At 41.3% G+C, this 71,887-nt stretch overlaps 1 protein-coding gene across 1 annotated transcript; it reads left to right on the top strand.

Moving 5' to 3' along the window:
* The first annotated feature begins 11,302 nt into the window (after positions 1–11,302).
* Positions 11,303–45,251, top strand: TIMD4 (T cell immunoglobulin and mucin domain containing 4). Its single transcript, XM_058551176.1, has 9 exons — positions 11,303–11,387; positions 17,027–17,368; positions 19,571–19,828; positions 21,186–21,269; positions 22,332–22,415; positions 40,591–40,637; positions 42,106–42,199; positions 43,698–43,737; positions 44,909–45,251. Exons 1-9 carry the CDS (start codon positions 11,303–11,305, stop codon positions 44,991–44,993), a joined length of 1,119 nt encoding a protein of 372 aa, XP_058407159.1. The 3' UTR covers positions 44,994–45,251.
* Positions 45,252–71,887: the final 26,636 nt, after the last annotated feature.

The following is a 71,887-nucleotide window of genomic DNA, read 5'->3' as shown; positions in this document are numbered from 1 at the left end:
GAGGTAGGTATGGAGATATCACCCAAAATAGGAGGCTTAATAGACCTATGATGATATGGTGCCTTAAACTGTATGATGAACTCAGCTCTGCACCTGTGAAAAAATACACACATTCACTCACACAAAGAAAATTTATTCATTCAACAAATACTTATTGAGCACCTGCTAAAAGTGAAAAAAAATTACCATCTAAATCTCACCACATAGAAATAACCACTTTTGACATTTTGTCCACCTGTGCTCTTTTCTCCACCTCTTTCTATTTCTGAATCCTTGACTAACAAAAATTATACTTTTCTGCTGAAACATGTTTTACCGTTTAACTGATATCTTTTCCAATACTACAAAACTTGCTTTTTTCTCATCCTAAAAATAATTCATTCTCTTGACCATCATCATCTGCCTTTATTTTTCATGTCAAGACAATATCCTCAAATGGTTAACCAAATTTACTTTCACATTCACTTCTCAATCTAGAATGGTTGTCATTTCTCCCACCCTTCTCTTAAAGCTGTTTTCTCAAAGGTTACCAGTGGTTTCTTAATTTTAATCAAGTGGTCTTTTCTCTGTTTAAATAAATAAACATTTATTGGTATATACCTTGATATATAGTATGATGCCAGAATTTGTGCTAGGCACTGGGGCTACGATAAGATTCTAGTACAGTCCCTATCTTCCAGATCACATTCTGGTTAGAGGTAGATATGGAAATGGATAATCTTAATATGATGTTATAATTACAGAGATAAGGTGTGCCCAGGTTGCTACTGGAGCTCAAGTGGGAACTTTGGATTCAAGAAGATTTTTTGGAGAAGATTCAGTTGGAGTGTTGAAGCATGATCCAGTTAAATAAAAGTAAGAAATTTTACACAAGTGGTTCTCAAACCAAGCTGCACATTTGTGTTTAAAAAAATACTAATGCCTAGGCCCCACCCAAGACCAACGAAATCACAACGTCTGCAGTAGAACCTGGGCATGTTTTTTAGAAATTCCTCTTGTGATTTTAAGATGTGGCCAGATCTGAGAACCACAGATCTGGACTGATAGAGGAACAAGAGCAAGGCTACAGGTGTAGAATGGTAGGCCAAGTGGCTAGTAAGTGTCAGAGTCTCCAATCCCAGACTGTTTTCATTTCAAAGAATGTTCTTAACCTCTCCTCACTGCTGTTTCCACACGACTGAGGCGGTGTTAAGATACGTTACATCGTGCTGTGGTTAAACAAACAAACTATTTAGTGCTTTAGAACTATAAAATTTTGGTTTTGTTTTTGCTTACTTCCATTGAGGGTTATGGGGGAAGGGGTTCCTGCTTGATGTCATTCTCACTCAGGGACCCAGGCTCGTGGAGCTTTCACTATTTGGAGCCAGTTGCTCTGTCAGGGAAAGAGAAAATAGTGAATTATACACCAGTTCTTATAGGCTCCACCTGCAAAGGACTCATGACACTTCTGCCCACGTGCACTGGCCAAATCAAGTCGTGTGGCCATAGCTAACATCGTGGAGGTGACGCATGCTACTCTACCACGTGCCTGGAAGATAACTGGAATATTTATAAAAATCACTATCACTAAGCTATATGAAATCAAATTAAGTTGAATTGCCAAAGGCAGTCAGTTATATTCATCTGAGTTTCCACTATACAATGTGACCTGGAAGTAGTGATTTCACTACATTTGAGCCAACCGGGATATCCCCAGGGGAGCTGAAAGTTGTATTTTTTCACTCTTACATCTAATTCTCCCAATTTCAACTTCTTAACCCAAGTTCTGACCTTGCCAGAAGAATAAGAGTTGGGTTTCCAAGATTTCAGAACTTTCCATATTATTCAGATTGAAACTCTCTTTCGTCTTCAGAGGGTAAAATCAGCATAACAATGACTTCCTGAACCAATCAGAACATGTAACCACCCAGGCTCCATTTCTCCTTTCCTATTTGTGGAGGCCCCTTTGTAAGGGTGATTTCCAAGGCCAATTGACTCATGCCAACTTCCTGCTCTCTTTGTTTCTATTGCTTATAAATAGAAACAATATTTTCGTAATTTTTTATTATTTCAAAGAACTTACTCATATGTAGTCTCATTTAATCTCCAACTCAACTATGTGGTGAAGGGATTATTCACTCCTATTTTACAGATGAAGAAATTGAGGTTCAGAGAGGTGAGACAAGGTCTCACAGAGATTTCTGAAATATATGCACCCCCTGACAGCCACCCTAATCTTCTTTCTACTTTGTATCAATTTATCCCCTTAACGAGTCAAAATAATCATTAATTCACTCAACAAGAACTTATTGTCTATTGGAAGACTGGCATTGGGTCAAATACAGGGGGTGTATATACATGGTCCCTTGTCCTGGAGGAGTGCTCTGTTAAAGAAGATGCTGTCCCTTGCTCAATCAACAGCCTTTCTTTCTCCTAATAGAACTCTAATTTTTTTCAGGAAACCATCATATTCCATCCCTTGATCTCAGAGACCCTAAGTCCCTGCCCCAGGCTCAGGGGAAGGCCCTGTTCAGTCTAAACCAGTCGTAGACGTCTCATAGAATGGATTTGCGAGTTGGCTGGTGGTCTTGTTCTGGGTAATAAGTTATATGGGGAAGTCTGCTTAGAAGGGCTTCCCTTCCCAAATAAAAGTCAAGTAATAATGATATGAAAGCCCTTATGACTCTGCTTTCCTCTTCCTAAAGATGAATTTGATGTCTAGAAGTACATCAACATTGCTGTGACCAGGTTGTGACAAACCAACATGGGAGAAGAGAAAAGAAGAGGCTAATTCTTTGATGATATTTTGAATCCCTGAGTTGCCTACATCCAGACTTCTTGTTATTAGAGGAAAAACAACCCCCTTATATGTTTAGACTTCTGTGAGTTGGATTTTATGTTGCTCACAGTTGAATGGATTCCTAAGTGTTTCAACTGACTATTTTGGTGACAGACTCATAAACAAGTCTTATTTGTATTAGAGTTCTTAGTCATTGCCTGTCCACCCCAGCCACTTCTGAGGGACTGTACCCCATCCATAGCTCCCATCTCCCAAATTGCAAATGGAATGGTTGAGTTCTGTACAGTGGGTTCTTTCTCCACATGGGCATGTCTGATCCTAGGCACCCAACCACAGATCTGCCAGTGAACTACCTGAAGCCTACCATGGAAAATGAGAACTGGAGTTCTCTTTTAGGAATCTGAAATTAAGAATTGAGAGAATGAGTCAGTAAGCTCAGAGAGCTGAGTTGAGGGTCACAGAGAGGATTTGGGGCTGGAGTGCATGACAGGGACCATGAGCAAGCTGAAATCATAAGGAAGATGGTCAGGAGGAGAGGTTCAGAGAAAGACGGAAAGAGATACCCAAGAGCAGAGCAGAGAAAATGATGCCCTGGAGGTTCCTGATGGGGTATCTATTCCAGACCACACATGCCCTTGTCATGAGTCACCTCCTCTTTGGGACAATATGAGTGAACCTCTGCCCTTGTCTTCAAATAAGCTCTAACTAATACACTAGACAATAAGAGCTATATGTTTTTTATTATTATTAATTTTTAATTGAAGTAACATTGGTTTATAACATTATATAAATTTCAAGCGTACGTCATTATATTTCGATTTCTGTGAAGACTACATCATGTTCACCACCCAAAGACTAATTACCATCCATCACCATACACCTGTGCCCTTTTATTCCTTTCACCCTTCCCCCTCCTCCCTTCCCCTCTGGTAACCACCAATCTAATCTCTATGTCTATGTGTTTGTTGTTGTTGTTGTTGTAATTTTTATCTTCTACATATGAGTGAAATCATACAGTGTTTGGCTTTCTCTGTCTGACTAATTTCACTTAGCATAATACCCTCAAGGTCCATCCATGTTGTCGCAAATGGCAAGATTTCATCTTTTTATGGCTGAGTAGTATTCCATTGTATATATATACCACATCTTTTTTATCCATTCATCCATCAATGGGTGTTAGGTTATTTCCAAGTCTTGGCTATTGTGAATAATACTGCCATGATTATAGGGGTTCAAATATCTTTTTGAATTAATGTTTCATGTTCTTTGGATAAATACTCAGAAATGGAATAGCTGGATCATATGGTAGTTCTATTCTTAATTTTTTGAGGAATTTCCATACTGTTTTCCACAGTGTCTGCACCAGTTTACATTCCCACCAGCAGTGTATGAGGGTTCCCCTTTCTCCACATCATCTCCAACACTTGTTATTTCTTGTCTATTTGATTATAGCCATTCTGGCTATATTTTGAGTTAAGATCTTCCAATCCTACTTTCCTTGTATGCATAGTGTAAAAGATTATACTTCCTTTACAGGTTTGTTGTTGGGATTATATGTGAACTAAACCTAGCACAAGGCTTAGCACATAGCTGCAGCTTAGTGAATATTAATTCCTTTCCATTTCCCTAACGACTAGGGATGTATGGAGGTAGAATGGACTGCTTGGAAGAAAATATGCAAGCAGAAGCTTGGCCATATATATCAACCTTTGGATGGATGTGTAAATTAGTGATCCTTTACTTGCCTTTCTTTTCCAAGATTCATGACTCTTCACGTTTCTGATTGAACCAGCTTTTCCAAGTAAACCATTCTTTTTTTTTTTTTTTTTTTTGCCTTGTATCAATCCACACAAGGGAAGGAGTTAAAATGAATGGTTATGCTAAGGCATATGCCCACCCTACTCATATGCTGGATGGGACCCACATAGCTTGGGGAAGGGTTGGTTCCACAAAAGAAGGGATGTTGATCAGGCAATGACAGGATACATCCACTACAACAGGTCATCTGTCTTCTGTGCTCCTCTAACGCTACTTGAATAACAACTACTTGACTAATAACTAACATTTGTTGGGTGTTCACTATTTGCCTGGTACTCTGCTAAATGCTTTCCACGGACCATCTCATTTAGTGCTGACAGCAATCCAAGATGTAGGTACTAATATCTCCATTTTATAGAGGGGTAGTTGAGCACAGAGAGGTTAAGTAAATTGCTCATAGCCACACAGCTGGTATGTGATCAAGATGGAACCCTGGTAGTCTGATTTCCCAGCCCACAGGAAATCACAGAAAATAAGGATGTTGATGCAGGGGTCATAGAGTGAGAAGAGACTTGCTGAATAGACCCGTATGGTTGACAACAAGCAGGAGAGGCTACCTTTCTGCCCCCACTAAAAGAACTCAGAAAATAGCTCCCTTCCCAGGTGAAAGTCATTTCCTGACCTCAAGAGAATACATAGCCGTAGACTGCCCAAGCTGGAGGAGATTTAGACATCTTACAACTGGTTATTTCTGAACACCATTTTAATGAAAATGCTTCCAACAGTGGAATTCTTTCTTACATAGGTTTTACTCTTAGGCTCAATAATCATCCCCTAAAGATGGGTTCCTCCTTGTCCTCTGACAGTGCTCGTACTCCTTCATGTGGTTCACTTGGCCCTTCATGATCTGACCTGGGCCTGTGTTCCAGCCCCTTCACTTGGCACTTCCACTTCTTCGCTCCTGATCTGAAGTCCAGCCATGGTGAAATTCACACGTACACACACACCAGTCATAATCCTTGGATCTTTACATGGTCTTATTGTTGATCTATACATAACTTTGTTTTATTTCATTCTGTTTCTTCATTTACCTTTTTTGGGAGGAGGTGAGAACATTTAGGTTCTAAATTTACTTTTAAACATTATAATAAACCCCTGTAAAGCAGAAATTCTTCAGTTAATCTAAAGTAGTAGCCTTGCTGTTATCACCACTGAATTTTTTTTTTTTTTTTTTTTTTTTTGTGAGGAGATCAGCCCTGTGCTAACATCCGCCAATCCTCCTCTTTTTTTGCTGAGGAAGACGGCCCTGGGCTAACATCTGTGCCTATCTTCCTCCACTTTATATGGGACGCCGCCACAGCATGGCCCGCCAAGCAGTGCGTCGGTGCGCGCCCGGGATCCGAACCAGCAAACCCCGGGAACCAGCGAACCCCGGGCCGCCGCAGCGGAGCGCGCGCACTTAACCGCTTGCGCCACCGGGCCGGCCCCTCACCACTGAACTTTTATGTGCTCTTCACTCTGCCTAAAATTCTTTCCACTCTACCCAACCCTCTCCAATGTCCTTTAGGTCTATTCTAAAAAAGTGTCCTTGACTTTCTTCTTCCATCTTCAAGACTGAGCTAGGAATCTTCACCCAACACTCCCATAGTGTTTTGTCTTTTCCCTGTCACATCTTATCACAACATGCTATATCGCCTGTTAACTTGCTTGTTTCCCACTAGGAGGCACTAGGCTGTGAGCTTATTGAGAACAAGAACGGTGGTCTAATAGTGCAGTCTCAGTGCTTAGCACAGTGCCTGGCACATAGCATGAACTCAATATCTCAGGGGTTGGTAAAATTTTTTGTTAAGACCAGACAGTAAATAGTTTTGGCTTTGCAAACTGTACAGTGTCTATTGTATTTACTCAACTCCGCCATTGTAGTGTGAAAGCAGCCACAGACAATATGTAAGCACATGAGCATGGCTGTATTGCGGTAAAACTTTATTTACAAAGATAGGTGGTGGGCTAGATTTGGTCCATGGGCCATATTTCACTAACCCCTGCTATAATTGATGAAGAAATGAACAAATACAAATGAACGAGTGGGATTATATTTAACCCCATTTACCAGAAAGGAAGTACTAGTTACCACAAAGACCTTTTTATCAGAAAACCTGGATTCTATTTTCTTCCTATTACTTAACAGTCTTCTATCTTCTATGGCCTCCAGTGGCCTTAACTTTAAAATGGGGCCTTACCTTCTCAGCTTAAAGATTTGAAACTGTCATGTCCTTAAGGGTAGGATCTATGCCTTATTTGTCTTTATTCCCAGAGCCTAGCAGAATTCCCACATGCCTAGAGTATAATAGATTGACAAGCACTTGCTGAATGATTGAAAGGCCAGGGTGAAGCAGGTAGTTGGACCACATAACAATGTAAATTCTTAAGACTGGAAAAACTTTAGTTATCCAGCTGAATTACCACTATGTAGAGGTCCTTCTAGGTTTAATAACTTGGGGTCTTTTGATTCCAAATGACTGAAAACCCAACACAAATTGGCTTAAGCCCAAAAGGTAGTTGATTGGCACATTGATGTGACTTGTTTCAGGGGCTCAAACCATGTCAAAGACCTAGGCTTCTCTATTTCTCCACTTGCCTGACTGGTTCTCTTATCAGGCAGACTTCACTCATTAGTGGCATGATGTCTAAAATTCAGGCTCATATCCTCACAGCTCAAAGACTAGTGGAAAATAGGGAGGGTCCCCATCTCTCAAAAGTCCCTGTAAATGTGCCAAGATTGTGTATCCTTGACTTTGTTTGAGTCACTTGTCCACCCTTGAGCCAAATACTATGGCCATGAATGAAATCAATACCACCTGAACTGCATTGCCTGAGAATGAGGGAGGACTGGCTCTCCAGCAGCAAACCTCCCTATGCAGAAAAAGAAGGTGGCAAAGACATGAAATACCTAGAACTGCTATGGACCCTCTCTCAAGAATAAAATGCATTGATACAGTAATACAAAGTGAGCATCCAATATTAGGATGTTTGTGAATTTCTTGAAGCTTGTCCATGGACCTTAACTTACAAAGAGAAGAAAACCAAGCTTAGTCTCTTTTTCTAGTGTGGGAATCTTTCCAGATACCAAATTACTATTAATATTTGCATTTCTAAAATAAAAGAATATGTGCATTCAGGGGCCGGCCTGGTGGCGCAAGCGGTTAAGTGCGCGCGCTCCGCTGCGGCGGCCCGGGGTTCGCTGGTTCGGATCCCGGGCGCGCACCGAAGTACTGCTTGGTAAGCCATGCTGTGGCGGCGTCCCATATAAAGTGGAGGAAGATAGGCACCGATGTAAGCCCAGGGCCGTCTTCCTCAGCAAAAAAAGAGGAGGATTGGCGGATGTTAGCTCAGGGCTGATCTCCTCACAAAAAAAAAAAAAAAAAAAAAAAAAAAAAAAGAATATGTGCATTTAAAAAATTAAACTTTATTTTAAAACAGCTTTAGATTTACAGAAAAATTATGAAGATAGTACAGAGAGTTCCCATACACTCCACACCTAGTTTCCCCTATTGTTAACATCTTACATTAGTGTGGTATATTTGTTACAATTGATGAACCAGTATTAACACATTATTATTAACCAAAGTCCAAAGATTTGCTTAGTTTTTACCTAGTGGCCTTTTTTTTGCAGGGTCCTATCCAGGACACCACATTACATTTCAGTGCTATGTCTCTTTAGGTTCCTCATGGCTGTAACAGTTTTTCAGGCTTTCCTTGTTTTTGATGACCTTGTCAGTTTTGAGAAGTGTTTGTCAGATATTTTGTAGGATGTCCCTCAATTTGGTTGTGTCTGCTGTTTTTCTCATGATTTCACTGGGATTATGGTTCTTGGGAGGAAGACAACACAAGTAAAGTGCCATTTACATCACATCACGTCAAGGGCGCATACTGTCAACATGACTTATCTCTGTTGATGTTGACCTTGATCGCCTGCCTGAGGTAGTGTTTGCCAGGTCTCTCCACCATGAAGTCAATCTTCGTTCTCCCTCTCCATACTTTTTTTTTTTTGGAAAGAAGACACTGTGTCCATCCCATTCTTCAGGAATGGGAGTCATGCTTCACTTCTTTGGCAGGGAGTGTCTACACAAATTATTTGGAATTCTTCTGGACAGAAGATTTTTCTCTTCCCTCCCCAACTTATTTGATTCAATCATTTATTTATATCAGTACAGATATTTATTTTATACCCTGGGTTATTATCCAGTGCTACTTTATTTATTTTGCTGCTCAGATTGTTCCAGCTTTGGTCATTGGCAGCTCTTTTGGTTGTCTCCTGTCTTCCTTTAACAATCCCATCATTGTGGGGTTTTGGGGGAGCACTTCCATACTTTCTAGCCAACAAGGTGCTCCAGACTCATGTTAAATATTTCCTGCTCAGTCCTAGAATCAGCTATTTCTCCAAGGAGTCCTGGTCCCATCTATTGGAGAATGGTATTTAGAAATTAAGATCTGGGTGCTAGGTGTGCTCAATATGTACATTTTAAAAGTAAAATTATTCTAAAAGGCTTATAACTAAAAAATAGTCAATTCCTTTCCCATTCCTTCCCATAAAATTTAAACTCTCTTGAGTTTTTTCTTCTATTTTTTCCCTCCATATTACTAATAATGTGCATATGCTGGTATTGCCTGATTGATCAATTTGAGACATTTTCTATTGACCTTCCTTAAAGGTGAATAGGGTTTGGCTTTCTTGTACTCCCACCCCACTTCCTCTCTGTCCATCTTCCCAATGCAGTCATATCACACTTTTGTGTTAATCCAGTAGCCACAGTTTATATTGTTATTACCATACAACTATCTTTCACATTGAGCAAATGTACTATAATTACATATTCTTTCTTGTACATTTTATCTTTTCTGATTGTAATAATTGCCTCATTTTTTCCTTTTCTTGATTTCTCAAGTGTCTATCAAAATTCATCCATAATGTTCCAACCTATCTGTCAAAGACCTACCAAATCTCTTTTCAAAATACCTAGATGCATGAGACAATCTTATCAGTTATGCTCACCACCACCACTCTAAACCTTATTCTTCTGCCCCTCTGCTCCAGCCTGGTTTGGTTATTATGGTAACTAGTCTCCAAAGATACTTCCCTTCCCCTCCAATGAACTTCCTAGTATTTCCTTTCTTGTATTGTTCCCTCTACTTGAATCTGTGGTGGCCTCATAACTTACCTTTTGATCAGTAGAATGCAGTGGAAATAATACTGAATCACATCTAAGGTTAGATTATAACCTCTGCAGATTCTTCCTGAGCCTGTTGGAATGCTCACTTTTGAAAAATCCAGATACTATGTAAGATCCATCTACTTTGAGACTGCCATACTGTAAGGAAGCTCAAGATGCCTTGTGGAAAGGCCATGTGGAGAGAGAGAGTTGCCTGTCCAGCCTCTAGCTCTTCTAGTCATCCTATCAATTTACTAGATGTGTGAGTGGAAAAAGTCATCTTGGATGTTATCTTTGTATCTTTCTCATGTTAAAGACCTTCTCCAAATGTCTAGTGATCCCTTGGTTGTCTATTCATATTTAAAGTGATGCACTAAAAACTAACTAGGAATTCTGCATATGACTGAGGCTCATTCACTGGTGACTTTATTGAAGGGGGATTGTGTGGTATTGTTGGGGGACACGCAAATATCAATATCTGTAAGTATTTTATTAGGGCCATTCAGTTTATCCAGAGATTAAATCCCCCAGTTTCCTGGGAATAGGATGCCACAGGTCAGTGGGCATTCGGGGGGAGGATTTTCTCCGGATCCCTCTATTTTCATTCCGTTCCCTTGTTTTCTGGCTTCTCTGAGTCCAGAGCCTCACCCGATATTTGTATTTTCACAAGTACCTTCAGTGTGAGCAATGTTGAATATTTGAGGCATGTTTGGTTACAATCAAAGGAGGATTTTTTCTTTTAAATCTAGAACATTTGTGCATCCTTAAATTCTCTCTCCAGGGCTGGGTAGGAACTGGCCACTGGTATGGTTGGTTTTATGGCTGCATTACCCTAAGAGTCACAGGTCAAAGGAGGGTGTAGTGACTAAGAGCATGGGCTTTTGGATCAGCAAGTCTTGGGCTTGAGTCCTGTTTGCAACTTTTTAGCTGTGAATGTCATTTATGTAACTCCCTTGTGCCTCAGTTTCCTCATCTGTTAAATGGGAAAAATAATATTATCTAGTTCTTAGAGTTGTGAGAATTAAATAATACATCTATACCACTTAGCAGAGTGCCTAGCATATAATTAAGCATTCAATAACCAATGAGGATGATATAAATCTGTAATATAAATCTTTAGAAATCACAGCTGGTTGGTGTGCATTGATTTGATTCCTCCTCTAACTAGTTCTGTGGTCCTGGATATGTCATTGAATCTGTAGAGTCCAGAAGGGCCATAAATATCATCTAGTTCAAGCCCTGTAACCTGGTTCATGAATTATCTTTCGTGCTCTTCCCCAGCAAGTGGCTTCATTAACAAGTGGTGGAATTGGCCCCAGACCTTAGGCTTGTTGTTACCTGAGCCTGTCTTGTAACGACAACAGTATGCTTCCTCTATTGAACCTCTTCTTTCCTTGTCCAATAAACTCTAATGGTGATTTTGGCTTATATGATGGTTGATTGCGGCTCTGCTTTTCTTTCTCCATTATCAGGGCAAAGGGGCCAACAGTCTGGGTGAAGGAGAACCCAGAATGGAAGCAGAGCCAAATGCCCGACTAACTTTCCCATGGCCACTATGAGGACCGTGTACATGTCCACACGTAAACAGCTACCCGTGAGGAGCGTTCATCGCATGTTGTTACAAGCTACACAGCAGCCAGGTGGGCCGTGGCTCACGCACAGCTTACACGCGCACATGCGTACAAGCACACACATGAGTGCTCATGCACGTGTAGGAAGTCCTGCTGTACGCATGGACAGAGGAGTACACGTACACCCATGCCATCAGTCCACACAGCAGCACACACACGCTAGTGGCCAGGAGAAAAGTGCTTAGCACATTTTATCGTGCATCCTGGATTGAGGGAGGCCATTCAGGATGGGGGAAAGGGAAGATTATGAGGCAAAAAGAGAAATGAAAGTAAAGGTCCCGCCCCGTCAGCATTAACTGGAGTATAAGAAATGGACTTTGGACAGACAGACAGACTCCTGGGGCCTGCCGACAGTCAAAATGTCTAAAAGACCTCTCGTTCTCTGGGTGCTGATTGAACTCGGGTGGCTTTGTCTGAGTAAGTGTTCTGAATCCTTCCATGCAGGGGTTCCTGGACAGCTTGGCATCCTGTGAGGGATTTCCGTGGCTGATCGGGCGTCAGTAAAGCAGAAGCCCACTTCTTTGAATCTCCCTAGGTTTTCTTCTTTGGAGGGTCTCTCTCCTTCCTTGTTACACAAGGTTTATCCTAAGACTGGTTTTGGGGTCTTACGGTGGGGTAATTTGTATTCATATAAGAAACGTCAATTTAAGAAGAAACACAGAAATAAGGAGTCAGATGAAGTGGGGAAAAGAATTTCCTCTGTAGGTATTATTAGCACAGTCAGGGCCGGAGGCATTTGTTCTGGTAAGAGCTCTTATTATAATTCTTATTTTTCTCTTTATTCTCAGGAGTTTTTGTTTGCTTTTTGTTTTGTCTTATTTTCCTGGGGATGAGGCTTCAAGGTGAGGTTTCTTTTCTGCACATTGTTTCCGGGTTTTGGACGATGCAAATCTATGTACCTGTGCATCCTGGGTGGTACAGGGCAAAATGTTCAGGGCTGAGCTGCAGCTGTGTCTTGGTCACTAACCATTGAGATTGTGAACGTGTCTGAATTGCTCTGGCTCTTCCAAGTACGAAATGAGGGGCCTGGATAAGACCAGTTACAACAATACGTGATTCTAGGACTAGATAATACTTAATTCCCTTGAAGTTTTAAAAGTTTGTAGTTATTTGCCCAAGTCTTTCAAATGTGCCATAAGACTTGGGAAAACACCTACATTCGAAGGAAGACATATGTGTTCTCTCTACCCCTTTGTCATGCTGTTCTTTCTGCCTTTCTTTCCTCTGTAACTCCATGCATCCTCAGGTCTCCACCTAAGTCAGGCTCTTCCTGAGCACCCAGAGCCTCCGGACTAGCGTAGGTGTTTCTGCTACGAGTTCCTGTCCTCCCTGGCGTCCCCTGTTGGAGAACTGGTCACCCGGTAGTAGTTGCTCACTTAACTGACTCTCTCCCCAAATACTCAGTAGGAGTTAGTGGAATGTAAGCAGTCCCTGTCACTTTCTTTACCAATGTTTTTTACTGTTCTTTGTCTTGTCCTGGGAATTTGAGGTGTGGAGAGTTTTTCTGTGCTGAAAGTTGCCAGAGTCTGTGTCCACCTTTCCTGCTACTGGCTGGACACTGATTGAGTGGGCTTCTCCAGCTTTTCTTGAAAGAGGCAGCACCTGGTGGCCTGTCTGTACCATTTGTACCTTTTCTAAAATGACCAATTCAGAAGAGAGAGAACCATGGAGGATCAATCAGAGCCAGATGTACTCTTAAAAGATGCCAAATCAAACGCTTCACTCTGTAGATGGTGAAACTGAGACTTGGATTGGAAAAGGGCCTTTCTTAAGGTCCCCAGCAAGAGAAGGAACCGAGCTTGCACCAGAACCAAGGTTGTACCCACCATCCTAGCTAATTCCCCCAAAGGGGAATTAATTTGATACCAACGATTCCTTTGCTCCAGGATACTTTTGCAGATGGAAGGAACAGTTTCTTGTCCTATTTCTAAATTCTGTAGAAGTGCTTGGTTACTTGTACTAATACTTTGTTAATTTCATGTGGCATTTGATACTTCATCTCATATGAACCATAGAACTATTTCTGAGGGGAGCATAATCTCTCCTCTTTGTCTTATGATGATAATGAGGTCAGGGTTATTGTGCCTTTCCTCTAAGAACACAAAAGCAGTGGCTGGCAGAATGAGGTTTTTCATGTAAGCCGAATGGGTGTTTTTCTGCCACACCAAATTGCCTGCTTACTTTTTTTAACAGTAATTTTTGATTAGATGACTAATACAGAAACAACCTTAGTGGAAAAAATTAAAATGTTATAAAGCTAAAATCCCTTTTGACTACTACCTCCAGCCCAGTCCCTTTCCCCTGATCATCGAGGTGACTGAAGAATGAGTCGGGTGTATGTCTCACCGGACACTATTATACGCACTTCCCTTCATACGTCTGCACCCACAACAAAATGCAAACTGTCTTATTTATTTATTTTATAAAATGGTTTTATATTTTATGCATTGCTTTGGAATTTGCCCTTTTCACACATGAATAAGGCTTGGAGTTTTCATGCCCATTGATATAGATCTCTCTAATCCTATTAATCTTCTACATATGATTCCATGGAGGGAATATGCCACAGTTTAGCCATTCTTCATATACACATTGTCCGTTCCATTCACATATATATGAGGGCTGCAGTAAATATTTGCAAACAGGTTTCCTTGCACACGTCTGTTTTTCCAGGGTGGATAACAACACATGAAATTCCTCAGGCTTAGCTAAGACACGTGTATGCTGAGTATTAATAGAAACTGCCAAATTACTCCACAGTGTGGCTGTACCAACTCACACTCCATTTCTCTCCAGTTTACTCCAGTAGGCTAAGTCATTTTTTAGGTCCCTGTCTGGCCAACACTTGATACTATCACATTCTAAATTTTTGCCACTCTAATAGATGAAGTTTACTGGTCTTATCTGTGAATTGCCTGTTAAGTCCTTTGCCAGTTTTACCATGGCAGCCCCATGGCAATCATAAAGAAATCATAAAGAAAATTTTATTACAGATAAACAAAAAATATAACACTACAAAAAAACAATCAACTAACAAAGGAAGAAATCAAGAGAAGAAGAAAGGACCTAAAGAACTACAAAACAGACAGAAAACAGTTAACAAAATGGCAATAGTAATTCTCTACCTATCAATAATTACTTTAAATGTAAATGGATTAAATTCCCCAATCAAGACACATAGAGTGGCTGAATGGATTAAAAAAACAAGATCCAACTGTAAGCTGTGTACAAGAGACTCACTTTAGCTTTAAGGACACACATAGGCTGAAAGTGAAGGTATGAAAAAAGATATTCCACACAAATTGTAACCAAAAGAGAGCAGAGGTCGCTATACTTATATCAGACAAAATAGATTTTAAGTCAAAAACTGTTACAAGAGACAAAGGTCATTATACAATGATAAAAGTGTCAATTTATTTGGGAAGATGTAACAATTATAAATATATATTCACCCAACATTAGAACACCTAAATATATAAAGAAAATATTAACAGACTGAAGGGAAAAAAAGACAGCAATACAATAATGGTAGAAAACTTCAATACTCCACTCTCAACAATGGATAGATCATCCAGATAGAAAATCAATAAGAGAACAGCAGACTTAACATTTACACCAAATTGACCTAACAGAAGACATGTACAGAACGTTCCTTTCAACAGCAGCAGAACACACATGCTTCTCAAGCACACACCAAACATTCTCTAGGATAGATCACATGTTAGGCCACAAAACAAGTCTTAACAAATTCAAGAAGATTGAAATCATATCAATATTTTTCCTGAACACAAAGGTATGAAACTGGAATTGAATAATAGGAATAAAATTGAAAAATTCACAAATGTGTGGAATTAGACAACACACTTCTGAACAACCAATGGATCAAAGGAAAAATCAAAAGGGAAATAAAAGAAATATACTGAGACAAATGAAAATGAAAACATAACATATCAAAACTTATGGGATGCACTCTTTTCTTACTGAGTAGTGGGATGCCTCCTTCTATGCTATGATACTTGGGAAAACGAACTGTTGAATCTCCAGTAGAAATAATTCTTGTACCTTTTTAAAATTAATTTACCCAACATTCATAGGAACTAACTCATATTTTAGAAGTTATTAGTTTTAGGTGCATGTGTTCTGTGTTGCTAACACAGCTGAGGGTGATGACAAGGAATTTCTTATTTTTTTCCTGGCTTCATAGTGGGCAAAATGGGCTTCCATAGCATTTTACAATCTGGGAAACATTTCCACTGTGACAAAGTGAAGAGACTGTGAGCTCAGGGAAGTCTCCAGGCTGGTCTCAATTTGGAATGACCTTCGTCATGAAAGCCAACTGTGATAAACTCAGGAAGCACAATGTTTTGCTTACTATGTAGCGACTCTTAGGGCTGTGCCGGCCTTCTCCTGGAGAGGGGTAACTGAACGTTCCTGACACCTGGGTCAGGGAGGAACAGGGTACTGCTGGCCATGTCTTATACAACTTAGCCAACTGGGTCAACAAAATTTGTGAATAGAGAGTCTCACAGGAGGGTACTTTGGAGAAAATAATGAGCAGAGACCTAGGTACCAAGAGGGAGCAGGATGTGGTCTTGATGATTTGAGCTTCAGCCTGCCTGGCTCTCACTTCAATAGCTTTTATTTGGTTTATAACAATCGCTGATGCTCAATTAAACCAGTGGGCTTAACATTTGCAGCAGTGAAAATGTTTTGCAGATTCTCAAAGATGAAACTAACCTTAGGAGAGCTTGTCTAGTGGTCCTCAAACCCTGGGTGAGTGGCCAATAATAACGGAATGACCTAGAGAACTTGGTTATGTACATTTCCGTGGGCCTTGGCTTCAGTGATTCTGACTTGGGCAATCAAGTATTTTTAACAAGCTCTCTAGGTCATGCTGATGAACAGCTGAGGCTGGGGAACATGGATACTTCATTTTAGAAATCGTGATACCTTCCATCTCATAGCTAATATGGTAAAACTAACCCTCCAGCATTTTTGTATGTCACAGCTGCCATTCTAGATAATTCCTGTGGTCCCTTCCAGTCCTAACATTAAAAGAATCCTTCAACTCCACCTAACTTCATATTCTCCAGCAATAAATAAATGGTCCAGAGCAATTAATTTCTATTTCTAATACTAAAAGGAGAGAAGAACAACGGAATATAATTCAACAGCCTATCTTCCTGCCATAGCACTCTCTGGATTGGAAGACAGAGGGAGGCTCATTTGAGGCATTCGAGTTAGCAGTCCATGATCACTGCTTAATGAGATACAGTGGGTAGAGTGTTGTTTTTGGACCTGTTTATATGAGTTAGTGGAATTGGGTTAAAGGATCAAGATTTTTCACAGGAGAGTTTATTGGCTTATTGAACGGTACTCAAGATCAGAGTTTTTAAATCAGCAAAAAGGTCTTGCTGCAGAGATGAGTTCAGAGACTCAGGGGAGCCAACTGTCTCCACTTGGGGGATGGAAGTGTGTTAAGTTAGGAGCTCAGCAGCAGTGAAGGGCACATCAGAATTTAGGCTAAAGAAACACATAGGCTATGACTCTCTTCATCTTCCTGAAAGCATCTATCTACGCAATCACTGTGTAACATATTTGAGAAATTTTAGTACCACACAACCTAGTTTTCTCATCTTTCCTCATAGCTTCAACCGCATCAGAGATTGTCGTGAGAGCATATTTGGGTCAGACGGTGACTTTGCCCTGTATGTACTCCTCCTGGTCTCAGAATGGCAACAGCATGTGCTGGGGCAAAGGCCAGTGTCCCAACTCCAAATGCAATGAAGAGCTTCTCCACACTGATGGGAGTAGGGTGCTCTGGAGCAAGTCGTCAAAATACAAACTTCAGGGGAATATCCAGAGAGGCGATGTCTCCTTGACCATCTCTAACACCAACGAAGCCGACAGCAGTGTGTACTGCTGCCGCATAGAGGTGCCTGGCTGGTTCAACGATGTGAAAAAGAACATTCGCCTGCAGCTGAGTAGAGGTGAGCCCGCAAAGAGGCTGCTGTGTGTGGAGGAAGAGAGTCAGTGGTTAATGAGTGATGGATTCAGTGAGTGCTGTTGGAGAGACTGTAGCTGCTTAACCAAATAGTGGGCGGATTAAATCTGAGATGTGTTGCTATGACTAGAGGAGCCGTGGTATGGTGCAATGCCCATGGGGGCCAAGAAGGCCACAGAAATGAATGAGTGTGTGTTGGGGTTCGGGAAGGGAATCAGTGAATTGCAGGGTCAATCTGAAGAGGGCAGCTGCTTCTTAGTTAGCGTATTGTTGCCTTGCAGAAACTTGGGTCCAGTGTTTACGGATTTCTCAATTTTTATGTGAACTATATTGATTTTTGCACGTTGGGAAAGATTTCAAAATTAAAAAAAAATACTGCGTAAACTAAATAAAATGTGTCCCTGGGTCATCTTCAGCTCATAAGCCAATAGTGTGTGACTTCTGGCAGAGGGAAAGGGCGTGGGATTTGGAGAAAGTCATACTAGTTTTCAGGTGTTCTTTCCTCCTCTTACTATCATTGCTTTTGATGAAATTTGGAATATGGCAGAACTCCTCAAGATGTAAGTTGCATGGAGGGCAGGCTATAGTTGAATTATGTTAATGATAATCATCTTTCCTGCTTGTCTGGAATGGAGTTTCTCAAAGTAAGCTCTGTTTTCAATCTGCGTCAATAATGGAGGATTCTTGAGCTCTATTCCTAACTGGATTGGCATCTTGGAAGGCAGGGTCTGGATATCTATACACTTAACAAGCTTCTCAGGTGATTCAAATGCACTCTAAAATTTGAGAACAACTGATGTGGATACTTCTAATCAGAGAACTTTCATACACATTAGTATATTTTTCTCTCAAAGTAACTTTGTGAGATAGAAGGTATTACTCTGATTTATTGAAGATAAATGATGCCAATCCAAGTCTTCTTCTTTCAAGCCTGGTATAACCAGCTATTGTTTTATAAAGTACTTGTTGACCTCAGCACTCTGTGGAGTCATTTCTAAGTTCACTTGAAACTAATGGGGTCTCTCTGGTCCATTAGAGTTAATAGATATTTGGTGTATTTAAGAGAAGGGGGTATCTGTAGAATAACTGTGGCTAATGAACCCAAATTCAAATGGTTAGAGGTGAGTTGTGTTGGCATGAACTAATCTTTAACATCTGAAAGAGACTACATTCTCACCCTATGTTGCATACTTTGGGCTCACTTTATTTTCAGATTTTAATTTTAATTTTATTTCATTGTGGAAAGAACACCTAAAATGAGTTCTATCCTACCTTAATAAATTTTCAAGTGCACAATATATTATTGTTAACTGTAGGTGCAATGTTGTGCAGCAGATCTCTAGAGCTTATTCATCTTGCTTGACTGGAATTTTGTATTTGGGCTCACTTCAGATGCAATCCTTAATTCACTCATCCATGCAATGTTTATGGAACACCTACTACGTGCCAGCACTGTGGTAGGTATTATATTTGTAGCAGAGAACAAAATAAATACCAGATTTTCCCTTTATGGGGCTAACAGTCTAGTGGGAGAAGCAGGTGTTAAACAATAGTCACCAAATAAATGTGTAGTTATGAAATGCAAGAAATGCTGTCAAGGTAAAGTACGAGAGCGCAAAACCAAGAGACCTAATTCTTATTAGAATATGGATGACCTCCTTGCAGAAGTGTCCTTTTGGCTGAGACATGAAAGTTAAGTAGGAGTTAGCCTATTGAACAGAGAGACTAGGAAGCAGCAGGTTCAAAGTTCCTCCAGCCAGAAGGTCACTCTTCAAAGAACTGAAGAAAGGCCGGTGGGCTGGGGAAAAGTGAGATGAGTAGAGTGGAGACATGAGATTGGAAAGAAAGACAGAGCCAGATCAGGTGGAGTTACGCAGGCCAAGGTTGGGAGTTGGGTTCTTTATCTTAAGGGCAAGGAGGACCCAGTAAAAAGTTTTAAGCAGGGGACCGACATAATTACATTTGTCATTTTAAAAGATTACTCTAGCCAATGTGTGAAGAACAGATTCGAAAGGTCAAGAGTAGAGGCAAGAAACGCAATTTTCGTGGGCACTACAATGGTCCTGGCCAGTGGACCAGGTGAGGGCCACAGAAAAGGAGAGAAACGGATGGATCCCAGATATATTTGTATTGTTTCCCTTTTCCTCCATCTCCACTTAGTATCAGACATATCTTCTATTGGTTACAGCTACAACAACCACCGAGTCAAGAACAACTCGTCGCCCAACCACCACCACTGCTATGACGACAAGCACAGCTGTGCTTCCAACAACAGTCATGACGACACCTGACCTCACAACTGGAACACCACTTGAGACAAAAACCACCACTGCCCTCACAACAATGGCAACCACATGCTCTCCAACAACACTGAGTAACCTTCCTGAGGCAACCACAATTCTTCTGATCACTGAGCCCTCCCCAGAAGGGCCTTTCCTCACTGAAGGTACGTAGTACAATTGGCCATTCTTTCCCTTCTGCTGGTCAGATGTATCTTAGTTCCTTTGGAACAGGGTTCTCCCACTGAATGGGGCAGCCCAGAAACTTGCTTGTGTGTGTGTGTGTGTGTGTGTGGGTGTGTGTGTGTGTGTATTAGTTTGCTAGAGCTGTGGTAACAAATACCACAGAATGGGTGCCTTAAACAACAGAAATTTATTTTTTCACAATTCTGGAGGCTAGAAGTCTGAGATAAAGGTGTCAGGAGGGTTGATTTCTTCTGGGGCCTCTTTATTTGGTTTATAGATGGCCATCTTCTCCCTACGTCATCACATGGTCTTCTCTTTGTGCATGTCTGTTTCCTAATCTCCTCTTCTTATAAAGACACCAGTAATATTGGATTAGGGCCCATTCATATAACCTCATTTTACCTTAATTACTTCTTTCTCCACATACAGTCACATTCTTAGGTACTGGGGGTAAGAATGTCAACATATAAATTTGGGGGGGATACAGTTCAGCCCAAAATTGTGCATTTGTGTGTGTGTGTGTCTGTGTGTGTGTGTGTGTGAGGATGTGGTTTCACTAAATCTTCCTTTTCTTTGTTTTATGGTTTCCTTTTTGTTTTTTTCCTGTTTTTTTCTTTTGTGTTTTTGAAAAGTCAGCTTTTTTGGCTCTCCAATTGACCTTCCAGGAGTCTTGGAGACGTTTATTGAAGAAGCAGGAAATGTCACCCTGGGTCAGATTCTAGTTCCGTCCTGCCGGGGGTTAATTCTCTGCTTGGGCATCAAAGATTGGTTGAGGAAAGCCCTTAAAGGCCTTAAAATATCCCCTGATGATGAACTGGTTCTACGCTTGTTTCCTCTTTCTTTTTTCTTCTGAATCTTTCTTGATCCTCATCTTGGACCTCTCACTGAGTTACTAGCTCCGTTACTTACAGGGACTTATCAAAGCTCCCACCGTGTTTCAACCTCTGATTCTCAGGTAAGAATATTGGAAAACCATCATAGGATAGTTTGAAGGCTTTCTTAGGTATTTCAACTGCCTCGGTAAGACCTGGCTTATCTAAATAGCTTTACAGTATTGAATTGGTTAATTCTATTATACTCTGAGTAGTCACCTAAAATCCGTGAACTATAAACCAATCAATTTTTGTACGTATTTTTTATTCTTTTGGCCTTTAAAATCTTAAAATACAACATTTGTAATTTTTTCCCTTGATTCTAAAAATTACTTGCAATCCTTGAAGAAAACCTGAAATATATAGAAAAGCACGAAGACAACTATAAAAATAGACCTGAATCCCACCACTCAGCACAAACACTTATTTTTTAGCTGCCTTTTATCAAACTTTTTTTCTCTTCCAGAATCAGAAACTTTCCCTCCCTCCAGTGACTCCCAGACACCCTCTGAGGTGACTTCCGGAGACACTGCCTTGTTCACATCTGAAGGTATGTGGACACGTGCTCTCCCCTCTTCTCTTCTCATCCTTTGGATTAAGGAGAATAAAATGTTGTTGAATCAGATGACTAGAGATAACTTTTGGGTCCTGTGTGCCATGAAGCCCACCTAGGACAAATTGGTGTCAGGGCAGCATTTGTGGTTCATTCATTCTTGTGACTTGAGAGAGAGAGACAGACAGGCAGACAGACATCGACGTTGATTTGTTTGTGCAATTCTCCACGGTGGCATGTGTCTAGAATATCTGCCTTTCCACTCTGGGCTAGGTGGTGCTTAGCTGTCTCATCCTAATTCTAAGCACACCAATCTTCTTTTGTTGACCTCATTGGCTTTTTATAGTGGAGGGAGAATTCTTTCATTCATTTGTCCTTTTATCCACCCGTCAAGACTTCTTTAGGATTTACTAGGGCCCTGGGGCAGAGAATACCCTAAAAATAAGACAAGCACCTTGAGGGTGCTAGAGAGGACTGCCCAGGCTTCACTGCCAGTTCTACTCCTTTTTGTCGGGGATCTCTGGCCTTGGTTTATTCCTAGGTTTGTTGTAGAATTGTATAACTTCACACATGCAAAAGCCTTACATGGCACACAGTAGGCACTTAAATTGTAGATGTTCCCTCAATGAGGCTTATAGTCAAGTGGGAGAAAACAGACACCTGTGGGGTAAATAAATCAAGGCTTGTGATAGTACAACACAGGGAGGCAGTACAGTAGAGTGGCTCATGTGTGTGCTCTGACATGACACTGCCTGGGTACAAATCCTGCCTCTTACCTGCTGTGTGACTTTGAGAAAGTTACTTAATCTCTCTGGGCCTTGGCTTCCTCATTGGTAAAATGGGAATAGTAGTGACACGTATCCTATGTCTCTTTCTGAGGATTCAATGAGAGATGGCATGTAGATCACTTAGAACAATGTCCAGCATGTACTAAATACCCAGTAAACATTAGCTCTTCTTTTTTATGACAAAAGTCAGTTTAGGGGACAGTGGGCCACCAAAAATAGGAAGATAAGCATTTATCTAAGTTTGTTTTCTCTTTTCCTTTGTTTTTTCCAGAGTCCAAAGATTGGGTTCCGCAGTCAACATCCCAGGCATCGATGTGGGAAATGAGTGACTTGGTGACTTCTCCTCAGCCAAGAGGTGAGGGGGCTGTGTTCCCGAGAGTGGTTTGTCTTTGGCCCCGGGGACAGTCTGTCATCTGCCTGCTTGTCTTGGGATTCAGCTATTTTGGTTCCACTGTGGTCACGTCTTACATCCTCCAGCAAGCTGGGATGAAAGTGAAACACGCTAAAGGAATCAGTGCCGGCTTCTTCCTTCCCCACTTACTCCTTCATCCCCCTGCTGGGATCCCCCTTCTTCCTCAGCCGCTTCTGACTTGAAGCTAGGAATGCTAGTAGGAAAATCACCCATTCACTTTTCAAAATATTATTAACTTATTTTAAATTACACAAATAGCACACTAATGTATTTTTGTTAGGGATACATAAAAAAAGGTAGAAATAAAATTCTCTTTGACTTCCTGTCTTTAATCCCAGCCCATCCTCTGAGATAATCACTGCTGTTAGTTGAAGATGATCATTCTTCAGATCTTTTTCTATTCCCAATGTGTGTGCATAGATACAGAAATATACAGTTTGTTTTGTGTGTGGGTTTTTAAAAAATGCTATCACACTGTACGCAGCCTTCCGCGTTTTGTTTTATTCATCTAACATTATGCGCTGGGCCACTTTCTTCTTGGGTCCGTGTAGATCTGCACCATCATGTTAAATTGCTGTATAGTATTTTACACTACAAATACTTATAGTATCCATTGCCCATTGAGGGGCATTTAGGTTGTTCCAATGTTTCATTATCATAAATAGTTGGCAGTGAACATTCCTGTATGTTGAGTGTCTCCTTAAGTGTTTATGCAAGTGTTTCTCTAGCTAGGGCGGTGACCGAGAAGGAGAAATGCTAGCTGAAAGAAGTGTGCACTTTTAAATTTAATAACTGTTACAAAATTGTTCTCCGGAAAAGGCTGTGCCAATTTATTTTCCCACCCAGGGAGTATCTGCTTTCTCATATCCTCCCTCCACTTGATATGACCATTTGTTTAATTTTTTCAATCTCCTGAGAAAATGTCATCTCCTTCCTTTGTTGTTCTGATTAACACAGAGTTTAAGTGTCTTTTTTATATGTTTATTAGCCAGAAAACAGCCATCCTTTAACTCTGTGAAGGAGGCAATGTAACACCACTCACAAAGTCTCGGAAGATAGAATTGGAGGGGACAGACAAAAGTGAGTGGAAAAGGGACAGGTTTTGAAGGAAGACTATGCATCAAGATGAAATGCCAGGGTGCTCTAACGTGGAAAAGCTTTGGCATGCACTGACTCAGACAGCGGGAAGACGGAAAATCAGGACTGGTTGTTGATAACTTAAGGAAACAGGGCTCCGAAGATCCAAATGATCTTTGTCCGTGGGATGGGTAAGGGTGGGGGTCTATTTTCCGGCAGAAGAGAAGGTAGCAACTAGAAAAGGGATGCAGAGTGGACAAGGAGTTTTCAAAGTGTTATCATTTATGCCTTTTAAGTCTTGGACTATTCTACATTGATTTGCAAGGGAGCAAGAGGTCATCTGATGTTTTACCCTCTTCTATAGTACTCCTGATAATTTTCATTTCACTCCTCCTTGATAAATCCCAGAAGAGAAAGAATGCTTGCTGTAATATCCATAGGCTGCACTGCTGAAGGGGAGCTTGTTATAGGGAGGTCTGTCAGTCTCCATGTAACATCTACTCATTATGGAAGAAACTAGGGTTTATTGAGCACATATCTTGTGCTGGTGCAGTGCCAAGCTGTTCTCATGGGCCACTTCATTCAATCTCTCTTTGGCAGATGCTCACATCCCTATTTTATGTAACTTTCCCAAGGCCACACAGCTCTCAGGTACCAGATCCAGGAAGTCGAGCTCTGATTCCACTGTCTTTCCCTCCCCTCCCACCAAAGCCCCAGTAGATAGTTGTATGTCATAGCTGCACATCCTTCTAGTTGCTGTATGTGGGATGCGGCCTCAGCATGGCCGGAGAAGTGGTGCGTCAGTGCACGCCCGGGATCCGAACCCGGGCCGCCAGCAGTGGAGTGCGCGCACTTAACCGCTAAGCCACCGGGCCGGCCCTGATTCCACTGTTTTAGATATTATTTTATCCTGCCTTGCCTTCCAGTCTGAAATAAAAGGTCATGTTCTTTCATTTACCATTCTCTCTTCCCATTGGTTTTTGTAATGACACATTCATAATAAGAATTGCACTTACCATCTACTGAGGACTTAGCTGTGTGTTATATGCTGTACCAAGGGTTTTTAACACATATTTTCTTATTTAAATCTTACAATGACCTTCTAGTCAGGTACAGATATTATCCTCATTTTACAGATAAAGAAATGGAGGGTCAGAGAGTTTATTAGATAAGCTAAAACCTACTGAGGTCTTTCTTTGTTTTAACACTATGCACTTTACATGCATTACTTTGTTTGATTTTTCACAAAATCCTGTGAGATAGATACCATTATCACCTCCATTTCAGAGTCCATGAAGGTTGTGTAACTTCTCTGGTAAATGATGGACCTGGTTTTAACCCATGTCTGTTCAGCTCTCATGCCACACTAACACCAGGCTATCTGCTTCCTCCTCACCCCATCTCCCCTCTGCAGCCACTTACAGAATAAGACTACTCTTCATTCACATGAAAATGCTTTCAACCCATTTCAGAGGGCTGCACGCCTCTGTGGGGTTTTCCTTCCCTGGCTAAATATCCCCACTTCCCTCCTCACTTCTTCATGTAATTTTTGGATGGCAAGGCTTCTATGTTTGAGGGCTGGTTTAAATCCTTCAACAGAATCTTGTCAAAATTATTATTCCCTAAAATTAGCATTACCCAGAGTGGCAATTCTTCACCTCCACTCTATGGCTGCCTAGAATGGAGTTCAGAGACATGGAGTGAGTTGCCTAAGATCATGTAGCTAGGCAGAGGGAGACCTGGGACTCACACCCAGGTTTCAGGGATTTTAAACTGTGTCCATGGACTCCTAGATGCAGTTGTCTGTGGATGAGCTTGAGGGGGTGGGGGTGATCACCCTGAAATTATACGTATAATTGTGTGTGTATATGCACACACACATTTTTCTGGGGGAGAAGCTAGGACTTTAATTAGATTCTCCAAGGGTTCTGCAAAGCCCTAAATGGTTAGGAACCATAATTCAAACACAAACAATTAACAATAACAACAACAATAAAAACTCTCCTAGGTTTCACCCCCGCAACTAAAGAAGTCTGTTAGGGGAACACAAACCCTTACCCCTCCAGGTACCTAGGAACTTAATTGTTCTGTCTAGCCTGAGGATTAATTTCATTTCTGGCTTGGCAGCAGGAACGTATGAAATGGTCCCAAGTTGCTCCCTCAAGGCCCAGTCTCTATTGGGTAGGGACTCTGAAGCCAGGCGGAGTAGAGCCCATGACTATGTCATTTCCTAAATAAAATCAGGTGGCCTGGGATTAAGTCCTCTGATTATGCCTCCGGTTCACTTTTACTTTCTCAATAACATCCCAAATCCTTTATTTCTAGTTTTTTCTTCTCACAGTCTTCTGGGCAGCATTGGGTGGGGGTAAAAGAGCTCAGTTGAGGAGTCTGAAGGCTCAGGGTTATATCTCAGCTTTGCCATTTTCTGCTGTTTTTTGTTTTTCTTTTTTTTTTTTCTTTTAGAATCTCAGGTGAGTGACTTGTTCTATCCTTCTCTAAATCTCAGTTTCTTCCAAATGTACGACAGAGATAGCAGTAGTATTTATTTCACAGGGCTGTTAAGTGAGGAAATGCACGAGGAAAATGCGTAGTACATAATTACTCTTTAGTGAATGACAGTCTTCATGAGCGAGTCCTGTTTCCTCTCTCCTTTGCATCTCTGCTTCTCTTCCTCCTTATGCACCTTCCTTGTTAGGCCAGTTCAGAGGGGTAACAGGGCCACTTCCAAAAACTCCCAGTTGACACACTGTTCTTTATAAGCACATAGACACTTTTTGATTTTATGGTCTTTTTAACTGCTAGTCACACCAGGGAAACAGCCAGTGAGTGACAAAATTACAAACTTGGGGAAGTTGCAAAAGCTTTTAAAATCTCACGTTAGTAATTCTCTACTCACTATTAGAATAAATCTGAGATTCTGAAAGCTTTTCACTGACTCCTTTTTTGGTGGCTCTACAGAACTCTCAATTATTGGTTTTATTCCCTTGGGTGGACCTCTTCCATCTTCTACCGCGTCTCAGTTGTTCTGTCCTCACATCACTCAGTCTATGGAGGGTCCACTCCATAGTTGAGGCTTAGAAATCAAGTTGCGGCTGAAGAACAGCCATGGTTGAGTTTGCCACGCAGGGGCATCCAGATTCATGTTATTTATTTTATAAGACAATTCCAAGTACACGTCTCCTACTTCAGTGCCCTCCTCCACTTTTAAGGTGTTTGATCTGCAGGCATCGTCTGAAGAAGCCCTAGTCAGGGGGCAAATCCTCACCTCTTCTCTAAAGCTGCCCAGAGTGGAGCTCAGAGGTGTGGAGTGACTTTGTCAAGATCACACAGCTAGACAGAGGGAGAGCTGAGATGCACACCTGCGTTTCAAGGGTTTTAAACTTACATCCATGAACTCCTGGGGAGGGGTGTTATCTGTGGAAAACTGGGAAACTGAAGCCCAGAAAAGGGCAGTGAGTTGAGAGAGGCCTTGTAGTGAGTTAGGAAGAGAGCTGAGACCAGAGCCCGGTTCTGATCCCACGTGCAGTTGGCCAACTGTTTCCCAACAGAGCTTCCCTGTGGGTTTCCCTCAGATTTTCGTATTTGCTCCTAAAGTATTAGGTTTCACTTTTTTTCCAACCTTCAAATGGATCATTATACCCATCACCAGCGTGAAGTCAAAGCTGTAGAACAACTTCAAATTGAATGCACCCAAATGTGTTTGAGGATTTTGCTGTCAATCCAGTAAAATTGGAAAAAATGAATATTGCTTGGGTAATAACATTTTTCTTTCCTTGAGATTTGTTTTTTTTTTGTGAGGAAGATCAGCCCTGAGCTAACATCCATGCCCATCTTCCTCCACGTTATATGGGAGGATGCCACAGCATGGCCTGACAATCTGTGCATCTGTGCGCACCCGGGATCCGAACCCAGGCCACCAGCAGCGGAGCGCGTGCACTTAACCGCTATACCATGGGGCTGGCCCCTTTTCCTTGAGATTCTTATAGGAGCTTTTTCTTGGTCCTAGGGGTAGGATGGTGACAGAGTGGGGTGGGGAGGCTTTTAGAAACATTTTTTTTCTATTACTGTATGTTTGTTTTGCAAAGCCAGCTTCATGGCCCAGAACAAGCTGGACTTTCCATGGAATCAAAGGGTTCATAGGGAAAAGTGGTTGGAGATGGAATTTTACATCTTTATCTTGGCATTTGGTTTGGATATGGGGAAATAAACAGCATGATTTTTGGTAAGGGCCTTTCACATCTGTCATTCGTTAAACATGGCTTATCTAGTTGCCTCTCTGTACATAGCATAGGACATATCAACATGAGTAAGTCATGACCTCTGTTCTTAAAGAAGCCACACGTTGGTGGGATAGACAGACTTGTGTATAACTAACAGTCATCCAGGGTACTTTGTTTTAGATAAAAGTATGAAAATGTGCCCTGGGGCCCAAAGAAGAGAGAGATGGATTCTGTCTTGGAAAGGAGGGCCAGGATAATTTCACTCAATGATCTTTGTATGGTTCTTCAAGGATAAGAACATTTCATTGAGGAGGGAAGGGTGTACGGGCAGGGAGAAAAGCATGCGCAAAGACAGGGAGATTTGATAACAGCATGAAATCTTTGAAGATTGTTAATAGTCTAGTTTAATCTAATGGAGACAGGAAGCTGGGAATGGCCTAGGTTCTTAAAGGACTTGATTAATGGGCTAAAGAATTCAGATTTCATTCCAGGGTCATAAGGAACCATTTACGTTTTTTGAGCAGGGAATGAGATTTTCAGTTCTCTTTTAGGAAAAATTGCTCTGGCAAGAGTGTGGAAGGTATATTAGAGGGGAGCAAGCCTGGAGGAAGACAGGATGCCCAGGAGGCTCCTACAATAATTCAGGCTGGAGATGAGTGTCTAGACCAGAATGATGGCAGCAGTAACCATGAGAGAGGACAGAGTCAAAGCCATTTAGGAATTAGAATTGAGAGGACTTGGTGACTGGAGTAAGAAGGAAGGATGACTAGTTCTCCACACTTGGGAGATGAGATCAATGTGATGGGTTCACTGATAAAGGAATCCCAGGAGGAAGAGTGAAACTTGTTTGGGAGATCTTGAGTTTGAAATTCCTCTGGGAAATGTCTAACAAGCAGTCGGAAACGTGGGGCTGGGCTGACTTATGGATGCCTGGGTGGGGATGGGTGTCTCTGATGATTGCCACCTACCTCTGATCAAATAATAATTACTATGATGGTTCACATTATGAGTGCTGAATAGGAACTTGTCACTATACCAATACTTTCATACATATTATCTCACAAAGGACAGTTCAGGGCTATAGATACAATTTTGGGAGTCATTGATAATAAATGACACTTATCGACACTTATGCCAGGGCTGGGCTCAATGCTGTCAATGCACTGTCTCATTGTGAGGCATTATCTAGATCTACGAAGAAGATTCTATTATTACATCCATTATAAAAGAGAAGAAACCGAGGTTTGAAGAGGTTAAAAAATTTGCCAGAGTTTGAATCCAAGGTCTCTTGGCTCTTGAAACTGAGCTCTTAAACCCTTTGTTATATTGCGTCATTAGCAGAGTGGGTAAGTGAAGCTTCTGTGGGATCGTTTAAAGAAAATTGTGTGAGATGAAGGGAGGGATGAAGAGGTGTAAAGGAAGAAACTTCCACCTCCCTAAAGGAACAACTAGACTGGGAGAGGGTGTGGTGGAAGCAGAGGCTAAGGAGGCAGTGAGGGAGACACCAAAAGTAGGAAGGGATCCAGGAGAGCACAAGGGCAGAGAGAGCTGGGATGACAAAGGTTATGGAGGGTGCAGTTAAATATTAGGGAATTCTGAATGCTGGTCAAGTAGGATGACGCATTTAGAAAGGTGGCCGTGAACTGTGGCAGAAGGACCATTAAATGAACAGTGTTAGGTCTGTAGGCGGATGCCCTGAAGTCCAAAGATGAACAAGTGTTAGCGAATGAATGTTAGGTGTTCTTTCAAGAAGTTTGAGGGTGAATATTTAGAGTGGAGGCAGGGTAGAGAGAGAAGGGGATAGTGAATAGAGCAAGGTCTGTCCTGGGGCCAGAGAAAGGGATGCAGTCAAAAATGAGGGAGGTAGGGTTTGGTCTAAAAATGGAGATGAGAGAAGGGAGTGAGGATAGAAAAATGAAGGTGTAAGAGCAATCAGATCTCATGTTGACCTCCCATGGAGGTAGGAGAAGACTGGAGAACAAAGACCTTGAACTTAGAGATCATCCAGTCCATGTATACCAGACTTGGCCATGGGCTGGAATTACAGGAAGCTAAGCAAAAACATAGATTGCTCTACTCTACCCAAGACTTGCAGAATTAGAAACTCTGGGAGTGGGTCCAAGAAACTGTATGTTTAACAAACTTCCTCAGGAGATTCTTTTGAAGTCAACCCAGCCCTGGCCCCAAGAAGGCATTTAGGAATAGCTGGTTTACCACACTCTCCTATGCTACATGGAAGGAAACTGAAGCGCAGAGGCATTAAAAAGTTCGGAGGGAAGTGGGAACTAAGCCCTAGGTAGGACCCTCTCCTGGCTCCCAAATCAGAGCTCTTCCCCCACACTGCACTATTTTCTTGAAGACAAAATCGAGCCCTCTCAGAACTTGACAGTTTTCTGAGTCCTCAGTTGATCAAGGACATAAAGAAGTTACAGGAGGAATTGCTATTCTCGGTACAAGTTCAGCAGAAGGAACAGAGGAAGGCAAGGGAATGAAGCAAAGCTCATTTTCACTCACAAATGCCATTGTTAGGAGGAAAGAAATTGGATGCAGTTGATTTCAAAGTCAACATCTTTCACGAGGCATTAGCTGATTGGTTTTATCTCTCATGCCCAGTGCCGGTCACAGGCTGGAATCAGTTGGTAGGCCAGCAGGGGATGAAGGAAAAGGACAAAAAGTGGATTCTTCTCACAATAGCATTATATTCTACCAACCATACAAATGATTTTTTTTCATTAATGAAGTTGGAATTGAAGCCGTGTAATTCTAGCATCTAACAGCTCACCTTCAGAAAGGTCAACAAACAAGATCCAAGAGAGTTGCCAAGCTTTAAGAGAGGCATATCCGTGGTAAGGCAAACAGAGAGAGAAAAAGACGTAAGGTGCCAGCCACTGAAATATACCCTGGATCTGGCCCTACGATAGGTCCTCATTAACAGTTAACCAAGTGAGCTGGGTGACCACTCTGCAGACCAAATTGTCCCTCTAACACTGAGCCAGGCACCACAGAGACCTCTGGTTTCACAGGGCGGTAGGATAAATGGGTAAACCTCAGCGAGTTCTGTGATGAGGTGAGGTATGTGTTCTCCCCGCTGTGAACAAGTCAATGATCAGGTACCGAGGTCCTTTGACCAGAGCCTACCCGCACTCGGGGACCACTGAACCCTGTGATGCTCAGCAGCACAGTAGAGGGGAACAGAAGTGGAATTTGGAATCAGATATCATTGCTCTACCATTAACTAGCAATCTTTACCAGTCATGCAGCTTTGGGCAAGATATGGGACCTCTCTGAGCTTCAATTTCCTCTTCTTTCAATAATTCTGCCCAAGTTTACTTACCTCGTAGATTCATTTGAATTTCAAATGTGATAATAAATGTGAACAGGCTTTGTGCACTTTCAGCTGTTTCCATTGTGCTTATAGTCATCATCATCAATAAGAATTATTAGGATGTCTTTTCCAGAAACTGTACCCACCTAGGCATCAGAGGGCTAGGGTTCCATTCCAAATGGACCTCCTTCCACTGTGCCACGAAATAGTGTGGTCATTCACTCTCCAGCACTAATCTTTTCAGAGCAAGCGTATGTGAGCTCTTGCCACATTTTCCAAAGGCCACAGAGCCCAGAGGATACGAGCTTAGGCTCTGTAGGTAGATAATCCTGGCTTTGCCGTTTGTTCTCTTCCTTCCTAACTATGTGACTTGAGCAAGTGGCCTGACATCTCTAGGCAGCTGGATTCCCACTGTGAGATGAGGATGATAGTGGTGCCTACCGCAGAGCATTTTCTGAGATCAAACAGGGAAAGTACTTTGCACTGTGTTTGGTCTGCAGTAAGTGCTTGGCATATGGTATCTGTCTATTATTATTGTTGTTGTTAATTCTGAGGGTTCTTGGTAAAATGTGCACCTTCCTCAGTCAAGATTTATTGATCAGCTGGTGGGGGCAGAGTAGTGCTAGACATTGCCCTTCAGAGAGGAGTCTAGTGGGGAAGGATTAGGGATGAGGTCTTGTCTATGCATCACCGAGACCCTCAGATATTGGCATGTGAGAGCAGTAGACTGAGGTGGTGACTCGGGGCTCTCACCGAGATGATGAGATTTTTGTTGCCGGGGCGTCTTTGGAGGCAGTGGAAGGTTGAGGGAAGTTTGGAATTGGGTGACTCAAATAATGGTGTTCTAGAGTCTCTGGTTTCCTTCCGTTACCTCACCTGCGTGAAAGGTGAAGTCATCTCATTATTCCTTCCTCTTTATGAACCACACTGGGTGCCAACACAATTTTCTCTGTTCCCTCTCAAATTGATTGAAAAATGAATCCCCCCCAATTTTGCCCTGAGAGCTGAGGAGCACCGGACTCAAGTATGTAATGCTCTGTTGGTTGATTTATTTAAGTGTATAGTACTCTTTTTGATCATTCCACATATTTAAAACACACAAAAGTCTCCAAAATTTAAAGGAAATGTGTGAATTCAATGCGTGTTTCTACTTTCAAAGTCATTTTGAAATTCCAGATCCGTGTTAGTCCTGTCAGGCAACGTCAGAAAATACGGATTCCAGCCACTTCCCTTGTTACTCAGTATTGTGAAACCTTGAGAAAATGAAACTGTCTCTCTAGATTTCAGTTTTTTTCTTGATTAAGAAAAAGGAATCAGAGGAGATAATTTCAAATTCCTCTCAACTCTAAAATATTCAGACTGGTTTTTGGATCCTTTTGCTTTTGGATTTTTAAGACCATAACACCAGTGATCCAGAAGGGGGCAGCATAAGCTAGATGTTACCTATGAAAGAAAAGAAACGTCTCTGAAGGCTTAAGTTGTCACTTTTAAAATTCTAGGATTGCATTAAGATTGTATCAGTTGAATTGACTTATTTCAGAACTAAATTTGTTTTAAAAGTAGAGACAGATGAGTCCCAGTGTCTGTGAATTCAATGATGAGTCAACATATGTAATATGAGTTTTAAAATGTATCCACTGGGAAGATACAGTGCTTTCATTTCCAGTTGATTTCTGGCTTGAAGCCCACTGGTTAGAGAGTTTGTGTTTTCAAATAGGATTTTAGTATGCTCTTTTTCTTTTCTCTCAGAATGATTACAATCATGATTTTTTGAGTCATTCAGAGTTGGGTTCAAATTTCCTTTTATTGTCTGTGTTACCTTGGGTGAGCAATTTAAACTTTTCAGCCACAATTTACATATCTGTAAGAGGCTTTTTATAAGCATTAAAAGAGAGAATTTATATGAAGTGCTCATCACTATGCCAGGCATGCAGTAGTGCTCCACAAATTGATTCTGAGAGGGAGTCTCTAGTAATTTTGAGGCAAATTTCTGCTAATGGGATGGGAACAGGGGTAACATTCAAAATGGATTCTTAGAAGATTTTCTAGTGTAAAAATTCAGTGCCATTCCGGAACTGCACATAGCACACAGTTTTATGTGAGTGAGTGAGAGAGTAGGTTCTAGAATACCATCTTAGATGTAACCACCTTGAAGGGGAATTCTCTCAAAGCCCTAGATTCTGAAGGTTGAAGGTTTTAAGATTAAAATTGTGCTCAGATATAACACATTGAATTCCCTGACTCCATGGGTGTTGTTTTTGCACCAGTGGAGTAACTATACCAGGAATCAGAAAATTTTTTCTGTGAGGGGCCAGATAGTACATATTTTAGGCCTTACCAGCCATGCTCTCTCTGTCACAACTACTCAACTCTGCCTTCGTAGTGCAAAAGCAGCCAGAGACAATGCGTGAACCACTGGTGCTGTGCCTCAATAAAACTTTATTGAGGGACACTGAAATACGAATTGCCTGTAGTTTTCATGTGTTATGAGCTACTATTCTTCTTTTGAATTTTTCCCAACCATTTTAAAATATAAAAACGATTCTTAGTTCTCAGGCTGTACAAAAACAGGCAGAAGGCGGGCCGGCCCCGTGGCTTAGCGGTTAAGTGCGCGTGCTCCGCTACTGGCGGCCCGGGTTCGGATCCCAGGATGCACCAACGCACCGCTTCTCCGGCCATGCTGAGGCTGCGTCCCACATACAGCAACTAGAAGGATGTGCAACTACGACATACAAATATCTACTGGGGCTTTGGGGAAAAAAAGGAGGAGGATTGGCAATAGATGTTAGCTCAGAGCCGGTCTTCCTCAGCAAAAAGAGGAGGAATGGCATGGATGTTAGCTCAGAGCTGATCTTCCTCACCAAAAAAAAAACAGGCAGAAGGCTGGATTTGGCCCTCAGATGGTGGTTTGCCAACCCTTGATCTGTGCCATCCAGATACAGGACACGTTCCTTAGAAAGGGCAGATGTGAGTCTGTTTCAGTAGGGCTTTTCCAGAGCATACACTGACATTGCCTCCTACTCTACTAAACTATAAGTCCTTTGAAGGTAAAGATGGTGTTTTTATGCTATAGTTTTAACATGTAAACTTTAATTTTCATGTTACAAAATAAATACATGCTCTTGTAAAAGAAAAAGTTAAAACACTATACAGTGAAAGTTCCTTGTATTCCAAATATCCCCCTCCTCGCCCCAAATGACCAAGATGAAGAGATAATTACTGTGAGAGTTTGGGCTATACCCTCTCAGATCATTTTTGCTTTTCTAATAACATAGTGGCATCTATCATGATTTTTTACAAAATTTTTCAAATTTTTTACAAAATCATTCTCTCTATTCTTTTAAACTCACTTTAAAATTCATTCAACAATTTTGTTCAACAAATCTTTATAGCAAAGCTGCTATGTACCATGCATATATTAGATTGAACCTTATAAAATGGCTGATGTTTAAACCATCTTTTAAAAAAATTTTTATTTTGAAATAATTTTACACTCACACGAACTTCAAAAATAGTCTCTATATTGTCTAGCTTCCCCCAACAGTAACATCATACATTACTATAGCACATTGTGAAAACCAGAAAATTGATGTTGGTACGATATAATTAACTAGTCTACAAAACCTACTTGGATTTCACCATTTTTATATGCACTCATTATTTTAAAAAACAAACCATTTTTGACCTATAAAAACAACCACTATATATCCTGTACATGTTTTACGTCAGTACTCTTAGATGTAGGGAGGCGCCTTTTGTAATATCATGACCCAACTCTTCTTTGGTTGTGGGTTAATGGGTTTCTAAAAGCTGTCTTCAGAGTTTCTCTTAGAAGGTCACTGTGGCATTGCTTCAGAGAAATGACACACACCATGAGTTTGCTCTTGACTCAGGCTTCTTAAAGAGTTTCCGGTGATTAACACATGATACATAGAATATTTTATGGTTAAAATTTTCACATTTGAGAAAATTTAGAAATTATACAAAAGTACTCATAAGAAAAAAATGTTAATTTTCTATAATATTTCCACTCAAGGTCAGATGTAGTTAGCCTTTTAGTATTTCTTTTTAGTTTTCTTTGGAGAGCAAGAGGTATGCATGTGTTTGTGAGCATATTTTTAAGTATTTACATAGTCATTCACTATACTAAGTATAGCTTTATATCCTTTAAAAAAATTACTATGTAATGATAATTTTCTCAGTTCATTCAAATTCTTCGTAAAAAGTCATCCAGAAATATAAAGGTCAAATAGGACAAAGGAAATCAGGTGGCAAAGTATCAGCATTTTCGAATAAATAAACTGTTGCTCAGAGAGAGGAAATGTCTTGCCCAAGGTCATACAGCCAGGAAACCTGGGATAAATACTTAGTATTTAGGTAAAGCATGAGGGGGGCCAAGTGGCAGCCTCATAGTACTCTGAGGTCTGGGGTTAAGTTTTATAGAAATTCCATCTGGCTGGAGTACCCTGGTCCACCAAGAACTCAAGAGCCTAAAACACAAGCCAGCAAGCCAATTACTAATTCACAGTGAGAACTCTAGCTGCTGAAGGGTCCATATTTTGGTATTTTTAATTATAAATACATTTTCACCATGTAGGAAAATCTAATATTAATCAGAAATATTGGTGAGTACTTGGACCCAGGAAAAGTGTGGTTAATTTTAAAGATTCTTTTGTTATTAAATTTTAATTAACTTATTTTAAGATAGATAATACACACACATGGCAAAGGTACAAAGTGTATCAAAAATTTTAAATGAAAAGTCAAACTTTCTTTCATCCCTTGTGCCCAACCCCAGAAGTGCCGTTCTCTTGGAAGAGCATATTGAACAGTGTCTCTGTATTAGTTTCCTGTTAACAAATGTAACAAATTACCATAAACACAGTGGTTTAAAACAACACAGATTTCTTATCTTATAGTTCTGAAGGGCAGAGGGCCTAAAATCAAGGTGTTGGCAGGGCTGCGTGCCTTCTGGAGGCTCTAGGGGAGAATCCATTTCCTTGCCTTTTCCAGCTTCCAGAGGCTGCCTGCATTCCTTGGCTTGCTGTTCCTTCCGCCATCTTTAAAGCCAGCAGTGTAGCATCTTCAAATCTCTCTCACTCTGACCTCTTCTTCCACCATCATATCTCCTCTCTGACTTTGACCTTTTTACCTCCCTATTTTAATGACCCTTGTGATTATATTGGGCCCACTGGATAATCCTGGATAATCTTCCCATCTCAAGATCCTTAACTCAGTCCCATTACAGTCTCTTTTGCTATATAGGGTAACATATTCACAGGTTCTGAAGATTAGGATGTGGACACCTTCGGGTGTCATTTTTCTGCCTACCATAGTCTCCAAACTATGTTTGAGAGAAAAATGATTCATTCTTCTTCTCTAGACCCAATTAATAATGTATTCTTAGTAGTAAAACATTTATTTATAATTTTTCACACATACCTCCCCACTAATATGTACATTTTGAAATATATCGCTTCCAAATAAATGATTAAAGGATGAGATTCAAATAAATGTAAATAGAAGTTCTCTTTTTCCCCACACCCAGTGGATGGCCTTGTACATTCGTGGTGAGTACCAAGCCGTCTTTGGAGACTACTGTTCTGGACCATCCCTTTTCAGGATTCAGTGCAAATCACTGTACTGAACATTCCTTCTTACATCCGTAGGACATGCTGTCTACATGGTACAATTGTGCTTTAGCTCCAGTATAATGAGGTCATTAAGAGCATAGGTGTTGATGTCAGACAGGTTCAAATCCAGCTCTACCCCCTACAACCTGTCCGACCTTGATCATGTTGCTCAACACTCTGAACCTCAGGTTTTTCACTGGCGATATGGAATAATATCTGTCCCATAGGGTTTCTCATGAGGATTAAATGTTCAATGGAATGTTATTAATAATATGACATTAGATTAACCCTCTTTTGAGTTTAATGCTGGGTCCTTTAACTGGAGTTAGTCTTCTTACATGTGCTCAGCACCCATTTCCTGAGTCTGTCTTAGGTTGGTTACCCCTATCAAAGGTTACTTTCATCCTTTCTGTTTCGATTCCCTTTAATTTCTGTATTGGTTCCCCAGGGATGTGGTAACAAAGTACCACAAACCGGGTGGCTTACAACAGAAATGTATTCTCTCACAGTTCTGGAGGTTAGAATCTGAAATCAAAGTGTCAGCGGGACCATGTTCTCTCCGAAAGCTCTAGGGGAGGATCCTTCCTTGCTTCTTCCAGCTTCTGGTGCCCCAGCGATTCCTTGGCTTGAGACAGCATCACTCCAATCTCAGCCTCCGTGTTCACATGGCCTTCTGTGTGTGTGTGTCCTCTGTGTGTCTCTCTGTGTCCTCTTCTCTTCTTATAAAGACACCAGCCATTGGATTTAGGGCCTATCCTAAATCTAGGATGATTTCATCTCAAGATCTTTAACTAATTACATCTGCAAAGATGTCCTTTTTCTAAGTATGGTCACAGTCGGTGGTTCTGGGTAGACATGACTTTGGGGGGGACACTATTTAACCCACTACAATCCCTCTTGCAAAACTGCTTTTCTTACAAGTTCTGGGAGTCTCCTGCCTTTGTGTGAATGTTCATGTGTCAGAGTTCAGGGCGTTGAGGATGTAAGGGTCAGGAGACCACAGCCGACATGAAAACCAGCAGTCTTGACTTGTCTAACCCCATCCCCTAGCTGTTAGCATCGCTCCTTTTCACAAGGAAGAAAAATCGCCATCAATTTGTGTTTCTTATTGCTATTTGGTGTATAACACTGTGGCCCTTACAGTGCTGCCTTGGAGGCTTTCGGCATTTTCTGAAGAAAAAGAAAGTGCTGTTTGGTATCATTCAGCAGTGTTTGTGTTCGCAGTGTCTCTCCCATTAGACAATTCCAATTTAAAATACAGATTAGCCCTGACAAAACTGACCCAAGCTGGCTTTTCTCTTTGATGGTTTCAATTTCAGGCTTCTCCATCACAAATGATTATAATATGACAGGATTTTTGACAGAATGGGGGTAGGAGTTTTGAATCCTTACCTGCAATTTCCAGCTCGAGGGGATAATAGCAGAGAGAAAAACAACACTAACTGAGGTATAGGATATGAAAACATGCTGAATTTCCCCCTCAGAGTTTTATGCTCCCAGGCATTCAACAAGTCACTTTCCCTGTTGAACAAATAAGCTCTCTTGAACCAAATTACTAGCCTTACAAAACCTATCACATCTCTCCTTTTGCTTTGAGGGTGAGGAAGCTTGGGGGGAACAATGATCAATTTCAGTAACTATTAGCCTAGGTATTTATTATATCCAGGCCTTGTCTCTGTGTGGCTTTTTGTTCTGTTTCTATTGGAAGGCTTTATGGCATGTATGATTTTATGTCCTTTCTGGACATTTCCTCCTTCGCTGGCTTCCGTGACACTACTCTCACTTTCTGCTCTCTGCCCACTTCTTCTGCTTCCTTTTCCCCCAACTCCTCTGCCCACCTTTCTTTTTTTCTTTTTTTTTCGTGAGGAAGATTGGCCCTGAGCTAACATCTGTTGCCAATCTTCCTCTTTTTGCTTGAGGAAGATTGTCAGTGAGCTAACATCTGTGCCCATCTTCCTCTATTTTGTTTGTGGGATGCCACCACAGCATGGCTTGATGAGCAGCGTGTATGTCCGTGCCCAGGATCCGAACCTGCGGACCCTGGGCTGCTGAAGTGGAGCACATGAACTTAACTGCTATGTCACTGGGCCGGCTCCTCTGCCACCTTTTAAGTGCTGGGGTTTCTCAGGATGCCTGCTCTTTTGTCTCTCTGGACATGCAGCCCTTGGATTTCTTGTACACTGAAGATTTTAATTGCTCTCTGGGTACTGATGACTCCCAGATCAGTATCCGCAGCTCCAGCCTTTTCTTGAGTTCGATTCAGATTCATATCCATCAATTGCTTGTTAGGCGAATAGTGTTTGTGTGTGTCTCTCAAGTACCTTATATTCAGTGACTCTAAATTTGAGCTCATCACCTTTCTCTCCAAGACTTGCCCTCTGCTCTGCTGCCACTGTCGCCAGCCTAGGGGACAGTTCAGGCAATGGCCCAGTGTCTCAAGTAGGAAACTGCGAGTTATCTAGGACTCTTGTCTAGTCCTCACCCGCACATTCAATGTCCATATCCTGTTGATCTCCCTCCTAAGCATTTCTGGAATCTCTCTCTCTCCCGTCATTTCTGCTAGCTCTGAATGTCAGACCTGGAATAAGATGATAACTCTCATCTTAGCTGTTCCCTTATCTTCCTAACTGGTCTATAACATTTTTCAAACCTTTCTACGGTTTCCCACTGCTTACAGAATGAACCCGGGACTCACCAACATGAAACAAAAGGCCTTCCATGACTTGTTCCTGCCCATCTCAGTCCCGTTCCTCATTTTACACCTTCACAGCTGCTAGCCATTTGACATGGGAGCCATACTGTTTCATGCTTCCATAGCCTTGCTGATGCTGTTCTGTCTGCCTGGAACGCCTCTGCCACATTTCTTTGCTAATTCTTACACAACCTTAACTCAGCTCAGGTATTATTCACTCAACAAATATTTATTGAGCACCAAGTATGTGTCAGACAGTTTTGGGGTCCCAGTGTTGAGCAGGCAGAGAGGGACTCTGTCTTCATGGAATTTAATTCTAATGGCTCTTACTAAACTACAATGTGCTGAGGGCTTCTCTCTCTGCCTGTTCTCCCCAGTAGCCTGTCCACACTCCATCATTACCCTTGACCTGTTAGGCTGAAATAACCATCTGGTGTCCCTTCCCTAATGTACTGTAAATTTCTTGAGGGTAGAGGTCAGGTCATATTCATCTCAGCCTTCTTTGTGTGGAACAGTGCTTAGCTCTTGGTAAATTCTCACTATGTTTCCCCTGTTGAACTCAACTATCAGTTACAAATAAATGACTCCATGTCTCAGCTTAAACTTCACATTCTCCAGGACAGGGCCTCCATCCTCACAATATGCCTCTACAATATCCTGTACTATTTCTTCCCAGAATTTTGCACAGTTGTAACTAGTTATTTTTTCAACTATTACATTATTTGTTTAAATTTGGTTTTCTGCTCTAAGTTGTAAATTCCACGAGGTTAATGGTATAGCCAACAGAGTGCATGGCCTGTAATAAATACTCAATAAATATTTGTTAACTGACAGACTGACACATTTTCTTGATGGATAACAATGTTGAATGCATTGCTGGGGTCAACAGAAAACAGATCCAATTGCCTACCAGTCTGATGCCTCACTCTACCCATCTATAAAATGGAGATGTTCCTGTGGGATAATGTTGGATAGCAGATGAGTGAGCTTTAGATAAAACCATATCAAAACAAATATACATAAATAAATTATACAAAAAAGGAAAGATCGGATTAAAAGATTAAACACATCAAGGGAAATTCCATATGAGCTTTGAAATATCTATTTCAGGATGTGGTATTTTATTCTCCCACAGGAAATATAAACGTTTTCTTCTCTTTTTCCTTCCCAGCACCTGAGACAGCAATTATTGAGCAAAATGGAGTTGAATCAGAACAGGTAAAATTTTTTGTGAAGTATTTGAAGTATATGACTTAGATTTTAAAAATCCCACAGTAGAGGTTTGCAGAAATGAACTAGGGAGGGCAGATATATCTAAGTGGCAAAATGCATCTCAGCTGTTATGAAATAGCTAAGGAATTTGTAGACTTGTACTCTTGGTAGAAGTAACATCAATATTGTTACTTCTGTATATGTAGATGCTTTGAAAAGAAAAAGAAAAAAAATACAAAAACATGGAAAATCATATATGTTCCCTCCGTCTGGCCAGGATTAGTGACATCCTGCAGAATCAACACCTGCCACCAGCATTCCCCTTATTTTCTGAGAATACCCTTCATTAATGTTTATTATTACAAAAGTGATTCAGGCTGCTTTAAGTAAAAATTTCAGGCAGTATAGACATCTGTAAAGGAAAAGTAAAGGTCTCCTATCCCTTCTTTCTTTTTGCTCTTCTCTCTCCTCCGAGAGAGATTGTTGTCCTGTCCTTGCTGCTGGGTTGGAGAATGGGACAGGAAGGCGGGGAAGGGAGCCTGGCCCGGGCGATGCGCGATGGCGTAGCCGCCACCAGAACTACGTGCTGCCCGCCAAACAATGCTTCTCAAACTTATTTGGTGTCAGGACCCCTTTATACTCATAAAAATTAAAACTGAGAAGTTAAAAAGAATTCATTAAATATGAATTCATTTAAAAACAAGAACAACAAATCCATTACATGTAAACATAACATTTTAATGAAAAATAACTATATTTTCCCAAATGAAAAAAGTATTAGTGAGAAAAGGGGCATCGCTTTACATTTTTGCAAACCTCCTTAACGTCTGGCTTAATAGGAGACAGAGAGATTCTTGAATCAGCTTACATACTCCATCGTTAGAGTGATGATATTATCACATCACAAGTCATGTCACCTCTGGGAAACCCACTGTACATCTCATGAGAGAATGACAGTGAAAATGGCAAAGAATTACTCTTGGAAACCATTTTGATCTCATGGGTCCCCTGGCTACACTTTGAGAACCGTTGCTGTAGAAAATTTGAAATTGAGTTCTGTTTTTTGGTTGATCTTGTTGCCTCCAGAAGTCTAAGTCAGCCATGAGAGGAGCTGCATAGGGCTAGGGAGAGCTCAAAGGATTCGGGCAATGGCCGGCAAAGAGATTTGAGTGGAGAACACAGCTCATAGCACTGTTATTTTTATCTTCCGACCCTTGAGCCCCACAGCCCATAGGCCTGATGTCTAAGACTGAGGAAATTTGGAGGGTCTGGTAAAGGGTTTCAGACCTTCAGAGATTTTTTAAAAAGTTCTGATTTGTAAGGCTGGCTTCGTTTTGATCTTGAGATACATTGGGCAAAAGGTGGGGAGATGCAGTGAAACTGCTGACGATTGGGAGGTATGATTGGGATGGGAATCTCATGCAAAGATGACATTCAGAAATGAGTGGCCAACTGCCTTCCTTGTGTCTCACAGATAAAAATGGCTGACAACTTCGAACTGCTGACGATCATTGCTCCCTCCCTGGGGTTTGTGCTGTTGGCATTGCTTGTGGCATTTTTCCTTCGAGGTAAGGAGGGCAGGACCACGTGGGATGGAGACCTTCAGAACCACAGAGACTTCAGGAGGATCCGGGATTGGATTGATTCTGCTTCCTGTCCCTTTCTCTGTTCCCCAGAGTCCCATTTCTATCATTGTCCCCGTCCCAATAGAGGAGGCAACAGGTCAACTCATTCTCCCTAAGATGCCCCAGGCTTCATGTATCATCCTCCTAATAGAATTTATATTTTGGAAAAGAAGAAAAAATAAGAGCACCTTCATATTTGGACACTTATTCTGTGCCAGTCCTGATGCTATACACTTGCCTTGCCTAACTCATTTCAACCTCATTACTGCTTAAGTGGAAAGTACCATTATTATCACTGTCTTGGGGTGGAGGAAACCCTGGCCCAGCCTCCTCCTCTGCCTGAGATTGCCCCAGGAAGAAAGCCATGAATGATCTCAGTCTTGGTATTTGTTCCCTTAAAGCAAGATTTATTAACCTAGGATCCACAGATAGACCTCAGGGGACATGTGAATCCTTGAAATCACATGCAAAAGTGCTTGTAGTTTATATCTGCATTTTTCAAGGGGCAGTGTCCATAGTTGTCATTAGATTCTCTAGCTGGTCCATGACCTTGCACCCCACGTCTCTGCCTTCAAAAAGTTTTAAAACACTACAAAAAGGAGTCATGGAGGCCAGCCCAATGGTGTAGTGGTTAAGTTTGCCTGCTCTGCTTCGGTGACCCGGGGTTCACAGGTTCGGATCCTGGGCGCGGACCTACGCACCACTTATTAAGCCATGCTATGGCAGGTGTCCCACATATAAAGTAGAGGAAGATGGGCACGGACGTTAGCACAGGGCTGATCTTCCTCAGCAAAAAGAGGAGGATAGATAACAGATGTTAGCTCAGAGCTAATCTTCCTCACAAAAAAAAAAAGGAGTCACAACACAGGGTTTATAGTTTTCATACAAAGTGTAGGCATATGGCACCTAGTCCTATTGTAAAATAAAAAAAAAGTTGTTCTGCAGTTATTAACAGAAACTGTTTCAAAGCAGTAAGTGAGGAGAGAAGACTAGTAACCATCTCAGCCTGTTTGATGTGAAACTTGTATATTTTAACACCTGTCCCTAATAAACACTGCAAAAGGAAATTTGGGACTTAGTGGAAGCCTGCCATCAGCCCTCATACAAAGGCGTGTCACAGTTTTGAAAATTCTGGGTCTGTCTCATAGGAAGTGTTTTAAATCCTAGTGAGTCCTTGAATTCTGGGTGGGCAAACGAGTCAAGAATGAAGCAGCTAAACACCATTGCCCAAAGGCTGGAACAACTTTGTAATTGATGGACACTGCCTTGGGGTCGAAAGAATCAGTCATTTGACCTGGGAAATGAATGGCTTTCCCTGCCAAAGCCAGTCCCTACCTTCTCCCCTTTGGACCACCTCTGCTCTTTGTAAGGTAGCTTTGCGCTTCCCCAGCACTTCACGTGTTCTAGCTACTCTGCTTATAACGTGGCTTTGTCTTTTCAGGGAAAGTCATGAAAACCAATTGTTTCCAGAAACACACAAGGTAATTTATCTTGCATGACTGATTGTTGTAATGATTGTACAAGCTGTTACAAATGATTAGATACTACTCAGTGGTTTAATGACTTGTGCTTGTGTTCTGATTGAATACAGGGTTGGAGAGATGTGGCATTGGAGTTGAAAAGGATGTGGGGATTTAGTTCACGTTAACCTCTGTCTTGATTAACACCGTGTTGTGTTTGTCCAAAATGCAAATACAAAGGCAGGTTGTATGAATAGAAGTATGGCATGCAAAAGAAGGTGATAAGTCACTCTACCCAGTGCTTGAAATTCTTTGTTCAACTCTGGGCAACTCACTTTAAAAAGACATTGTTAAACTGGAGTTCTTGGAGAGGAGAGTTGACAGTTTGGTAAATGAAAACACATGTAGAATATTGTTCCTCGGATTTGGTTCCTCTGCCCAATTAGACCATGGGAGCAGTTCTTGTTTTTTTTTTTTTTTTTCTTTTTGTGAGGAAGATCAGCCCTGAGCTAACAGTTATGCCAATCCTCCTCTTTTTGCCGAGGAAGACTGGGCCTGGGCTAACATCTGTGCCCATCTTCCTCTACTTTATATGGGACGCCACCACAGCATGGCTTGACAAGCCGTGCATCGGTGCGCAGCCGGCATCCGAACCCCGGGCCACCAGCAGCGGAGTGCGCGCACTTAACTGCTATGCCGCGGGGCCGGCCCCTGTTTTGTTTTTTTAAAATAGTTTGAAGAGTCTCTGTAAAGGGATTTTGGAGATCCATCCTGTTCTATAGCTTTTTGGGAAGGAAATGAAAAGATTTGGTATAAACTGTGATGAAGACCTTGCCAAATCAATACCACAATATCTCTTAATAAATAAATATTAACGACTACAGAAACTGAGGCTTAGCAAGGTGACTTTCCAAGGTCATACTTGGAGGTCCTTTTGGTAAATAAACACATTTAGATTATGATTTTATATTTTGCTAATAAGAAACTTTTAATTCCCTTATTAGAATAGGTTGGCAAAGCCCCTTATCACTTGTGGCCTCAGTTTTCCTATCTGTGAAATGAGCCCCTTGGACTGGATGGACTGAGCCCTTTTACCTCTAACAGCCTTGGTTCGTTGTGTTGTAATTTAGCAGCCTCCATTTATTTCTGATCTCCTTGTCTCCCATTATCAGCCTCTCTCTTCTTTTTATAGGCTCAACAACGCTGGAGAAAGTAAAAATGTCCTCGATGACATGCAGCATGCAAGAGAAGATGAGGAGGGTCTTTTCACACTCTAACATGCTACCTTTTCTTAGGATTGAGGATTGGCACATAATGTGTGAATTGTCAAAATAAGTCCTGGAATGTTTTGATTTTATTTTTTTTTAAAAGCCTCATCTGTGCCATTGGTGTCATTGATCCAGCGTTGCTTTAGTTTCACAAGTGAAAGGTACTTTAGGGACCACACTTTCTCTGCCCCGTGCTTTACTCTTCTCTGTAGCACCACTGCTAAGTGATCTTCCACACTATGCTTGAGCACTTTCACTGATCATGAGCTCACTACCACACCCATGGGAGTCCGTTCAATCTCACGGAAGTTTTGAGACAGAAATATTTAAAACAATGTCTGTCTTCATATAGCATCTGCCTGTGAGTCCTAGATGAACTCATTGTACTTACACAAAACATGTCTAATCTCTCTTCTACCTGGCAGTGCTTCAGATGCTGGAAGGAGAACCTCAGGTCTCTCCAAATTGCCTTACCTCTGGGACATGATTTCTGGTCCCTACTCTGCCCTACTTGCCTTCACCTTGTATGCATTTGTATCTTTCCTTTTATGCCCAACATTCAGAGTTCAGTGCTCCATTCTACGTATGGTATGTGCAGCCCTGGGTCTAAGCTTCATCAATAATGCAGGAAATAACGTGAAATTGCACAATAATTTTGGCTCAGCTCTAAAACTCCTAAGTTTTCTGTTATTTTCTGTTCACATTTGAATGTCTTTAGAGGTGACCACAGTGTCACATCTTAATTTTTGCATGGGGAATTTAATTTTGGAAACAACCAAGATTCCATCAGAGCAAAATGTGGTGAATGACGTGGACATTCAACCAGAGCCAGCGCATGGATGGGACAGTAAGGTGGTCCAGATTAGCTTCTCTAAATACACTTCATGGAAATTTGATCCTTAAAAAGAATGGGTTTGTTTAAAAACTTTAATAGCTAGCAGCATGAAGAACCTGGGAGACAGATTAAAGCAGACAGTTGAATGAATGAATGGAAAGAGTGAGAAAGGCCTCTGGTTGGGCAGAAATGTGGAAAGTCAACCAGATCTGAAAGAAATTTCCCTGAAATACTTCCTAGTATGTTTAGGGCAATAGCAGCATCAATGAAATAAGCACAAAGTCTTTCAAGGTAACCACCTTTTGTATTTCTACTCTCTTGGTATTACCTTTAAGAGAGGAAAATAATCAGTCTTGATTGTATCATGCAGTCAAGGCTGTACTTGGCTGGTACTTGTGTGGATCCAGCAGTTAATAAAAAAACCCTCCTCTCACCCAAGCACTTGGAAAACAACTTGCCCAGAGCAGCATGCCTTCTGGCTCATCCTTTTGGTGCTGAGCAGAGTGGCAAATTTGGCCTAAGTGAAGGAAACAGCTAGCAGCCTGTGGGTAGCTTTTTTTTTTTGGCTTGACTTGCTCCTCTACGTTAGCTTAAGACGCTGGAAATGATTTTTTCTAGTGTGCTAAACTCAAGTTTAGAAACTGAGGGGTAAAATGGATCTAGAGTCATGTTCAGGGCCTCAGTTTCCCCATCCGGAAAATGAGTGGGACTAGATGACCTTGTATAGATAGTCAGGTTCTAATACTTTGTGATTCGATGATATACCCCATCCTAACTTAGTTCATGCTCCCTTGTCGTCTTCCAGAACCACCAGCACCATCAATGCCACCACCAACTTAGGTCTGACTAGAAAAAGAAGATGGCAAATACTTCCTAAACAGAACATTTAAGCTCAATGAATACCTTTCTGTTTTGCAAGGGGGCCATCTTCAATCTTTTCCCAAGTATATTTCTGAAACTCCTTGGTCAGACTAAGAAACATTTAAATAAGGAATCATACTATTTAAAACTGGTAATGGCCTCCAGGAGCCTCTAGCCTAGTAGTACTCAATCTTAGCTGAACACTGCAGTTAACTGGGGAGTTTTAAAAAATGCCGATTCCCGAGTCCCAGCTTTAAGAGATTCTTCTGTAATTGGTCTGGGGTGTGGCCTGGGCATCTGAATTTTAAAAAAATGCCCCGAGTGGTTCTAATGTGCAGCCAGGACTAAGAACCATTGCTCTAGCTCAGTGGTTCTCAAACTATGCACTTCAGATCAGCAGCCTCAACATCACCTGGAACTTGTTAGACATACAAATTCTTGTCCCCATCCCATACCTGCTGAATCAGAAACTCTGGGGTGGTGTGGCGGGAGCCCAGCGATCTGTTTTTTAACAAGCGCTCAGGTGATTCTGATGTATGTTAGAGTTGAGAACTATTGCAGCATAAAAATCCCTAACTTGGGGATTGAGATTTCAAGAAAAGATTCCTCCTTAACCAGGGCTCTGTGGGGGTGGGCGTGGCTACACGGAGCCCGGAGAGTTTCCAGCAGCAGCAGCAGGCGGCAAAAGTCCCGGTGGAGGTCCTTGTCAGAGACCTCATTTAAGCTGGCATTACTTTCTGCCTGGACTCCTGCAGCAGTTTCCTCACTGTACTCACCACCTTCACTCCTCTCCCTCTCCAATTTGTTCTTCATTCTGTGGCAGAGGTATCATTTCTAAATGCATATCTGAGATTCCTGTCTCCTGACTTGTAACCACTTAGGGTCTGCCCAAGGCTGGGGTGGCAAACGATGACTTTAGAGGCCAGGCAGCTGATACAGATGAGTGAGGCAATGGGACGTGATGTGGCCTGTAACAAAGTGGAATGTGTGTGTCCACTTAAAGGCATCAACATTCAGTGTTAGTTAAAATAATGTCCTGGGTAAGCTACATATGGCCATGGGCTAGAATAAGGCAACCAGTCTGAGACTCAAAGGTCCAGGGTGTGGGTTTTACCAAATGATGACTTAATAAATATATAATTCTTATACTGAGACTCCTTGACCAGAGGAGGTCGTTGGAGTAGTTGTTCCCCACTTTCCCTCTCTGTGCAATCAGGATGCCATCTACAAACAACTTCCTGGTATCTGTCGTGTGCAGGAGACCAGAAGAGAGAATCACTTCCCTTTAAGGATCTTAAAAATCTAAATGAGACAAAACATATGGGAAATGCAATAGAATGGAATCAGTGTTGTTTTCCCATTGCCACAAGGAAGGGCTTTGATGGACATGTGGCTCTTATAGCTGGTGTTTATGTGGTGGGTCCACAATCAAACCTTGAGTATTTAGAGCAACCTAATTCTGCAACCTTGATGTTGGCCTTTCTAGGGTAAACGAAAGAGATCACATCCAATCCTTGAACAGCATTTGCTATGTTCTAGGTACTCTGCTAAGTGTTTCAAGGCAATTTCTCATTGAATCTTCACAGCAGCTCAGTGAAACAGGTATATTATTTCTGCTTTCAGAGCTGAGAAAACAGAGTCAGAGATAGGAGGGGAAGGAACATGCCCAGGGTGACATAGTCTAACCCCCTGTGACAGAGCCGGAGCTTGAACCAGGCTGGAAGGACCTCACACTCTTAACCACTACCCTGTCTTTCACAGTGAGGGCCCTAATTTAAGATTTCAAGCATATGGAACTGCAGCATTGACCTGTGTTGGTCCCAAATAGATTTTCGTTTACTCAGATCCATGGAAACCTGAGTGTTTTGATGGTTCTCCAATCCCAACCCCTTTATAGCTCAATCTTCCCTTGTCCCCACATTATTTACTCAGCATCTTATTTGCATTTGCAGAGGAAGCTGCAGGAGGAGAACCTGGCAGGAGTCTTAATGAAGCCAGGTGGGACGCATTTAAATGGGAATGTGTTGAACTAACTGATGAAGAACTGAAGCCAGCTGTCAGCGGGCTTAATGAAAGGTTAACGGGAATCCGGCAATGGGTGGCTGGGGAGACTCTTTGTCTCTCTAAAGAAAACAAAAAGTTGAGAAGTGGGCTCCCTGGGTGGAGGCAAGAGCAGACGGAGGAAGCCACTTGTAACCAAAAGGCTGGGTCTCAAAATAGAGTTGTATTCAGATTTGTAAGCATGTTACAGTCTTAAAGAAAAAAAAAAAAGCACCCTGAGTTCTCAACTCTCTGAGCATCAAAGGACAGCGAAGTGTTCCCGAATAAGATGAATGCTAACACTGTTATGAAGGAGCTTGGGGAGCGCTGGAGATGGCTGCTCACAGAACAGAAGGTGGGTTCACTTTCTAATCGAGCTAACAACGTTCCGTTCTGCAGTTGTGTGCTTTATCCACGTTGCATATGGAGTAGGGAGGTGGGGGAGCAGGAAAGACCCTTACACATCCTTCCATTCAACTCCCATTTTTTAGCTGATGAAACTCAGGCCCAGGCAGGAGGAATGAGTTACCCCAGGCTACACAGTAAACCAGTGCCAGAGCAGAGACCTAAACCACGTACCCTAGACTTACCTCTGTGGCCACGTCGTAAACTTGATCTTGCATTTTTCTAAGTCCTCCTGGATCTGCTGATTATTTACCCTTCTGAAGTCACATTTATTAAGTTCTTGTTGGTGCATGCAACTCAGCATTTCTTCTCCTTGAGCCATCTTTCCCAGAACCCCTCTGACCCCTGACTGCTGCTCCCAGAAAGAGGAATTGGAATGTGGAAGTGCAAATCTTGGCTGTTCTGTTGCTCTCTTAAGAACACCACCGTAACTAGGGGGACCAACTTGTCCCAGTTTCAAAACTCTAAGTCCTGCCTGCGGGAACCCCCTTGGTCCCCGGCAAACTAGAATGGTTTGTCAACCTAAGTCCATAGCTAAACTAGAGATCAAAAACAACACCCCTCTGAGTTCTTTCATTCACAGCCCCTGCTCTTGGCTTGACTGCAGTCATCATTTTATTCTGTGACTTTGCCATTGGACCCAAGTGGAATTTAATTTGTTCAGATCCAGCATTAGAATCGACTACTTCATCTAGATTCTAGAACCTTGCTATGCAACATGTGGGGCTCAGACCACCAGAATTGTCGTTATCTGGGGGCTTGTTAGAAATGCAGAATGTCAGTCCTGCAGAATCAGAATCTGCATTTGAACAAAGTCTCTGTGTGATTCGTGTGCACAATAAAGATTAAGTACTCATCTAAAGCATTGATTTTCAAACAATGCACCTACACTTTGAAATCACATGGGGAATTTAAAAAATACTGGTGCTTGACTCCCCTCTGAGGTCTTGATTTAACTGGCGCGAGGTAGACCTGGGCATCGGGAGTTCTTAAAGCACGCCAGTTCGTTCTAATATGCAGCAATGTTTGCGAACCACTGTCTGAAGGGAGGATAGCTTTGCACCCGAAAGTAATGTCACCAACTAATCAGGATAACTCTTGGCCTAAGTTACAAGTTTATGTGGGTCTAATATCCCACATGATTGTGCTCAAGAAGGTGATCAATAAAATTGTTCAAGAAGATCTGAGGAGACAAGATAATGGCTTAAATGTCCCAATTAATATGGATGAGGCCCATTAAAGTAATTAAAAACCAAGATATAATCTTTGGTCTGTGGAAATGAACAATGAGAAAACAGAAAAGATAAACAGAGAAGGAATGTCCGGGGGTCAAGGTCTTGCTATTACTCTCTTCAGAGACATCAGAGGGATAATGAGGAGATGACACTAAGATTATGAGAGAAACTTGGAGGATTGGTTAAGTGGTAACCTTTGTTGCAGAACAAGGAATTTTGTAAAACGGCAACTATCTACCATCTTGTACCTGAATATAATGGGAGAAACTCCTCAGGGAAGAGTTATTCATTGTCTCAGGAAGGTTGTATTCAGCTGTAAGTAAGAAAATACTAAAAAGTAGTGATTTAATTAAAGACTTTTTGTGTGTGTGTGTGTGAGGAAGATCAGCCCTGAGCTAACATCCATGCTAATCCTCCTCTTTTTGCTGAGGAAGACCGGCTCTGAGCTAACATCTATTGCCAATCCTCCTCCTTTCTTCCCCCAAAGCCCCAGTAGATAGTTGTATGTCATAGTTGCACATCCTTCTAGTTGCTGTATGTGGGACGCAGCCTCAGCATGGCCAGAGAAGCGGTGCGTTGGTGCGTGCCCGGGATCCAAACCCGGGCCGCCAGTAGCAGAGTGCGCGCACTTAACCACTAAGCCACAGGGCCAGCCCTAAAGACTTTTAATTATTTCACATAACTAGAAATCTGGACTTAGGCTTTTTCAGGGTAGGTTCAACAGCTTCACTACAATGAGATATTAGAGTCTCTGTGACTTTCTTGGCTCTTCCCTCATGGTTGAAAGATAGCTGCCACAGCTCTAAGACGCCCTCACACAAAAGTATCCCAAGCAGGAAGGAAGGAGGTGGATGGAAATGGGACTTTTTCCCTAAAGTGACTTTTATCCTTTATCAAAAAGGGAATCTTTCATAGAAGTTACCAGAAGGCTTCCCCATATATTTTATTGGCGATATATTTCACTGGATCACATGCCTACCCTTTGGCAAAGGAGAATGAGATTTCTAGGACTGATCTGCACCAATCATTACTCAGCTTCTAGGCTGTGCATATTGCCATTCAGCCAAAACTTAGGATCAGTCAGCATGGGAGAAACTGGGAATGGCTGTTGGGTAGACAACCTTGATTTCTGCCACATTCACTCTCCAACAAAAGCTTTTAAGGCATCTCCTATGTGCCTAAGGGCCCCATTGGGTGCTGGGATATGGCAATGACCCAGTCAGACCCCGTCCCTGTTCCCAGGCAGCTTACAGTCTACAAAGCCACTTCCATCTTTATTATGCATTTCATGATCCAAGTATTTGGGTCATTTCTTATGTACCTGAGAAGCGAAGAGAATGAAGGGATAAAAAAGGATAAAAGTTTAGAAATTCTGCATATGCATTTTCTTGAAGCTCTGGAACTGTATCTTTGATGGGAGTATCAGGATTCAATGGCGGAATGAGGTGGAAACATTTACCCTGGGGGGTGAAGGCAAATTATAGCAAAACTTCTTAGCTATGGTGAAACTTTATAAGCTTGGCAGAGAGTAGTTAGCTTGGTAAAAGTGCAATGATAGAGTAATGGACATAATCATTTCTCTGTTTCTATGCTGTTTTATACTTTTCTAAGCATTTTCAAACACACAGTACTCTGTGTCAGAGGAAGGGCATATCTCCATTTTATAGAGGAGAAAAATGGAAGCACAGAGAGGTAATGCGACCATCTGGGTTCCCACCATAGTTCAGACTAGAATCAAGTATCCTGATTCCTCCTCAATCCAATGGGTGAATATCATCTTTATGGGGTGCCAACCATGTGCACCTGGCTTCGTGGTTGGACCTAGTAACAGAACTAGTGGTCACCACTAATATGATTTAAGCACTTACTGTGTGCCACGCACTACCCTAAGCACTTCAAATGCATTGTTTTATTGAATCGTACCAATCTCCCTATGAGGAAGTTGCCAGTTGTACCCCTGTTTGACAGCTGAGGAAATGGTTGCTCAGAAGCATCAAGTGGCTAGTCTGCAGTGGCACTGGGATTCAAAGTCTGGAGCAGCTCCAAAGCCGGGGCCTTAACTTTGTGCTGTGGCCCCTCCAGGTGTATAAAATAGTGACCTATCATGATTGTACTGCTATGTAAGGCAGAAAGGACCGTTCTGCTGGGAGTTGTAGGTTTTCCCCTCATCACCTTAGTAAGATTAGGTGTTCTCCCTCCCTGGTCTGTCTGGATACCACTGGCCAGGAAATGGGTGGCGGAGTGTGAAGGGCATGAAGCCAGAGGGTCTTTGGGCCTGGGTCTCACGTTCTTGAAGAGACTCAAGTTTAGATTCACCTCCAAATGAGGCCATCTATTCAGGCACAGCGACTGAATAATCAGGATCTGGCATTTAAAATCTTCAACAAATTTGGCCTCCTCCGTGCTTTTAAATACACCCTGAAAGACTTAAAAAAACAAAGAGAGAAAGGAAGTGGCCTGGGCTCCATCTCCTGCCAAGAAGTCTGGTCCTGCCATCCTCCTCCCTGGCTTTACCCTTCCCTGTGTCTTATCTCTGTTCTCCACCCCAGTTATCTCTGTTCCCTCTGCTCTGTTTCTTTCCTTCCCCTTCTCTCCTCCCTCTGAGATGCCGTTGGCGTCTTATCTCCCTTCCGCAGCTCCATCAACAAAGTCCTATCATTTTTTTCTCCTGATTCAGGATGCCTTGGCATCATTTTAATCTGTTCCTCTGAGCTTTGGTTTTCTATCTCTTCCTAAACTTAATCTCAGACCCTTCTTCACTGAGGTGAAAAAAAAGCCTGAACGAGATTACACAACCTGACAATACCTTCTGGCTCAGGACAGAGATGATTAGAAAAGACAGCAGAGTCTTGCTTCACTATAACACCCTGGGTAGGCTGTGGTGAAAAAAGTTTTTTAATTAACCAAAGACTCACCATCAATTAATGCTATGAACCCCTCCCCCCACACACCTTTTTTTTAACTACTGTTGAAAAATTTTGCAACACACTGGCGTGTGGAAAGAGACACAGGTCTTGGAGTCAAACTTGTGCAGATCCTGAAGCTGCTCTTGCCCAGCCAGATGGCCCAGGACAAGTTGCTTGGCTTTCTCTTAGTCTCAGCTTCATCATCCATAAATTGGGAATAATAATGGGACCCTCCTAAGCAAGCATTAAACGTAGCAATGCCAGTAAAGCAATTGGCACAGTGTTTGGCACAGGTAGGTGCTCCATGACTAGTAGGCTCTGTTGTTGTTAGTTCATTCTCCAACCCCAGCAAGTTTAGAGTTATAAATATACATTTATTGAAACTTGCTAGCAGGACCTACATAGTCTCCCAGTGAGGATACATCCAGTGCACTTGGAGATGTTGAAACTGCGGGCTTCTAGTCTATCTCAGAAGCTGTGTATATGTCCCTTGAGCTGCAGTTCTCGTACTTTAGAGAGCCAGAGAATCATCTGGGAACATGTTAAAATGCACACACCTGGGTCCAACCACCAGCGACACTGATTCATTGAGTCTGGAATTGCGCCCTACTACTTGCATTTTTTATAATCTCACCCAATACGGTTCTGAAGCAGGGGATAGTTTCTGAGGAAGGGGCACACTCTGAGAGTCTGGCTCAGAGGCTCACATTCAAACAGTGCTCATACGAGCTATCCCGATTCCTAACTACTCTGTCCTGCCATCCTTTTCTGGACTCTGACCGTGCTTTACTTTTGTTCATCTTCAGACCCTGTCCTCAGCTCTGGCTTTGCTCTCATTTTGTTCTTTCTTGGTCCACCATGGTCAACCACAGGGCATTGCCCGCTTCATCTCTGGTTCTTACCCTCAGCTATTGCTCCTGGTTCACAGCTAATTTTCTCGAACATCCCTACCTGCCTGAGGTTTGGCTCTGGCTTAATTCTGCATTTCATCCTAAATTCTTCCAAGGTGATGCTGGCACTGCTGTGGCTTCTGTATACCTGTTACGGTTGTCATTTGCTGTCCTCTCCTGCCTCTCGTTTATTTCTTTGGTACCAGCTACCCCTTTGGACTTCCAATATGATGGAGAATCTTGTAAGATGGCAAAGGCACCACCATTTTGAACTTGAATCATGATTTAAAAACACCAGGAATGTAGAGTGTAGACAATGCACTGAGGGGTTATTGCCCCTAATATATATACTGGGTTATTTTTTATTTCAATTTTAAATCCATCTCACATATCTCAGTCCATTGTGGGGGTTTTCCACCCCTGCCAAATGGTGAGGAATATAAGAAAAATGCTCTGGTTTCTATCTGGATTCTTTTGTGTGTGTATGTGATTATATATATATATATATATATATATATATATATCTCATAAAATTTGCCATTTTAACCATTTTAAGTATACAATTCAATGGTATCAATTTCATTCACAAGGTTGTACAACCATCACCATTATCTATGTCCAAAACTTTTTCATCATCTCAAATAGAAACCCTGTAACCATTAAGCAATAACTCCCCATTCCTCCTTCCTTCAGCCCCTGGCAACCACCATTCTATTTTCTGTCTTTATGAATTTGCCTATTCTAGATATTTCATATAAGTGGAATTATACAATATTTGTCCTTTTACATATGGCTTATTTCACATAGTGTAATGTTTTCAAGGTTCATCCATGCTGTAGCACATATCAGAACTTCATTCCTTTTTATGGATGACTAACATTCCACTGTATATATATACCATGTTTTGTTTATCCGTTCATCTGTGGATGGACACTTGGGTTGTTTCCACCTTTTGGCTATTGTGAATAATGCCACAGTGAACACTGGCATACAACTATCTGTTCAAGTCCCTGCTTTTCATTTTTTTGGGGTGTATGCCTAAGAGTGGAATTGCTGGGTCATATGGGAATTCTATGTATAGCTTTTTGAGGAACCACCATGCTGTTTTCCACAGTGGCTGAACCATTTTATATTCTCACGAGCAACGTATGAGGGTTCCAATTTTTCTACATCCTCACCAACACTTGTTTATTTTCCTTTTAAAAAAAAAACTTATAGCCATCCTCGTAGGGATGAAGTGGTATCTCCTGGTTTTGATTTGTATTTCACTAATGACTAACAATGTTGAGCATCTTTTCATATGCTTATTGGTCATTTGTATATCTTCTTTAGAGAAGTGTCTACTCAAGCCCTTTGCCCATTTTTATTTATTTTATTTTATTTATTTTTTTGAGGAAGATTAGCCTGAGCTAACATCCGTTGCCAATCCTCCTCTTTTTTGAGAAAGATTGGGCTGGGCTAACATCTGTGTCCACCTTCCTTTACTTTATATGGCACGCCACCAGAGCATGGCTTGGCAAGCGGTGCATCAGTCCTTGCCCAGGATCTGAACTTGCAAACCCTGGGCCGCTGAAGTGGAGTGCAGAAACTTAACCGCTATGCCACTGGGCCAGCCCCCATTTTGCCCATTTTTAAATTGGGTTGTTTGTCTTTTTGTTGTTGAGTTATAAGAGTTCTTTATATATTCTGGATATTAATTTCTTATCAGGTGTTTGATTTGACAATATTATCTACCATTCTGTAGATTGTCTTTTTATTTTCTTGATAATGTCCTTTGCAGAAAAGTTTTTAATTTTGATGAAGTCCATTTTGTCTATTTTTTGTTGTCGTTGCTTGTGATCTTAGTGTCGTATCTAAGAATCCATTTCCAAATCCAAGGTCATGAAAATATACCCGTATGTTTTCTTCTAAGAGTATTTTAGTTTGGTCTTATATTTAGGTCATTGATTCCTTTTGATCTTATTTTTGTTTGTGGTGTGAGGTAGGGGGTCCAACTTCATTTTTTTTGCATGTAGAAATCTAGTTGTCCCAGCATCATCTGTTGAAGAGTCTATTCTTTCCCCCATTGAAGGGACTTGAAACTCAAGCTTAGCCTTCTTTCTTTGAAAATACTAAGCATACTTGTCCGATAATTCCACTATTTGAGGTCTTTTGGGCTCTGTTTCTGTTGTCCTTTGTCTCTGTAGGTTCTTACTTCTTAATTTCTTGTGTGCTTGGCTATTTTGATTGTATGAAGGTTATTGCACTTGCAAATTATTTGTAGGAATAATTTGAGTCCCAGCATAATGTGATCTTCTCCAGAGAGAAGTTGACTTTGCTTCTGCCAGGCACTTTTGTGTGTCACCAGTCTAGGACCACCATAATTCAAGATCAGTGCTTGCAGTGTCATGGATCACTTTGGTGACTTGGAGCCAGGTTGCAAGCCCATGTGAAGACAGGGTTACTACTGGTTCACCCTTATCCTGAGGGTATAGCCCTTTTCGTCCTAGCTTATACTGGGGAGTAGTTTATCAAAGTCCCTTCCTTTGGTGAATTCTAGACCTTGACATTTTTCCTCTCACTTCGTGAGGCAGCCAAAACCACAATTCAATTTTGCAGATATTTCTTCCAGATTGGAAAATGCTTCCAAGGCAAAACCAACTTTGAGTTCTAGACTTTGCTTTCTTGTTTAGCATATTCTTTAGTTTTAAGCCTAGTGATTTTTCATTATTTTGGTAGGTCTTTGATATGTGAAAGAATATTTTAAAATATTGTGCTCAGTTTTTTTTGTCTTCAATTGAATGGTTGGTCTAAATTACCTAATCAACATTACCAAAACTGATTATCCTTGAAGATGTATATTTCCCCAATAGTCTTGCCAATGCTAATCATTATCAAATTTATGAATAAAATCACTTTCTTTGAAACAAAGATGAACAGAACAAAAAGTTATATTTAGTTCCACAACAAGATTCTAGTGTCTACATAATAGCATGCATTGATTTATTTCCAATCCCAAAAGACTACCTCCTGATATGTTGATATGTTTAACTTGGAGGAGAGTAGACCAAAGGAGATTTGATAGCTGTCTACAAACAGTTGAAGGACTGCCATTGGGAAGAGGAAGTAATCTTATTCTAGGTGATTCCAGAAGGCAAATTTAGGACTGCGAACGGAAACCCCAAAAACCAATTTCAATCTAAACCAAAGGAATGCTTTACTAAATAGGAATAATCATCAGTGGTGAATATTGTGGAGAACAGGCTTTTGGTCATCCAGCATTAATTTGTTCTGCTTTTCCGTTAGGACTGATTTCTCTGATACCTCTCTTCTGTCCTTTCATTATTTATAGTTCCCTTGCAGCTGACTCATCCCCATCCAAGGCATGTAAACTGAGCCTGGGGAATCAGACACTGCATAGCCCTACCCCACTCCCCGTAATAACGAGTGGGTCATGGGTGGGCACAAGGCCTAAGTTAGGTCAATTAGAGCCCAAGAGACACAATTCTAAGACTTTTGTTTGAATTATCCAGGATGGTGATCTTTTCCTGCTGGCCCTGAAGGAGAGAATGGGAGGCTGCAGCTGCCATTGTGCTACCACAAAGGGGATCTATTTGAGAGCAAGTGGAGCTCAGATATCAGAATAAAATCAAACGCTGGTAACATTGGTTGAATCTTGATTGTGCCAAGACTGAAATTGTGGTCTTAGACTGTTCATGCTCCATGATATGAGAAAATGAATTTCCATTTTGCTTAAGCTAGTTTGAGTTGGGTTTTCTGCCACTTGAAATAGAAAGAGTTTTCACTAAAATGGATAGTGAATTCCTCATTCACAGTAGTATTCACACAGAAGAGGATGTCCAGATTATGTGAAAGGTTAGCTTTGAGGACTTCCTACTCTAAATTCTTGGCTTCTCCAAAACTCTCTTTTATTTTGCTTTTGTTTTGCCCAGTGGACTTGGTAGCTTCAAAGAGACTCTAAGAACACTGGGTTGGCCATCCCTCAGGGCCAAGCACAAAGATTAATACATGTCCAGGCCTGGAATGCATATTTAATAGAGAAATCCATAATGTTTAATTCTGGAATGAATGATTTATAGAGAATTGGATTATTCACTTTGCACTAAATTAAGTTGTCTTGTTTAGCCAAAACAAGGCTTCCTGACAGGATTTTCGTCATAGCCTTGGCTGAGTAATGAGTTTCTTTGCCAGGATGAATTATTGACTAGACCCTTGTATCATCTGCCCAGCAGATGAAGGAAAAATGTTTAATTTTAAAGATGTTCATATTCAGACATATATGCACAAAAGAAGTTTTGAATACTGTATTTTAACTCTCTATCATTTAATCATCCCATGAATATTTATGGAAACTGGATCTGAGTTATATCACAGTGTTGGTTTATTTTTAGGCCCAAATAAGTATTATTCCCCATCTGTGGATGTAAACATTTTCTCTCCTTTTGTTGTTATGATTATATGTGTTAGTCCCATAAGAACATACGTATTATATGTTTTAGGCCCAGATGTTTAATTTATTTTTAAAAATAGGAAAATTTCTTTTCAAATCAACTGAAATACCAAGTACTTAATAATAATGGCTCACATTTCTATGATGTGTTTAATTCTATAAAATGTTTTCATCTCAATTTCCTCAATGTATAATAGTTAATTAGCACTTGTCATGTAGCAAGCACTGTGCTAGAAACATTACATTGGATTATATTATTTAATTCTCACACAACCTTACAAACTTCCTACTGTTATTATCTCCATTTTATAGACGAAGAAACTGAAGTGTTGGGAGGGTAACTAGCTTGCCAAGAGCCACACAGAGACTCACAGAGAGCCAGGATTTAAACCCAGATATTCTGACCCTGGATACTAAGTTTTTAACTCATATCCTAAACAATTTATACAAATCTTATGGCCATTGAAAATTTAATATAGCCATCTGCATGGGAATCTAGAATTCTACCAGTAATCTGTGAAGTCATGGCATCATTATCCCCATTTATCAGAGAAGGAATGTAAGACACAGAGAGATAAAATGACATGATAAAGGGTCCATTATTTCAAATTAGGCTATAATTCCTTCCATCACCAAGAGAAATCAAAGTATTATCTCTAGATTAGATAGAACTTGAACTAAAGCAAGAAATCTTTCGTCTGAGTCCCTTTATAATACTTTATGCAGTCATAATGGAAATAGAATTTAAACAATAAGTCTAAGTGTAAAAAAATCAAAGTAGCTCATTTTCTCTAAATCTGACTCTAGATCTACAACCTGGTGGACTATAAGGAAAGTAACTTTCAGTCATTTTTGGAGGCTCCTTTCTCCTTCCCAGACATCACATCTGTGGAATTGGAAAGAATGGCTCTCATGCTAAGGCACTAAAATGGAGCTGGACAGACATGAGGAAGAGAGGAACAAATTCCTCCTTCAGGATGAACTCTTGAACTCCTTAAATGCCTGAAATGCATCTACAAGTCTTCTCAAGAAAGACAAGATTACTGGGACAGAGACCCCATTCCTGTCAGAGTCATCTCCCACATTCCTAAGTTTACTGGATTGTTTCAACTGAGTCTTTCCCTGATGATCATCTTGTGCATGGAATATTTTAAAAGACATTCTTTCTTTTTTCTTTCTTTGCCTTTGTTAGCCATGATTATAAAACCTTCCTTCTCCCTTCAATGGCCAGAACATAATTCAAGTGCTACTTGAATCTGTACTTCCCTGGCTGCAGTCCTAACAAACCCTGAATAAACTTCTGTTTGTTTTAAATTTACCAAAGTCTACCTCATAATTGATTGACACATCCAAATTTTGAAGACATGAGTTAAAGGCCAGAAATTGGGGGGGAAAATCCTTCATTTTAAATCCATTATGGCTGCCATTGAAATCTCCATTACTAAGCCTGAGGTGGGGGTGGGGAGGGTGGGGTCTCTTGAAGACAAATATCTCAGTTGCCTTTGTGCCAAACTTGGGTCCAGGAATATTTATTTACCTAGGTGGAATCCCCAATAATTAGAGTCCAACCTCCTAAGTCCCCACAGGCAGCCATATCCCTCCAAGATCAGCCATATCTATTAAACACTACACTGGCAGAGGTGTCTGTTAATTTGTAGATTACTTTCATCTTCTTCCGATTCTTGGGGCAACTCATCTTTTTTTTCTCTTGCTTCAACCTTTCTGCTTCAGAAGCAGTCCACTCTCAGGGCTGTCTGGTGGTGTAGTGGTTAAGTTCGTGTGCTCCACTCCAGCAGCCCGGGGTTCGCAGGTTCAGATCCCAGGCGCAGAGCTATGCACAACTTATCAAGCCATGCTGTGGTGGCATCCCACACAAAGTAGAGGATGATGGGCACAGATGTTAGCCAAGGGCCAATCTTCTTCAGCAAAAAGAGCAGGTTTGGCTATAGGTGTTGGCTCAGGGCTAATTTTCCTCACACACACACACAAAAAAAGCAGTTCCCTCTCTCTGTTCTTCCTGTCATCCTCCAAGTTTGCCAAAGAGTACAAGACCCTAGAAAAGAAAAGTCAAGAATGTTCCAAGGACCATCTCTGCTCTTAACTTTGCAACACAAACCTCTCCAGAAATATGGGCATGAAGCTGGGTACCAAAGGGTTACTGAAAATATTCGATAAGAATATGATTACCAAGTGACATCAGCATCGTGGCGGAGTGAGTTGTTCCCTTAGTCTCTCCCCTTTAAGTTACAACTAAATAGACATTCATTAACCAGCAGAGGATTCCCTGCACAGCACAAGAGGACTTCTGAGAGATCCATGCAGTTACACATCTGAAGGCAGAAGATCTGGATTCCTGGGAGGCAGTGGAATCAGGTAAGTGCACCTCTCCCACTCCCCAGTGGCAGTGAGCCAGGTCGTGGCTCCTCACATAGCAGTCAGTGAGACTGTAAGAGGAGATAGGGACAGCCCAGCCTGTGCGAACGCTTTCAGAGTTGCAGCGCAGCCCATGGAAGTGCTCACCATGCTGCGGCAGCCCTGCTGATGGGAACCCTCTACACCGAGTGGTGGCAACTCAGTCCCCATGAAGGTGCCCACCCACTGAGCACAGTGCAGGTGAGAAGGCACCCTGCCCACTCAGAAGGCACCCCTGCCCACAGAGCATAGAAGCCCACGGGATCCACCAAGTGGTGGCTGAGCCCCTACGTGGGCGCCCCTCCCCCCTAGTGCAAAGCAGGCAAGAAGGCGCCCTGCCCTCTCAGACAGTGTCCTGCTCACGGAGCACAGCAGCCCACAGGACGCACCGAGTGGCGGCTCAGCCCTCACGTAGGCACCCCTCACACCTAGTGTGCAGCAGTTCAGCCGGTCCCCTGCTGATCACAGACCCCCACCTACAGTGCCAGACCCACCCTGCCCAGCACATAGGCCCTACCCACATGGGCCCAACCTGCAGAGAAGCTGCAGCCAGCCCATGCAAATGCAGAGTAGCCCTATCCGCACAACTTCCAGCAGATGGGGTGGGGTTAGGAAACACAGCTCCTGCTCCCCCCCAGTGGTGGCAGGCAGAATCTGTGACATGATAATACCACAAATGCACTAGCAAAGGATTAATACATCAAACACCATGAAGAACTACAGCAACACTTCAGAGAAGAAGGAAAGAAAAGTCTCCAGAAACCAATGCTGAAGTCACAGAAATTTACAATCTAAATGACAGAGAATTCAAAATAGTTGTCATAAAGAAACTCAATGAGTTACAAGAAAACTCAGACAGACAGTTCAATGAGCTCAGGAATAAAATTAATGAGCAGAAGGAATACTTCATAAAAGAGATTGAAGTTCTAAAAAGAAACCAAACAGAAATTCTGGATATGAAGAACATAATTAATGAGATAAAAAATAATCTAGAAACCATAAAAAACAGAGCTTATATTATGGATAACAGAATTAGTGAATTAGAGGACAGAAATATAGAAATGCTATAGGTAGAGGAGAAGAGAGAAATAAGATTTAAAAAAAATGAAATTCTTTGAGAAATATCTGACTCAATTTGGAAAAGCAACATAAAGATTGTACGTATTCCAGAGGGAGAAGAGTGGGAGAAAGGAGCAGAGAGCTTGTTCAAAGAAATAATAGCTGAAAATTTCCCAAACTTGGGGAAGAAACTGGACTTATAAGTACATGAAGCCAATAGAACTCTTAATTATGTCAATGCAAAAAGACTTTTTCCAAAGTATATAATATTAAAACTGGCAAAAGTCAATGACAAAGAAAAAGTATTAAGGGCAGCAATGCAGAAAAAAATAACCTACAAAGGAACCCCTATCAGACTTTCAGTGGATTTCTCAGCAGAAACCTTACAGGCTAAGAGAGAATGGAATTATATATTGAAAATGCTGAAAGACAAAAACTTTCAGCCAAGAATACTCTATCCAGGGTCTGGCCCATTGGCATAGTGGTTAAGTTCACGTGCTCTGCTTGGGCGACCCAGGGTTTGTGGGTTCAGATCCCTGGTGTGGACCTGCACACTGCTCATCAAGCCATGCTGTGGTGGCATCCCACATACTAAACAGAGGAGGACTGGTGTGGATGTTAGCTCAGGGACAATCTTGCTCAAGTAAAAAGAGGAAGATTGGCAACAGATGTTAGCTCAGGGACAATCTGCCTCACCAAAAAAAAAAAAAAAAAAAGAATAGTCTATTCATTGAAACTATCCTTCAGATATGATGGAGAAATAAAAATTTTCCCAGATAACCAAAAGCTGAGGGAATTCATTACCACTAGACCTCCCTTACAAGAAACAATGAAGGAAGCCCTCATACCTGAAACAAAAAGGCAAAGGTTTATAAAGCTTTGAGCAAGGAGATAAATAGGCAGACAAAATCAGAAAATTGAAGCTCTCTATCAGAACAGGTTAGCCAACACTTTATTATAACATAAAAGATAAAGGGAGGGAAAGCATCAAAAATAATTATAAACCTTCAATTTAGTCACAAACTCACAACATGAAACAGAATAATTTGTGAGAATAATAACTCAGAAGGGGAAGAGGGAAGGGATGGAACCTGCTGAGGCTAATGAAGATGAGAGGCTATCGGAAAATGGATTATATCATTTATGAGATGTTTTATACAAACCTCATGGTAACCACTAAACAAAGAATCAGAATAGAGCAACAAATCATAAATAAAGAGAAAACCATCACAGATAACCACCAAACTGAAATGGCAGTCAGAAATACAAGGGAAGAGAAATAATGGAAATATAGAACACCCAGAAAATGAGAGATAAAGTGGCAGTATTAAGCCCTCATATATCAATAATCACTCTAAATGTAAATGTCTCAAATTCACCAATCAAAAGACACAGAGTGACTGGATGGATTAAAAACCAAGATCCAGCAGAAATAAATGAAATAGAGACTAAAAAATAATTAAAAATATCAATGAAACTAAGAGCTGGTTCTTTGAGAAGATAAACAAAATTGAAAAACCCTTAGCCAGACTCACTAAGGAAAAAATAAAGAAGCCTAAATAAATAAAATTAGAAATGAAAGAGAAGAAATTACAATAGATACTGCAGAAATACAAAGGATGATAAGAGAATACTGTGAAAAACTGTATGCCCACAAGTTGGATAACCTAGAAGAAACGGACAAATTCTTAGACTCATACAACCTCCCAACACTGAATCAAGAAGAAATAGAGAATCTGAATAGACCAATCACAAGTAAAGAGATTGAAACAGTAATCAAAAACCTCCCCAAAAAGAAAAGTCCAGGTCCAGATGGCTTCTCTGGATAATTCCACCAAACATTCAAAGAAGATTTAATACCTATCCTTCTCAAACTATTCCAAAAAATTGAAGAAGACAGAACACTTTCTAACTCAATTACATGATGCCAAAATTACCCTGATACCAAAACCAGACAAGGACAAAACAAAGAAGGAAAATCACAGGCCAACATCAGAGATGAACATAGATGCAAAAATCCTCAACAAAATATTGGCAAAGGGAATACAGCAATACACTAAAAGGATCATATACTACGATCAAGTGGAATTTATATCAAGGATGCAGGGATGGTTCAACATCCACAAATCAATCAACATGATACACCACATTAACAAAATGACAAATAAAAACCACATGATCATCTCAATAGATGCAGAGAAAGCATTTGACAAGATCCAACATCCATTTATGATAAAAACTCTCAATAAAATGGGTATAGAAGGAAAGTACCCCAACATAATAAAGGCCATATATGCAAACCCACAGCCAACATCAGACTTAACTGTGAAAAAGTAAAAGCCATCCCTCTGAGAACAGGAATAAGACAAGGGTGCCCACTCTCGCCATTCCTATTCAACATAGTACTGGAGGTTTTGGCCAGAGCAATTAGGCAAGAAAAAGAAAAGGTATCCAAATTGAAAGGAAGAATTAAAATTCTCACTGTGGATGACGTGATTTTATATATAGAAAACCCTGAAGAATCCACCAGAAAACTATTAGAAATCAACAAGTACAGCAAAGTTGCAGGGTACAAAATCAACTTACAAAAATCAGTTGCATTTCTATACACTAATAACAAACTAACAGAAAGAAAAGTAAAGAGTACACTCCCATTTATAATTGCAACAAAAAGAATAAAATATATAGAAATAAATTTAACTAAGGAGGTGTAAGACTGTAAGACATTATTCACAGAAATTGAAGAAGACATAAAGAAATGGAAAGATATTCCATGTTCATGAATTTGAAGAATAAACATAGTTAAAATGTCCAAATTACCTAAAGCAATCTACAGATTCAATGCAATCCCAGTTAGAATCCCAATGACATTCTTCATGGAAGTAGAATAAAGAATCCTAAAATTTATGTGGAACAATTAAAGAGCCCAAATAGCCAAAGCAATCCTGAGAAAAAAGAACAAAGCTGGAGACATCACAATCTCTGACTTCAAAATATACTACAAAGCTATGTAATGAAAACAGCATGGTATTGGCAGAAAAACAGATGAATGGAACAGAATTGAAAGCCCAGAAATATATCCACACATCTATGGACAGCTAATCTTTGACAAAGGAGCCAAGAATATACAATGGAGAAAGGAAAGTCTCCTCAATAAATGGTGTTGGGAAAACTGGACAGCCACGTGCAAAAGAATGAAAGTAGATCATTATCTTTCACTGTACACAAAAATTAACTCAAAATGGATTAAAGACTTGAATGTAAGACCTGAAACCATAAAACTCCTAGAAGAAAATACAGGTACTATATTCTTTGACATCAGTTTTAGCAGCATCTTTTTGAATACCATGTCTACTCAAGCAGTGGAAACAAAAAATGAAAAAATGGGACCACATCAGAATAAAAAGCTTCTGCAAGGCAAAGGAAATCATGAACAAAACGAAAAGACAACCTACAAACTGGGAGAAAATATTTGAAAATCATGTATCTGACAAGTGGTTAATTTCCAAAATATATAAAGAACTCACACAACTCAATAACAAAAAAGCAAACAACCTGATCAAAAAATGTGTACAGGATATGAACAGACGTTTTTCCAAAGAAGATACGCAGGTGGGCAACAGGCACATGAAAAGATGTTCAACATCACTAATTATTAGGGAAATGCAAATCAGAAGTACAATGAGCTATCACCATACACCTGTCAGAAAGGCTATAATTACCAAGACAAAAATAACAAATGTTGGAGAGGATGTAGAGAAAAGGTAATCCTCATGCACTGCTGGTGGGAATGCAAACTGGTGCAGCCACTATGGAAAACAGTATGGAGATTTTTCAAAAAATTAAAAATATAAATACCATACGATCCAGCTATCCCACTACTGGGTATTTATCCAGAGAACATGAAGTGAACGATACAAAGAGTTATGCACCCCTATGTTCACTGCAACATTATTCACAATAGCCGAGACGTGGAAGCAATTCAAGCACCCATCAACTGATGAACGGATAAAGAAGATGTAGTATATATATGCAATGGAATACTACTCAGCTATAAAAAAAGACAAAATCCTCCCATTTGTAACAACAGTGGATGGACCTTGAGGGTATTATGTTAACAAAATAAGCCAGACAGAGAAAGACAAACACCTTATAATTTCACTCATATGTCAAAGATAAACAAACACATGGATAAAGAGAACAGATTAGTGGTTACCAGAGGGGAAGGGGGTGGGTGGGTAAAATGGATAAAGTGGCACATATGTATGGCGATGGATAAAAATTAGATTATTTGTGGTAAGCACAGTACAGTCTGTGCAGAAACTGATATATAATAATGTACACCTGAAATTACACAATGTTGTTAACCAATATGACCTCAATAAAGTAATTGAAAAAAAAGAAAAAATCAAAAAAATAAATTGAAAAAAGAAAGAACATTATTACTTTGCGACCTTGTTCCCAACACAGACATAGATGAAAAGAAGTTAATCTTGTCAATTTGCTCTTTTCTTGTTTAACCTGAAGGGTAAATCAAGGGTCACAAGGAATTATGACCTTGCTTTGCAGAAGGAGAAGAATGTCTTCAAGGGAGTTATGATCACCAAATAACCAGCCCCCAGCTGCCATTGATGCCCAGAATTCAGATTCCCCAAGGGCTTATCTGGAGTGAAAGAAACATGGATTACCCTTTTGTTTCTCTGAAACTCCTCCTGCCAAGCCCTTTAGCTCTATAAAACCCCCTGCTTTCTTCTCTTGCTAAGGTGAATTTGAGAGAACCTATCCTCCCACCTTCTTGTTTTGGTCTATTCAAATAAACCATTCTCTATCTCCAAGCACCATGTCTCAGTGGTTGGTTTATGAACTTGAGATTAAGAGGTTCGATATCAGGAGCATAAAGGTCCCACTACGTGGTCTGGGTGGCACCATGAAACAAACTGAGGGAAACTTCTAGAGAGCAGGTGGAATGGTATGGGCTGCCACGGAGGTAACTGGTTTTCCTAATAATGGGGATATCCAAACAGACTGAAATGTAATATGTCAGGGTATTGTAAAGGGGATATTTAAATGTAATTTGAGGTACTTGATCTTTAAGGTGACTGTTTACCTTGGATTTTTCTGTGTTAAGAGGAATCAGCTGTGCTTACAGCAGCTGTGGGTTGTGGAAAACTAAGATGCTTATGGCCACACGACAAATACGAAGAAGCTAAACTATTCATCTTTGTCGACTGTGTGTGTGTATGTGTGTTATCCTTCTTTCTGGGAAGGAGCTTGATATCCTGACTAAAGCTTAGACTTCCACACATCTGTGTCTTAAAGTCCAGGAAATGGAGACCAGCTGGCCTCAAGGTAAATGTGAGGTCTTCAGAGTGATGGGCTGTGAAGCACAACCAAGAAAGCCAAAAAGATCGAAAGAAGCTCTGGCAAGAGGGCCTTGTTTAATTCAGGGGTCAATGAAGGGGAGAAATTGGAGGACATTTTTGCCTGTGATCTGGGACCTCATAGCAGATATTGTTTTTCTTATTGATAGAGCTGTAGACAGGCCTTCTATCTTAAATTCTTTTAGATAGTTAGGGGGAAGGTTGAAGTTTCTTTCTGAGTCTTTTTTGCTTAAAAATAATCAAGCCAGGGGCTGGCCCAGTGGCGCAAGTGGTTAAGTGCGTGCGCTCTGCTGCGGCGGCCCAGGGTTCGCTGGTTCAGATCCCGGCGTGCATGGACGCACAGCTTGTCAAGCCATGCTGTGGCAGCGTCCCATATAAAGTGGAGGAAGATGGGCACGGATGTTAGCCCAGGGCCAGTCTTCCTCAGCAAAAAGAGGAGGATTGGCAGATGTTAGCTCAGGGCTGATCTTCCTCACAAAAAAAAAAAAAAAATCAAGCCAAAGAGACATATTTTGTGGTGACAAATTTTGATCCCTCACATTCTAAAGTCTTCATGTTACATGTGGGGAAAGTGAGATCTGGAAAGGGAACAGCATTTGCTTGACATCAGACAGATAGTGATTAAATCTGAAACAGAGCCTTCATTGCACCCTTCCTGCCCTGGGTACAGAGTGAGCTGGGGATGCTGTGCTTCTCTGCAGGAGTATCTTCCCAAAGCATCAGTATCATGCCAAGATTTGAGAAAATAATAAGTTTTGGACATTTTTCAAGGCTAGGCTGAAAAGGAAGGGACTCCTCTTTTCTGCGTCTTTGTATTCAAAGCAAGGAGCATTTCTCGTTAGGGTACTCAACATCAGTGCTGCTCAAATTGTGTTTGCATATGAATCGCCTGGGGATCTTATTGAAATGCAGATTCTGTAGGTCTGGGGTGGGGCCCCTGATTCTGCGTTTCTGACACGTCCCTAGTGCTGCTACAGTTTTTACTTGGCTTACTGATGGAGGGGGCTGCAGCCAGAGCCCAGGCTCAGCCTTCAGCCACTCCAAGGACTGGCTGCACCAGCTTCTGCCTCTCGATGACCTGCACCTGGTCGACTCACCTGGGTCAGGGCCTCAGCGATTCCCCACCTCAGAACTCATTATAGAGAGAAGGAGGTGGGGCAGCCATTTGCAATCCGATTCTCTTTCTGCATGAAGAGAGTAGCCCAGGTCAGAGTTTGGAAAGAAATCCCGTTTTGGTTGAAATCTCGAAGAGGCTCCGAGTAAGGTAATTTGGCAGCAGACCCCATTGCAATTGGTTCCTACTGCATTTAATTCTGAAATCTCCCAGACACTGTGGCTTAACAATGTTCACTGAATGGAATCGGGGTAAATTTTCAGACAGAGGCTTTTTGAGGGTGTCCTCCTTGCTCTATAAAATCAAATTGAGTACATCAGACCCTCACTCTATTAGTACTTGCCTTCCCTCTCCTTGCCCTGCTCCACCCTGCCAAGAAAACCTATTTGGAGCTTACAGAAGTTCATTCTGAGAATTTCATTATTATTGTGCCATTCATAATTCATTATTTAACCTCTGTGGATGGCAGGAAGTGCAATTGTGAACAGTCCCACTGGAATAAAATCACAGGGTTAATAATCTCGGCTCTTTGTGAGTAATTGGAAAAATGGTATCCTGGTAACAAGACATTAGCAGAAAACGAGTTTTTACCAATTTCCATAGGATAGAAGAAGTCAAGTAGTGACTGGAATAATTTCACTGTAAGTTTTGTTTTCCCTGACTCACGCATGACCGGGGCAAAACTGTGGGCACTGCATTCTGAGTTTGACAGCTTATAATTTAAAAATAGTGTTCAACCAGAGCTATTTGATATAAATACAAGCACCTGGAGCCCCTTTCCTGTCTCAAATAGTGGTAATGCACACTAACTGTTTTGCATTTTTCTTATTCGTGTAACTGACCGTGTAGAGATTGTTCCATATCAGCATACATAGATATGCTTTGTTGATGTTTAAATGTTGAATGGTGCTCGCCTGCATGGAGAATCAATAATTTATTAACCGCTTGCATAATAGTGGGCATTGAGAATGTTTCCCAGTATGTTTAACTTGCTGTTTTATGAAGCAGAGTGGGAGAGAGGGAAGGAAGCTCATGGTTCCCTGGAGCTAGAGGAAATAACAGTGTGAGTGAAAGCTAGTCGTGCCTGAATTTTGGAGTTGACTTGAGTCTTCTAGAAATCCTTACTGAGAGGGAGACATTTCTCCCAAATTGGGGGTTGTGAAAATGGGGGAGAATCAAGAAGGCTATTGTTGAAGCAGAGGAATGAACAACCAATGTTCAAATTCTTGAAGAGGGAGCAGCAGAATACAAGTATCTCTTGGAGTTGGGGAGAGCCCAAGACTTGCTAAAGCCTCAGCATTCATGAGCTAACAGTACCTTCACCTAGGGAGAGAGGCCATAGTTATGGAACTAACCTAGCAACTGCCAGGCACTGTTGCTGAGGAGATGTCAACACAAGTAATCCATAATCAATCTATACACCAAAATTGGGATGAGTTTATTATGAGCCAGGTCTGAGGACTATAGCCAGTGGCTTCCTTCCCCAAGGAAGAAAGCACGCCAAAGAAGTGGAGTGTACAGAGTGGTTATATACCATCTTAGAACAAAGAGCATACATCACATATGATAGGAATGTCCCTTTTACAATAGTCATAGGATTGCTTTGCTGGCACAGCAGGTCAGTGGTCACAAAGTGAACTCAGCAGGTCATTAATTAATCCTGTTTCTAGGAAGAGATGCTTTTCCTTAAAGAAATGCCAATATCGGGGGAAGCTGCATCTCTATCTTTAAAGGCATCATTCTTGTCTTCGGGACACTGTAAATGTTTAAGCGGATGTACAATGCATGCTCAACAGGCCATGTCAGGCCTTTCTGAAAAAACAAAGGCCAAATTAGTTTTAAAGCAAGTGGCTTCCTCATATACTCCAGTATATCCTATTGCTTTTCATTTATTCATCAGAAGCAAGTACAAGGGGAAAGAGTTTGCCAAGTAAGGGAGGCTGAGGCTTGTGTGAAGCCATGTCCGGGGCTGGCCGACTGAGCAGGGCTGCTCCTTAGAACTGTTTGTACTTTTTGGTTTGTTTTTGCAGCAGTTTGCTTATGTTTAGTTGTGTAGATGAATTTGCTCTGTTTCAATACCTCATCTATAGTTAAAGGGATCTGGGGCCTGGCAGAAAATCAATGAATTTTTAGCTGATTCTGATTCTCTGGTTCTGTATTTCCCATAGCCTGTTACCCATTTTTGCCCTCATGTCCTGCTGTTCCAAACAGGTCTGTTCCAAATGCCGTTCACGGAAGCCAGCATGTTCCGAACAGAGCATCTTACAGTCTTGCCTCTTCTTCCCGGGCTTTCGCATATTCATCATCGCACATCCCTACTGCCTTGTCCACTTCAGGCCCTCGTTATCGCCTGGCTGTACTATCACACTGGTTTCTCTGCCTCTGGTGTTTTTCCTCCACTGACTCATCAAGGGCCAACACTTCCAGGGAACTGTCTAAATCACAACTCCAATCAAAGCCCTGTTTCTCCAAAACCTTTGATGGCTCACCTTGCCCAGAGGATGCCATCACCATCCTTGGCTGGGTATTTAATGGGTTCACTACACCCCCACGGCTGTGGTGCCGTACCCCCCACCTCCTTTTCCAGGCATAGCTCTCACCATTTACCATGAGTGCCCTCTTCTCTGCCAAAATAGTCAGAATAGAGGCGAGAGTCCAGATCCTCGTCACTGCCTTTCTAGTTTATTTCACTGCTTTTCATCCTATAAGACAAACAATTTCAAAAACAAGCTCTGCATCTTTAAAAACCATAAGGTAAGAGGATTGGCATTTTCTGGGTTAATTGCATGTCTTATATCATTAAAATTTTCTTTTTCCCTTGACCCATCCTCATAGCACAAATATCTCTTCTGGATTTTGTTGTTAAAAATATTTCCAAGGATGATCATATTTTTTTGCACTGTGGCTCTGTCTCTAAATAAAGAAGAGCCACCTTTAAGATTGGTGCATGGGAGCCATAGGAAGCCCTGAATTCCTGTAGCCGTTACACACTTCTGTGGAAGACAGAAAGTTAGAAGAGAAAGAATTTTTGAGCTAACACCTTAAAACAAAAACAAACGACAGGAGGTACTCACATACATGCAGTCCACCCAAGATTTTGTCAGTTTCTTGCCTTTTTCATATGCAACTTTTCTGAGGACTGCTCTTCTAAAATGTCTTCTACTCTGCCTTTGATATTTATTAAACAATGGTACCACTTGTATAAGAAAAAAATGTTTGGTGTCCTAAGGCACAAGGCATGCTTTGCCCAGGCCTCTTAACACACTAACGTTGATCTCAAACGAATACAAAAAGGATTTTATATTACTTGAGGAT

Source organism: Diceros bicornis, chromosome 1, assembly GCF_020826845.1.
Source record: "Diceros bicornis minor isolate mBicDic1 chromosome 1, mDicBic1.mat.cur, whole genome shotgun sequence".
Classification (NCBI taxonomy): domain Eukaryota; kingdom Metazoa; phylum Chordata; class Mammalia; order Perissodactyla; family Rhinocerotidae; genus Diceros; species Diceros bicornis.
The sequence above is the reverse complement of the archived record's forward strand: the minus strand, read 5'-3'. Positions and strand labels throughout refer to the sequence as shown.

What these genes read in the sequence shown, in the direction of transcription:
- TIMD4 (XM_058551176.1), top strand. Translation starts at nt 11,303, where the DNA reads ATGAGGACCGTGTACATGTCCACACGTAAACAGCTACCCGTGAGGAGC. An exon ending in AGGGCCTTTCCTCACTGAAG is followed by an intron (nt 19,829 to 21,185) that starts GTACGTAGTACA and finishes TTTCTCTTCCAG; the next exon opens with AATCAGAAACTTTCCCTCCC. An exon ending in GACTTCTCCTCAGCCAAGAG is followed by an intron (nt 22,416 to 40,590) that starts GTGAGGGGGCTG and finishes TTTCCTTCCCAG; the next exon opens with CACCTGAGACAGCAATTATT.